Source organism: Zea mays, chromosome 8 (assembly GCF_902167145.1).
Source record: "Zea mays cultivar B73 chromosome 8, Zm-B73-REFERENCE-NAM-5.0, whole genome shotgun sequence".
NCBI lineage: Eukaryota > Viridiplantae > Streptophyta > Magnoliopsida > Poales > Poaceae > Zea > Zea mays.
This window is the reverse complement of record NC_050103.1, coordinates 123,402,492-123,474,580: the sequence shown is the minus strand read 5'-3', so window position 1 is coordinate 123,474,580 and position 72,089 is coordinate 123,402,492. Positions and strand designations below refer to the sequence as shown.

The window sequence follows — 72,089 nt, the reverse complement described above, 5'->3', positions numbered from 1 at the left end:
AGGTGAATAGGCAGGGTCTCACTATGTAGCCTTTACAAAGATTTCTTGGGGCTAGCCGCCCGTTAGGTTTCCTAAATGCACCGCACTCCTCTCCAAGGGGCGAACCAACCTTGGCAGAGCGAGCCGCATACACCGAGCCCCATTAACGACACGACGGCGAAGCGAACTACACCCTAATTCCTCTAATTACTCAGCTAAGGGCGTCCCACTCCACCCTCATGGTTGCATTGTTTACTCGGACGGTCATCCAACGAACAGGTCCTTACGAAGAGGCACTCGAGAAACAGCTCGAGTCCCCTTAAGGGCCACAAATATATCATCATAATAAAAAGGAAAAACAACGTATCATATATAATCTCATCATGTTCATTGATTAATGTGAAGCGCTAGCATATAGCTAAACCAGAATAACCAAACCAGAATAGGTAAACAAGGACAAGATAGACAAAAGCTAGTCAATCCTTATATATAAAGTGTGTAAATGCGGTGAATGGATTATAAGAATGAGTATGACATAGATGGGTCAAGGGACACTTGCCTTCACCAACCAGCTGCTGCTCAGGGTCTTCACCTGCAACTCCTTCGGACTCCACCAACTGACCGTTATCTATACGAGTTTCAAACATACATTCCACAAATTTAATACAAAGGAATAATACACCAAACAATAGAATGCAATAAATAAACAGACGTTTGACGCAGGGCTCACACCTACGACTAAGTGAGAAAGGGAAAGTAACGGTCGAGGCTACAGTCGACGAGCGATCACATCATACGATTAAAAATTAAAATACTCGTCTAAACAGAATGGTATTGATTTAGCCATCGCGTTTAGCATAGGGTAAAGTCATGTTCCATATTTAATTATTATGAACAGATAAAGGTAAATTAAAAGGATTATCGCGCGGCGAGACGCGCGACACAACACTTAAATTGAATTAAGAAATAAACGACCCGTCGCGCGACGGGGCATGCAACGAGACTCTTGCATTAATTATAAAGAAACGTTAAGCATCGCGTGATGAAACGCACGACGGCAAATGTCATCTGAACTGAATTTAAAACGAAACGTCGCGCGACGAAGCGCGCGACACAGCTCATTAATAAAGATGAATTTTAAAATGAATCGTCGCGCGACGAAGCGCGCGACGCAGCACATCGACTATACTAAAATAAAGAAAAACGGATTGAACTGAAAGTTAAACGCCACGCGACTACAATCGCGTGCGCGAGAACACGCCGTGTGCGTCGGGGGCACGCGAGGCCACGCCGGGGCACGAGGGCGCGGGGCCGCCGGGGACGCCGGGGCGCGGGCGCGAGGCCACGGGGGTGCGGGAGCCGCTGGGGCGCAGGGGACACACAGGGAACGCGTGCAGGGGAGAGGGAAAGGGAGGGGGAGGGGAAGAGAGAGGGAGAGGGAGCTCACCTCGGGGTCCAAATCCGGCGATCACCGTCTCCAAACCCTAGGGCACCACAGGGGGGAGAGAGAGAGGTGGGAGAGAGAGGGAGTTGTGCGCGGGAGAATTGAATGAGGGGAAAGAGATCAGGGGAGGAGGGGGCGCGACATAGGGAGGGGCAGGACGCCAGGGGCGCGCGGGCCAAGGCCGGGCCGAGCTGGGCCAGGCCGGGCCAGGCCGGGCCGGACCGGGTCGGGCTGGGCTGGGCTGGGCTGGGCCGCACCGTGGGTCAAAATCCCGTGGCACGCACAACCACAGATCGGAATCCAATTCGCGAAACAAAATCTGAAACGAGACTAAGCAACACACTCGATTAAACACGACATCAGACAAAGAAATATGATTCGGCATGATGCAACACCCATGACAACTTAGGTTTTGTTTATACGCAATACGGACACCGGTCGCTATACTGCTTTGAAATTGGGAAGAAGGAGCGAAACGGGAAAAGAAAAGAGAGTAACGCCTGAATTTGGTGAGTAAAAAGAAGAAAAATTCTACCCCCAAATTCAGGGCGTTACAAACATATCCCCCTTAAAAAAAATCTCGCCCTCGAGATTCAAGGTTGGCCAGCAAAGAGTTCAGGATACTTGGCCATCAGATCATCTTCACGCTCCCACGTTGCTTCTTCCTCAGAGTGGTGACTCCATGTGACTTTGCACATTCTGATAGTTTTCCTCCGGGTGACCCTGTCTGCAGTCTCAAGAATCTGCGCTGGCTTCTCTATATAGGTCAAGTCCTCCTGGACCTCCAAACCTTCCACTGGCAACTGCTCTTCTGGCACACGCAGACACTTCTTCAACTGAGACACGTGGAAGACATCATGCACTGCGGACAAGCCTTCTGGCAGACTGAGATGATAGGCCACTTCTCCACGCTTTGCGAGAATCTGATACGGACCAACATAGCGGGGTGCTAGCTTGCCTTTGACTCCGAATCTTCTGACTGCTATGATAAGCGATACTTTCAGATAGACAAAATATCTAACTTCGAAACTTAGCTCTCTCCTTGTGTCTGCATAGCTTCGCTGCCTTGATTGTGCTATCTTCAGGTTCTCTCGAACCATCTTGATGTCCTCTTCAGCTTCGAGCAAAATGTCTGGCCCGAACACTTGCTTTTCTCCAAGCTGATCCCATTGCAACGGAGTTCTACAACTCCTTCCATAAAGCGCATAAAATGGTGACATCTTCAAGCTGGCCTGGTAACTGTTATTATAGGAGAACTCTGCATAAGGTAATCTCTTGTCTCACCCGGACTGATCTTGCAATGCACAAGCTCTCAACATATCTTCGAGGATTTGATTAGTTCTTTCAGTCTGGCCGTCTGTCTGCGGATGGTAAGCTGAACTGAAATTCATATGTGTACCCAAAGCTTCATGCAACTGCTGCCAGAAATGAGAGGTGAACTGTGTTCCTCTGTCTGACACTATCTTCTTTGGCACACCGTGAAGACAAACGATCCGGGACATGTACAACTCCGCTGAAAGGGAAATAGGGTCAAACCTTTTCCCAATTGATTTTGGTGGTTGAATTGCCCAACACAAATAATTGGACTAACTAGTTTGCTCTAGATTATAAGTTCTACATGTGCCAAAGGTTCAACACAAACCAATAAAAAGTCCAAGATAGGGTTCAAAAAGAAAGGAACAAAACCAACCGAAGGCTGCCCTGGTCTGGCGCACCGGATTGTCCGGTGCACCACCAGACAGTGTCCGGTGCACCAGGGAGATCAACTCTGAACTGCTTAGCTTCGGGTTTTTGGAGAGCCACTCCGCTACAATTCACCGGACTGTCTGGTGTAGCACCGGACTGTCCGGTGTGCCATGCGGAGCAATGGCTACTGCGCCAACGGTCGTCTGCAAAAGTGAACAGTGAACGTGACATTGCAAGTTTTCAGCCATTGCATTCAATACAAGAGCTCTAGACTTCACTCCAAGACACAAAACAAAAGATCAAATCCTCTCCAAGTCCCAAACTCATTCCAAAGACTTAGTGGCTTGTGAGAGAGAGACATTTGTGTACATTTGAGTTCTTGTCGCTTGGATCGCTTTTCTTCTTCTTCCATTCTTGTTCTCAATCAACTTGTAATCAAGCAAGAGACACCAAGTTGTGGTGGTCCTTGTAAGGGGTCTAAGTGACCCATTGATTAAGGAGAAAAGCTCACTCGGTCTAAGTGACCGTTTGAGAGAGGAAAAGGGTTGAAAGAGACCCGGTCTTTGTGACCACCTCAACGGGGAGTAGGTTTGCAAGAACCGAACCTCGGTAAAATAAATCACCGTGTCATCCGCTTTTATTTGCTTGTGATTTGTTTTCGCCCTATCTAACAGACTCGGTTTTATTCCTAACGCTAACCCAGCTTGTAGATTGTGCTTAAAGTTTATAAATTTCAGATTTGCCTATTCACCCCCCTCTAGACGACTTTCAATTGGTATTAGAGCCCGGTACTTCATTAGAGTCTAACCACTCGAAGTGATGTCGGGAGCATCCGCCAAGAGGGAGATTGGGACCGGCGGCGACAAGTCCGCAAGCTCGGGGAGAACCCACTCAAGGGAGTCCGGCCACAAGCACAAGGAGGAATCCTCTTCCTCCATCAAGACACAACGGAAAGGTGACAAGAAGAAGAAGATGAAGAAAGTGGTCTACTACGAGACCGACCCTTCGTCACCTTCCACCTCCGGCTCCGAATCGGCATCCGCCACTTCTAAGCGCCATGAGCGCAAGAAGTATAGTAAGATGCCCCTCCGCTATCCTCGCATTTCCAAACGCACTCCATTACTTTCCGTCCCATTAGGCAAACCACCGGTTTTTGACGGTGAAGATTATTCTATGTGGAGTGATAAAATGAGGCATCACCTAACCTCACTCCACAAAAGCATATGGGATATTGTTGAGTATGGAGCGCAGGTACCGAAGGAAGGGGACAAGGATTACGATTCGGAGGAAGTCGACCAAATCCGACACTTCAACTCCCAAGCCACTACTATACTCCTCGCCTCTCTAAGTCGAGAGGAGTATAATAAGGTGCAAGGGTTGAAGAGTGCCAAAGAGATTTGGGATGTGCTCAAGATCGTGCACGAAGGAGATGAGGTGACCAAAATCACCAAGCAGGAAACGATCGAGGGGGAGCTCGGTCGATTCATGCTCAACCAAGGGGAGGAGCCATAAGCCATGTACAACCGGCTCCAGACCTTGGTGAATCAAGTGCGCAACCTCGGGAGCACAAAATGGGATGACCATGAAATGGTCCAGGTAATTCTAATATCACTCGTTTTTCTTAATCCTACACAAGTTCAATTAATTCGTGGTGATCCTAGATATAAGTTAATGTCTCCCGAGGAGGTTATAGGAAAGTTTGTGAGCTTTGAATTGATGATCAAAGGCTCCAAACAAATCATCGAGCGAGGCGCCACCTCCACACCTGAGGTGCAACCCGTCGCATTCAAAGCGACGGAGGAGATGAAAGAAGAGTCTACATCAAGTAGGCTCCCCATCGATGCCTCCAAGCTCGACAACGAGGAAATGACGCTCATCATCAAGAGCTTCCGCCAAATCCTCAAGCAAAAGAGGGAGAAAGATTACAAGCCCCGCTCGAAGAAACTTTGCTAAAAATGTGGTAAGCCCGGTCATTTTATTGTTAAATGTCCATTGTCTAGTGATAGTGACAGGGGCGACGACAAGAAGGGAAAGAGGAAGGAAAAGAAGAGATACTACAAGAAGAAGGGCGGCGATGCCCACAGGTGTCGGGAATGGGACTCCGATGAGAGCTCCACCGACTCCTCCTCCGATGAGGACGCCGCCAACATCGCCGTCAACAAGGGCCTCCTCTTCCCCAACGTCGGCCACAAGTGTCTCATTGCAAAGGACGGCAAAAAGAAGAAGGTAAAATCTAGAGCTTCCACTAAATATGCAACATCTAGTGATGAGGCTAGCTCTAGTGATGATGAGGATGACTTGCTCACTCTTTTTGCCAACCTAAACATGCAACAAAAGGAAAAATTGAATGAATTAATTAGTGCTATTCATGAGAAGGATGAACTCTTGGATAGCTAAGAGGACTTCCTTATTAAGGAAAACAAGAAGCATGTTAAGGTTAAAAATGCTTATGCTCAGGAAATAGAAAAATGTGAAAAATTAACTAGTGAGCTTAGCATTTGCCATTACACTATCTCCAACCTTAGAAATGAGAATGCTAAATTAATTGCTAAGGTTGAGAAATTAAATGTTTGTGATGATTCTCTTGTCAAACTTAAAAATGATAATGCTAGTTTGATTGCTAAGATTGACAAGTTGAATGAATCTCTCTCTAGCCTTAAGATTGAGAATGATAAATTAATTTCTAAGGCTAAAGATTTAAATGTTTGCAATGTTTCCATTTCCAATCTTAAGAATGAGAATGCTATTTTACATACTAAGATTGATAAATTAAATGCATGCAAACCCTCTACATCTAGTGTTGATCATGTTACTATTTGTACTAGATGTAGAGACATTAATGTTGATGCTATTCATGATCACCTAGCTTTAATTAAACAACAAAATGATCACATAGCACAACTAACTAGCAAAATTAATGAGCATGAGATAGAAAATGAGAAATTTAAATTTGCTAGAAGCATGCTCTATAGTGGGAGACGCCCTGACATTAAGGATGGCATTGGCTTCCAACAGGGAGATAATGTCAAGCTTAATGCCCCCAAGAAATTATCTAACTTTGTTAAGGGTTAGGCTCCCATGGCTCAGGATAACGAGGGCTATATTTTATATCCTGCTGGTTATCCCGAGCACAAAATTAGGAGAATTCATGTTAGGAAACCTCATAATGTTTCACATCATGCTTTTATGTATAAAAATGAGGCTTCTAGCTCTAGGCAATCAACCCATGTTAAATTGCCTAAAAGGAAATTTCCTATTGCATCAAATGAACCCAATGTTTCATTTAAAACTTTTGATGCTTCTTATGTGCTCACTAACAAATCAGGCAAAGTAGTTGTCAAATATGTTGGGGGCAAACACAAGGGGTCAAAGACTTGTGTTTGGGTACCCAAGGTGCTTGTTTCTAATGTCAAAGGACCCAAGACCGTTTGGGTACCTAAGAACAAGGACTAAACTTGTTTTGTAGGTTTATGCATCCGGGGGCTCAAGTTGGATCATTGATAGCGGGTGCACAAACCACATGACAAGGGAGAAAAGGATGTTCTCCTCCTACGAGAAAAATGAAGATCCCCAAAGAGCTGTCACATTCGGGGATGGAAATCAAGGTTTGGTCAAAGGACTTGGTAAAATTGCTATATCACCTGACCATTCTATTTCCAATGTTTTTCTTGTCGATTCTTTAGATTACAATTTGTTTTCTGTTTCTCAATTATGCAAAATAGGTTACAACTGTCTTTTTACGGATATAGGTGTTACTGTCTTTAGAAGAAGTGATGATTCAGTAGAATTTAAGGGAGTATTAGAGGGTCAGCTATACATAGTTGATTTTAATAGAGCTAAACTCGATACTTGCTTAATTGCTAAGACTAATATGGGTTGGCTCTGGCATCGCCGACTAGCCCATGTTGGGATGAAGAATCTTCACAAGCTTCTAAAGGGAGAACACATTTTGGGACTAACCAATGTTCATTTTGAGAAAGACAGGGTTTGTAGCGCATGTCAAGTAGGGAAGCAAGTTGGTGTTCACCATCCACACAAGAACATCATGACGACCGACATGCCGCTTGAGCTACTCCACATGGATCTATTCGTCCCGATCACTTACATAAGCATCGACGGGAGTAAGTATTGTCTTGTAATTGTGGATGATTATTCTCGCTTCACTTGGGTGTTCTTTTTGCAGGATAAATCTCAAACCCAAGAGACCTTAAAGGGATTCTTGAGATGGGCTCAAAATGAGTTCGACTTAAGGATCACAAAGATTAGAAGCGACAATGGGATGGAGTTCAAGAACTCTCAAATTGAAGGCTTTCTTGAGGACGAGGGCGTCAAGCATGAGTTCTCTTCTCCCTACACACCACAACAAAATGGTGTAGTGGAGAGGAAGAATAGAACTCTACTTGACATGGCGAGGACCATGCTTGATGAGTACAAGACTTCGGATTAATTTTGGGTGGAAGCAATCAACACCACTTGCTACGCCATCAACCGCCTCTACCTTCACCAAATCCTCAAGAAGACATCCTATGAACTCCTCACCAGTAAAAAGCCAATGTTTCATATTTTAGAGTCTTTGGTAGCAAATGCTTTATTCTTGTTAAAAGAGGTAAAAAATCTAAATTTGCTTCTAAGGCTGTAGAAGGCTTTTTTACTTGGCTATGACTCAAACACAAGGGCATATAGAGTCTTTAACAAGTCCACTGGACTAGTTGAAGTTTCTTGTGACATTGTGTTTGATGAGACTAATGGCTCTCAAGTAGAGTAAGTTGATCTTGATGAGCTAGATGATGAAGAGGCTCCGTGCGTCGCGCTAAGGAACATGTCCATTGGGGATGTGTGTCCTAAGGAATCCGAAGAGCCTCCACAAGCACAAGATCAACCATCATCTTCCATGTAAGCATCTCCACCAACTCAAGATGAGGATCAAGCTCAAGATGATGAAAATGAAGATCAAGAAGAGCCACCTCAATAGGAGGACAATGATCAAGGGGGAGATGCCAATGATCAAGTCAAGGAAGATGATCAGGGACCAAGACCACCACACCCAAGAGTCCACCAAGCGATACAACGAGATCACCCCGTGAACTCCATCCTCGGCGATATTCATAAGGGGGTAACCACTCGATCTCGTGTCGCTCATTTTTGTGAACATTACTCTTTTGTGTCTTCTGTTGAGCCATACAGGGTGGAAGATGCATTAAGAGATTCGGATTGGGTGATGGCAATGCAAGAGGAACTCAACAACTTCATGAGGAATGAAGTATGGCATCTTGTTCCACATCCTAATCAAAATGTTGTAGGAACCAAGTGGGTCTTCCACAGCAAGCAAGATGAGCATGGTGTGGTGTCAAGGAACAAAGCCCAACTTGTGGCCAAGGGATATTCACAAGTCGAAGGTTTGGATTTCAGTGAAACCTATGCACCCGTAGCTAGGCTTGAGTCAATTCGCATATTACTTGCCTATGCTACTTACCATGGCTTTAAGCTCTATCAAATGGACGTGAAAAGTGCCTTCCTCAATGGACCAATCAAGGAGGAGGTCTATGTTGAGCAACCTCCCGACTTTGAAGATAGTGAGTACCCTAACCATGTGTATAAACTCTCTAAGGCGCTTTATGGGCTCAAGCAAGCCCTAAGAGCATGGTATGAATGCCTAAGAGATTTCCTTATCACTAATGGCTTCAAAGTCGGCAAAGTCGATCCTACTCTCTTTACCAAAACTATTGCAAATGATTTGTTTGTATGCCAAATTTATGTTGATGATATTATATTTGGGTCTACTAACAAATCTACTTGTGAAGAGTTTAGTAGGATAATGGTACAAAAATTCGAGATGTCAATGATGGGGGAGTTGAAGTATTTCTTAGGATTTCAAGTGAGGCAACTCCAAGAGGGCACCTTCATTAGCCAAACCAAGTATACTCAAGACATACTCACCAAGTTTGGAATGAAGGATGCCAAGCCCATCAAGACACCCATGGGAACTAATGTGCATCTCAACCTCGACACGGGAGGTAAATCTGTAGATCAAAAGGTATATCGGTCGATGATAGGATCTTTACTCTATTTATGTGCATCTCGACCGGATATTATGCTTTCCGTATGCATGTGTGCAAGATTCCAAGCTGATCCTAAGGAAGTTCACCTTAGGGCCGTGAAGAGAATCTTGAGATATTTAGTTCATACACCTAAGTTTGGTCTTTGGTACCCCAAGGGATCCACTTTTGATTTAATAGGTTATTCAGATGCTGATTGGGCAGGGTGTAAAATTGATAGAAAGAGCACATCAGGGACTTGTCAGTTCTTGGGAAGATCCCTGGTGTCTTGGTCTTCAAAGAAACAAAATTCAGTAGCTCTTTCTACCGCCGAAGCCGAGTACATTGCCGCAGGCCATTGTTGCGCACAATTGCTTTGGATGAGGCAAACCTTAGGGACTATGGTTACAAATTAACCAAAGTCCCTCTCCTATGTGATAATGAGAGTGCAATCCGCATGGTGGATAATCCCGTTGAGCACAGCCGCACTAAGCACATAGCCATTCGGTATCACTTTTTGAGGGATCACCAACAAAGGGGGGATATCGAGATTGCTTATGTTAGCAGCAAAGAACAATTAGTCGATATCTTTACCAAACCACTAGATGAGAAAACCTTTACCAAACTTAGGAATGAGCTAAACATTCTTGATTCTCGGAACTTTAATTGATACTTTGCACACATAGCTCATTTACATACCTTTGATCATATCTCTTTCATTTGCTATGACTAATGTGTTTTTCAAGTATATTTCATGCTAAGTCATAGATTGAAAGGGAAATGGAGTCTTCGGTGAAGACAAGGCTTCCACTCCACTCTACCAGGTATTATTTACCCTTCGCCGTCCCTCCGCACCGCTCTCCACTTTTGTATAATATTCACTCGTATTCATTTGTACCATTGGGGAGAAAATAAAAGGGCTCTAAAGACTCCATTTTTGGCGATTAATGCCAAAGGGGGAGAGAGTATTAGCCCAAAGCAAAAGGACCACACCACCACGCCAATTTCAAAAATTTTCGAAACAAAGTTGTTTTCAATTGGTATCTTTGAAATTAGTATTCCTCTAAGAAATGTGAAAGGGAATTAGGCTTACACCTATTTCCTAATTGATTTTGGTGGTTGAATTGCCCAACACAAATAATTGGACTAACTAATTTGCTATAGTCAATAAGTTCTACAGGTGCCAAAGGTTCACAAAAAGCCAATAAAAAGACCAAGAAAAGGGTTCAACAAATAGAGCAAGGGATAACCGAAGTGTGCCCTGGTCTGGCGCACCGGACTGTCCGGTGTGCCACCGGACAGTGTCCGGTGCACAAGGGAACTCAACGCCCAACTCTTCACCTTCGAGAATTTTCAGAGGAGCTCCGCTATAATTCACCGGACTGTCCGGTGCACCACCGGACAGTGTCCAGTGCCCCAAGGGAGAGCAACTCTGAACTCGCCAGCTTCGGAAATCCGCTCCGCTATAATTCACCGGACTGTCCGGTGTGACAGCGGAGCAACAGCTACTTCACGCGCAACGGTCGACTGCAACGCATTAAATGCGCGCCTGCGCGCGCAGAGGAGTAGAGCACGCGCGGGTGGCACACCGGACAGCCTACAGGGCCTGTCCGGTGCACCACCGGACAGCCAGGCGGGCCCACACGTCAGAGCTCCAACGGTCGGAACCCAACGGCCATGTGACGTGGCTGGCGCACCGGACACTGTCCGGTGGCGCACCGGACTGTCCTGTGCGCCATGCGACAACAGCCCTCACCAAACGGCTAGTTTGGTGGTTGGGGCTATAAATACCCCAACCACCCCCACATTCAAGTCATCCAAGTTTTCCACCTTCCAACTACTTACAAGAGCTCTAGCATTCAATTCTAGACACACCAAATAGATCAAATCCTCTCCCAATTCCACACAAGGCTTTAGTGATTAGTGAGAGAGATTTGTTGTGTTCTTTTGAGCTCTTGCGCTTGGATTGCTTCCTTCTTTCATTCTTTCTTGCGAACAACTCAATTGTAACCAAGGCAAGATACACCAATTGTGTGGTGGTCCTTGCGGGGAAGTTTTGTTCCCGTTTGATTGAGAAGAGAAGCTCACTCGGTCCGAGGGACCGTTTGAGAGAGGGAAAGGGTTGAAAGAGACCCGGTCTTTGTGACCACCTCAACGGGGAGTAGGTTTGCAAGAACCGAACCTCGGTAAAACAAATCCGTGTGTCACACTCTTTATTCACTTACGATTTGTTTTGCACCCTCTCTCTCGGACTCGTTTATATTTCTAACGCTAACTCGGCTTGTAGTTGTGCTTAAGTTGTTAAATTTCAGATTCGACCTATTCACCCCCCCTCTAGGCGACTTTCAATTGGTATCAGAGCCTGGTGCTTCATTAGAGCCTAACCGCTCGAAGTGATGTCGGGAGATCACACCAAGAAGGAAATGGTGACCGGTGAGAAGCCAGCTACAAGCCACGGGAAAGCTTCAACGGGAGAGTCCCACAACAAGGGGAAGGAAAAGGAATCCCCTTCACACAAGTCGCGTCGGAGCGGTGACAAGAAGAAGAAGATGAGGAAAGTGGTCTACTACGAGACCGACACCTCGTCGCCATCCACCTCCGGCTCCGACACGCCGTCCGTAACTTCTAAGCGCCATGAGCGCAAGAAGTTTAGTAAGATCCCCCTACGCTATCCTCGCATTCCTAAACATACGCCTTTACTTTCCGTCCCATTAGGCAAACCACCAATGTTTGATGGTGAAGATTATGCTAGGTGGAGTGATTTGATGCGATATCACCTAACCTCACTCCACAAAAGTATATGGGATGTTATTGAGTTTGGTGTACAGGTACCATCCGTAAGGGATGAAGATTATGATGAGGACGAAGTGGCCCAAATCCAACACTTCAACTCCCAAGCCACAACTATACTCCTCGCCTCTCTAAGTCGAGAGGAGTATAACAAGGTGCAAGGGTTGAAAAGTGCTAAGGAGATTTGGGACACGCTAAAGACCGCGCACGAAGGAGACGAGGTGACCAAGATCACCAAGCGGGAGACGATCGAGGGGGAGCTCGGTCGCTTCCGACTTCGCCAAGGGGAGGAGCCACAAGACATGTATAACCGGCTCAAAACCTTGGTGAACCAAGTGCGCAACCTCGGGAGCAAAAAATGGGATGACCACGAAATGGTTAAGGTTATTCTAAGATCAGTTGTTTTCCTTAACCCTACTCAAGTTCAATTAATTCGTGGCAATCCTAGATATACACTAATGACTCACGAGGAAGTAATCGGGAATTTTGTGAGCTTTGAATTAATGATCAAAGGCTCAAAGAAGATCAACGAGCTTGATGGCCCCTCCACGTCCGAAGCACAACCGGTCGCATTCAAAGCGACGGAGGAAAAGAAGGAGGAGTCTACTTCAAGTACAACACCCATCGACGCCTCCAAGCTCGACAACGAGGAAATGGAGCTCATCATCAAGAGCTTCCGCCAAATCCTCAAACAAAGGAGGGGGAAAGATTACAAGCCCCGCTCCAAGAAAGTGTGCTACAAATGTGGTAAGCCCGGTCATTTTATTGCAAAATGTCCATTATCTAGTGATAGTGATAGGGGCGACGACAAGAAGGGGATAAGAAAGGAGAAGAAGAGGTACTACAAGAAGAAGGGCGGCGATGCCCATGTTTGCCGGGAGTGGGACTTCGACGAGAGCTCCACCGACTCCTCCTCCGACGAGGACGCCGCAAACATCGCCATCATCAAGGGTCTTCTCTTCCCCAACGTCGGCCACAAGTGCCTCATGGCAAAGGACGGCAAAAGGAAGAAGGTAAAATCAAGATCCTCCACTAAATATGAAACCTCTAGTGATGAGGATAATGCTAGTAATGAGGAGGATAACTTGCGCATTCTCTTTGCCAACCTAAACATGCAACAAAAAGAAAAATTAAATGAATTGATTAGTGCTATTCATGAGAAGGATGATCTCTTGGACACCCAAGAGGACTTCCTTATTAAAGAAAATAAGAAGCATGTTAAGGTTAAAAATGCTTACGCTCTAGAAGTAGAAAAATATGAAAAACTATCTAGTGAGCTGAGCACTTGCCATGAGACTATTGACAACCTTAGAAATGAGAATGCTAGTTTAATTGCTAAGGTTGATTCAAATGCTTGTGATGTTTCAATACCCAATCTTAGAAATGATAATGTTGATTTGCTTGCTAAGATTGAAGAATTGAACATTTCTCTTACTAGCCTTAGGATTGAAAATGAAAAATTGCTTGCTAAGGCTAAAGAATTAGATGTTTGCAATGCTTCCATTTCCGACCTTAGAAGTAAAAATGATATATTGCATGCTAAGGTTGTAGAATTGAAATCTTGCAAACCCTCTACATCTACCATTGAACATACTTCCATTTGTACTAGATGTAGAGACATTAATGTTGATGCTATTCATGATCACATGGCTTTAATTAAACAACAAAATGATCACATAGCTCAACTTAATGCTAAGATTAATGAGCATGACTTAGAAAATGAAAAATTTAAATTTGCTAGAAGCATGCTCTATAGTGGGAGACGCCCTGACATCAAGGATGGCATTGGCTTTCAAAAGGGGGACAATGTCAAACTTAATGCTCCTCCTAAAAGATTATCTAATTTTGTTAAGGGCAAAGCTCCCATGCCTCAGGATAACGAGGGTTACATTTTATACCCTGACGGTTACCCCGAGAGCAAGATTAGGAGAATTCACTCTAGGAAGTCTCACTCTGGCCCTAATCATGCTTTTATGTATAAGGGTGAGACATCTAGTTCTAGGCAATCAACCCATGCAAAATTGCCTAAGAAGAAAACTCCTAAGGCATCAAATGATTCTAACATTTCATTTAAGACCTTTGATGCCTCTTATGTTTTAACTAACAAATCTGGCAAGGTAGTTGCCAAATATGTTGGGGCAAGCACAAGGGTCAAAGCCTTGTGTTTGGGTACCCAAAGTTCTTGTGTCTAATGTCAAAGGACCCAAAACCATTTGGGTACCTAAAATCAAGAACTAAACTTGTTTTGTAGGTTTATGCATCCGGGGGCTCAAGCTGGATCATCGACAGCGGGTGCACAAACCATATGACAGGGGAGAAGAAGATGTTCTCCTCCTATGAGAAAAACCAAGATTCCCAACGAGCTATCACATTCGGGGATGGAAATCAAGGTTTGGTCAAAGGTTTAGGTAAAATTGCTATATCACCTGACCATTCCATTTCCAATGTTTTTCTTGTAGATTCTTTAGATTACAATTTGCTTTCCGTATCTCAATTATGCAAAATGGGCTACAACTGTCTTTTCACAGATGTAGGTGTTACTGTCTTTAGAAGAAGTGATGATTCAATAGCATTTAAGGGAGTGTTAGAGGGTCAGCTATACTTAGTAGATTTTGATAGAGCTGAACTCAACACTTGCTTAATTGCTAAGACTAACATGGGCTGGCTCTGGCATCGCCGACTAGCACATGTTGGGATGAAGAATCTTCATAAGCTTCTAAAGGGAGAGCACATTTTAGGACTAACGAATGTTCATTTTGAGAAAGACAGGATTTGTAGCGCATGTCAGGCAGGGAAGCAAGTTGGTGTTCATCATCCACACAAGAACATCATGACGACTGACAGGCCACTGGAGCTCCTACACATGGACCTATTCGGCCCGATAGCTTACATAAGCATCGGCGGGAGTAAGTACTGTCTAGTTATTGTGGATGATTATTCTCGCTTCACTTGGGTGTTCTTTTTGCAGAAAAAATCTCATACCCAAGAGACCTTAAAGGGATTCTTGAGACGGGCTCAAAATGAGTTTGGCTTAAGGATCAAGAAAATTAGAAGCGACAACGGGACGGAGTTCAAGAACTCTCAAATTGAAGGCTTCCTTGAGGAGGAGGGCATCAAGCATGAGTTCTCTTCTCCCTACACGCCACAACAAAATGGTGTAGTGGAGAGGAAGCATCGAACTCTATTGGACATGGCAAGAACCATGCATGATGAGTACAAGACTTCGGATCGGTTTTGGGCCGAGGCGGTCAACACCGCCTGCTACGCCATCAACCGGTTGTATTTACACCGAATCCTCAAGAAGACATCATACGAACTCCTAACCGGTAAAAAGCCCAATATTTCATATTTTAGAGTCTTTGGTAGCAAATGCTTTATTCTTGTTAAAAGAGGTAGAAAATCTAAATTTGCTCCTAAGACTGTAGAAGGCTTTTTACTAGGATATGACTCAAACACAAGGGCATATAGAGTCTTTAACAAGTCCTCAGGACTAGTTGAAGTTTCTTGTGACGTTGTGTTTGATGAGACTAACGGCTCTCAAGTAGAGCAAGTTGATCTTGATGAGATAGGTGATGAAGAGGCTCCGTGCGTCGCGCTAAGAAACATGTCCATTGGGGATGTGTGTCCTAAGGAATCCGAAGAGCCTCCAAATGCACAAGATCAACCATCCTCCTCCTCGCAAGCATCTCCACCAACTCAAAATGAGGATGAGGCTCAAGTTGATGAAGGAGAAGATCAAAGAGATGAGCCACCTCAAGATGACGGCAATGATCAAGGGGGAGATGCAAATGATCAAGACAAGGAGGATGAAGAACCAAGACCGCCACACCAAAGAGTCCACCAAGCAATCCAACGAGATCACCCCGTCGACACCATCCTCGGCGACATTCATAAGGGGGTAACCACTAGATCTCGTGTTGCACATTTTTGTGAGCATTACTCTTTTGTTTCCTCTATCGAGCCACACAGGGTAGAGGAGGCACTTCAAGATTCGGATTGGGTGGTGGCGATGCAAGAGGAGCTCAACAACTTTACTAGGAATGAGGTATGGCATTTAGTTCCACGTCCTAATCAAAATGTTGTAGGAACCAAGTGGGTTTTCCGCAATAAGCAAGACGAGCATGGTGTGGTGACAAGGAACAAAGCCCGACTTGTGGCCAAGGGATATTCACAAGTCGAAGGTTTGGATTTCGGTGAAACCTATGCACCCGTAGCTAGGCTTGAGACAATTCGTATATTACTTGCCTATGCTACTTACCATGGCTTTAAGCTCTACCAAATGGACGTGAAAAGTGCCTTCCTCAATGGACCAATCAAGGAAGAGGTCTATGTTGAGCAACCTCCCGGCTTTGAAGACAGTGAGTATCCTAACCATGTGTATAAACTCTCTAAGGCGCTTTATGGGCTCAAGCAAGCCCCAAGAGCATGGTATGAATGCCTAAGAGATTTTCTTATCACTAATGGCTTCAAAGTCGGAAAGGCCGATCCTACTCTATTCACTAAAACTCTTAACAATGATTTGTTTGTATGCCAAATTTATGTTGATGATATTATATTTGGGTCTACTAACGAATCTACATGTGTGGAATTTAGTAGGATCATGACACAAAAATTCGACATGTCAATGATGGGGGAGTTGAAGTACTTCTTGTGATTTAAAGTGAAGCAACTCCAAGAGGGCACCTTCATTAGCCAAACGAAGTATATTCAAGACATTCTAAACAAGTTTGGGATGAAGGATGCCAAGCCCATCAAGACACCCATGGGAACCAATGGGCATCTCGACCTCGACACGGAAGGTAAATCCGTAGATCAAAAGGTATACCGGTCGATGATAGGCTCTTTACTCTATTTATGTGCATCTCGACCGGATATTATGCTTTCTGTATGCATGTGTGCAAGATTCCAAGCCGACCCTAAGGAAGCTCACCTTACGTCCGTAAAACGAATCTTGAGATATTTAGTTTATACTCCTAAGTTTGGGCTTTGGTACCCTCGGGGATCCACATTTGATTTAATTGGTTATTCGGATGCCGATTGGGCAGGGTGTAAAATTAATAGAAAGAGCACATCAGGGACTTGCCAGTTCTTGGGAAGATCTCTGGTGTCTTGGGCTTCAAAGAAGCAAAATTCTGTCGCTCTTTCTACCGCCGAAGCCGAGTACATTGCCACAGGTCATTGTTGCGCGCAATTGCTTTGGATGAGGCAAACCCTTAGGGACTATGGTTACAAATTAACCAAAGTTCCTCTTCTATGTGATAATGAGAGTGCAATCCGCATGGCGGATAATCCCGTTGAGCATAGCCGCACTAAACACATAGCCATTCGGTATCATTTTCTAAGGGATCACCAACAAAAGGGAGATATCGAGATTGCATATATTAACACTAAAGATTAATTAGCCGATATCTTTACCAAGCCACTAGATGAACAAACTTTTAACAAACTTAGGCATGAGCTAAATATTCTCGATTCTAGGAATTTCTTTTGATATCTCGCATACATAGCACATTAATATACCTTTGATCATGTCTCTTTTATATGCTATGACTAATGTGTTTTCAAGTGAATTTCAAACCAAGTCGTAGGTGTATTGAAAGGGAATTGGAGTCTTCGGCGAAGACAAAGGCTTCCACTCCACTCCATAACTCATCCTTCGCCGTCGCTCCGAGCAACTCTTCGTCTTTGGTATAATCTTCACTCACATATTATTTACCAAAGGGGGAGAAAGTAGTTTACAAGGGCTCTAATGATTTCATTTTTGGTGATTTATGCCAAAGGGGGAGAAAGCATGAGCCCAAAGCAAAAGAACCACACCTCCATCAATTTCAAAAATTTTAGTCTTTCAATTTGGTTTTAAAGAAGTACTTTCAAATTGGTATCTTATTTGTGATATAATCTCAAATTGGTATACCCTCTTCAAAATTAACATCAAAACCCTCTTGAACACTAAGAGGAGGATTTCATTAAGGGGGAGTTTTGTTTAGTCAAAGGAAAAGCATTTGAAACAAGGGGAGAAAATTTCAAATCTAGTAAATGCTTCTCAAATCTCTTATTCATTTACCTTTTGACTATTTGCAAAAGAACTTTGAAAAGGATTTACAAAAAGAATTTGCAAAGACAAAACATGTGGTGCAAGCGTGGTCCAAAATGTTAAAAAGAAAGAAAAACAATCCATGCATATCTTATGAATTTCTATTGGCTCAATTCTAAGTAACCTTTGCACTTACAATTATGCAAACTAGTTCAATTATGCGCTTCTACATTTGCTTTGGTTTGTGTTGGCATCAATCACCAAAAAGGGGGAGATTGAAAGGGAATTAGGCTTACACCTATTTCCTAATTGATTTTGGTGGTTGAATTGCCCAACACAAATAATTGGACTAACTAGTTTGCTCTAGTATATAAGTTCTACAGGTGCCAAAGGTTCACAAAAAGCCAATAAAAAGACCAAGAAAATGGTTCAACAAAGAGAGCAAGGGATAACCGAAGTGTGCCCTGGTCTGGCGCACCGGACTGTCCGGTGTGCCACCGAACAGTGTCCGGTGCACCAGGGAACTCAACGCCCAACTCTTCACCTTCGGGAATTTTCAGAGGAGCTCCGCTATAATTCACCGGACTGTCCGTGCACCACCGGACAGTGTCCGGTGCCCCAAGGGAGAGCAACTCTGAACTCGCCAGCTTCGGAAATCCGCTCCGCTATAATTCACCGGACTGTCTGGTGAGTCACCGGACAGTGTCCTGTGCACACCGGACTGTCCGGTGTGACAGCGGAGCAACGGCTACTTCACGCGCAACGGTCGACTGCAACACATTAAATGCGCGCCTGCGCGCGCAGAGGAGCAGAGCACGCGCGGGTGGCACACCGGACAGCCTACAGGGCCTGTCCGGTGCACCATCGGACAGCCAGGCGGGCCCACACGTCAGAGCTCCAACGGTCGGAACCCAACGGCCAGGTGACGTGGCTGTCGCACCGGACACTGTCCGGTGGCACACCGGACTGTCCGGTGCGCCATGCGACAGCAGCCTTCACCAAACGGCTAGTTTGGTGGTTGGGGCTATAAATACCCCAACCACCCCCACATTCAAGTCATCCAAGTTTTCCACCTTCCAACTACTTACAAGAGCTCTAGCATTCAATTCTAGACACACCAAATAGATCAAATCCTCTTCCAATTCCACACAAGGCTTTAGTGATTAGTGAGAGAGATTTGTTGTGTTCTTTTGAGCTCTTGCGCTTGGATTGCTTCCTTCTTTCATTCTTTCTTGCGAACAACTCAATTGTAACCAAGGCAAGAGACACCAATTGTGTGGTGGTCCTTGCGGGGAAGTTTTGTTCCCGTTTGATTGAGAAGAGAAGCTCACTCGGTCCGAGGGACCGTTTGAGAGAGGGAAAGGGTTGAAAGAGACCCGGTCTTTGTGACCACCTCAACGGGGAGTAGGTTTGCAAGAACAGAACCTCGGTAAAACAAATCCGTGTGTCACACTCTTTATTTGCTTACGATTTGTTTTGCACCCTCTCTCTCGGACTCGTTTATATTTCTAACGCTAACTCGGCTTGTAGTTGTGCTTAAGTTGTTAAATTTCAGATTCGACCTATTCACCCCCCCTCTAGGCGACTTTCAAAATGCTATCTCAATTGGTATCTATATTTTAAGGAGGAGTTTTTCAAAATTAGTATCTAAAATATTTGATCCTCTTTCAAATGGTAAAAACCCTCTTGAACACTAAGAGGAGAATTTCATTAAGGGAGAGTTTTGTTTAGTCAAAGGAAAAGCATTTGAAACAGGGGGAGAAAATTTCAAATCTTGAAAATGCTTCTCGAAATCTTATTCATATACCTTTGACTATTTGCAAAAAGACTTTGAAAAGGATTTCCAAAAACATTTGCAAAAACAAAACAAGTGGTGCAAGCGTGGTCCAAAATGTTAAAAGGAAGAAAGCAATCCATGCATATCTTATAGAAGTTTAAATTGGTTTAATTCCAAGCAACCTTTGCACTTACCTTATGCAAACTAGTTCAATTCTACACTTGTATATTTGCTTTGGGTTGTGTTGGCATCAATCACCAAAAAGGGGGAGATTGAAAGGGAAATAGGGTCAAACCTTTTCCTAATTGATTTTAGTGGTTGAATTGCCCAACACAAATAATTGGACTAACTAGTTTGCTCTAGATTATAAGTTCTACAGGTGCCAAAGGTTTAACACAAACCAATAAAAAGTCCAATATAGGGTTCAAAAAGAAGGGAGCAAAACCAACCGAAGGTTGCCCTGGTCTGGCACACCGGACTGTCCGGTGTGCCACCGGACAGTGTCCAGTGCACCAGGGAGATCAACTTTGAACTGCTCAGCTTCGGGATTTTTGAGAGCCACTCCGCTATAATTCACCGGACTGTCCGGTGTAGCACCGGACTGTCCGGTGTGCCATGTGGAGCAACGGCTACTGCGCCAATGGTCGTCTGCAAAAGTGAACAGTGAACAGTGCGCGGACAGCGCGCACAGAGTTAGAGCAGCGCCAGAAGGCGCACCGGACAGTGAACAGTGCCTGTCTGGTGCACCACCGAACTGTCCGGTGGTCCCACCTGTCAGAGCTCCAACGATCGAACCCTAATGGTTGGGTGACGTGGCTAGCGCACCGGACAGTGTCCGGTGGCGCACAGGACTGTCTGGTGCGCCCATCGACAGACAACCTCCCCAACGACCATTTTGGTGGTTGGGGCTATAAATACCCCCAAACCACCACACTTCAAGGCATCCAAGTTTTCAGCCATTGCATTCAATACAAGAGACCCGGTCTTTTGAGTTCATTTGAGACATTTGTGTTCATTTGAGTTCTTGTCGCTTGGATCGCTTTTCTTCTTCTTCTTTCATTCTTGTTCTCAATCAACTTGTAATCAAGCAAGAGACATCAAGTTGTGGTGGTCCTTGTAAGGGGTCTAAGTGACCCGTTGATTAAGGAGAAAAGCTCACTCGGTCTAAGTGACCGTTTGAGAGAGGGAAAGGGTTGAAAGAGACCCGGTCTTTGTGACCACCTCAACGGGGAGTAGGTTTGCAAGAACCGAACCTCGGTAAACAAATCACCATGTCATCCGCTTTTATTTGCTTGTGATTTGTTTTCGCCCTCTCTAACGGACTCAGTTTTATTCCTAACGCTAACCCGACTTGTAGATTGTGCTTAAAGTTTATAAATTTCAGATTTGCCTATTCACCCCCCTCTAGGCGGCTTTCATCTGCCAACACTGCACTATTGTAGTTGGTCTTGACGGGTATGAAGTGGGCTGACTTGGTTAAGCGGTCCACCACTACCCAAATGGAATCGTAGCCGGCACGAGTGCGAGGCAATCCGACTATGAAGTCCATTCCGATTTCATCCCATTTCCACTGAGGAATTCGCAACGGTTGCAACAATCCAACTGGTCTCTGATGCTCTGCCTTGATCCTTTGACAACTGTCACATATAGCCACATGCTCTGCGATCTCCCTTTTCATTCCGTACCACCAGAATTTCTTCTTCAGATCCTGATACATCTTCTCACTTCCAGGGTGTATAGAATAAGCTGACTCATGAGCTTCCTTGAGGATCAACTCCCGAATGGACTGGATATTGGGAACACACAAGCGTTCCTTGAACCATATCCCACCTTCTGCATCTTCTCGAAAATCTTTGCCTCTGTCCTCTAGAATCAGCTGCCGGATTTCACTGATCTTCTCACCATTCTTCTGTGCTTCTTTGATTTCCCGCTCTAGGGTAGGCTCTAACTCAACTGTCACTCCTCGCATATTGTTCAGAAATTCGAGGCTCAACCTGTCGAACTCTTTGGCCAGCTCATAAGGCATCTGATAAGCGACCATCAGGTTGACTTGACTTTTCCTGCTCAAAGCATTTGCCACTATGTTCACTTTGCCTGGATGGTAATGAATCTCCAATTCATAGTCTTTGATCAACTCTAACCATTTTCGTTGCCTCATATTCAGCTCCGACTGAGTGAATATGTACTTCAGACTCTTGTGATCTGTGTAGACATCACATTTCTGTCCATACAGATAGTGTCTCCATGTCTTCAGTGCATGAACCACTGCTGCCAACTCTAGCTCATGGATTGGATAATTCTTCTCATGAACCTTCAGCTGTTGTGACTAGTAAGCCACAACTCTTCCCTCTTGCATCAACACACACCCCAAACCAATGTAACAAGCATCGCAATACAATGAGAAGGGCTTGTGCACATCAGGTAAGACTAAGACAGGCGCTGTAGTCAACTTCTCTTTCAGTGCTTCGAAGGCTTCTTGGCATTTCTGGGTCCACTTGAACTCAATCTTGTTGCCTAGCAAAGCTATCATCGGTTTCGCAATCTTCGAAAACCCTTCAATGAATCGCCGATAATATTCGGCCATTCCAATAAAGCTCTTGATTCCTCGAGCATCTGTTGGCGCTTTCCAATTCAGAATGTCTGCCACTTTCTTCGGATCCACAGCTAATCTGTCTTTGTTAATTATGTGACCCAAGAACAAGACTTCATCAATCCAGAACTCGCACTTGCTCAACTTTGCATACAGCTGGTGCTCTCGCAATCTCTGCAATACCATCCTCAAATGATCCACATGCTCTTCTTTGCTTTGAGAGTATATAAGAATATCATCAATAAATACCATCACAAACTTGTCGAGATAATCCATGAATACACTGTTCATCAGATTCATAAAGAAGGCTGGTGCATTTGTTAGGCCAAAATACATAACAATGAACTCATACAACCCATACTTGGTAATGAATGTCGTCTTCGGAATGTCTGAAGGTCGAATCCTGAGCTGATGATAACCTGATCTCAGATCTATCTTTGAGAACACGCTGGCTCCTCTCAACTGGTTGAACAGATATTCTATTCTAGGCAAGGGGTACTTGTTCTTGATTGTGACCTTATTCAGAGCTTGATAATCGATGCACATCCTTCTGGTGCCATCCTTCTTGTCCACGAATAGGACAGGGGCGGCCCAAGGCGAGGTGCTTGGCCTTATATAACCTTTCTCTGACAGCTCATCGATCTGCTTTTTAAGCTCAACCAACTCTGGTCCAGACACTCTGTAGGCTCTTTAACAAATGGGGGCGGTGCCAGGAATAAGCTCTATAGCAAACTCAACTTTCCGCTCAGGTGGCATACCTGGTAAGTCTTCCGGAAACACATCTAGGAATTCTGACACAACCTTGATAATCTTGAGTGAATCTGGCTCCTTGGTATCGATAGTCATCTGATGACAACTTTCCTTCCTTGGTTCAGGTGAGATTAACTCGGCTACCACTTCTTCTCCTAGTGGGGACACCAACTTAATTGTCCTTTTGTCACAACTGATAATTGCTTGGTACTTATCTAGCCAATTCATCCCTAGGATGACATCTATTCCCTGAGTACCCATTACTATGAGATTGGCGGGAAACGCGATCCCCCTTATTTCCACACTTACATTCAAGCAAATGCTATCGGCTCGAATTCTACCACCGACTGAGTCAATTTGGATGGGGGTTGACATGGTAGTTATTGGAAGATTATGTGCTTCTACCCAAGATGCATTTATAAAAGAATGTGTTGCTCCAGTATCAAATAACACTTCTGCAATATATGAGTCGACTGGAAACATACCTACTGTCATGTCGGGGGTTTCCTGAACTGCTTCAGCCTCCAAGTGATTCAGTCTCCCATGGTTGTAGCGTGGCTGAGAGCGGTTGCCTGCTCCAGGCTGAGACACATTCTGCTTTGCTGGGGCATCGGGGCCTGACTGCAGCTGGGCTGCCTTCTTCGGACATTGCATAACCCAATGGCCTTGCTCTCCACAGTGGAAACATGCTCTGCTTCCACCTTGAATTGGGGCTGTTTCACTGCTCTGGTTGGTTGCTGGGGCGGGAAGACGAGGTGCCTGCTGATTCTGCCTCTGAAACTGACCTTCTCCTGACTGTTGTTCTGACGATTCTGCTGCTAGTGCTGAGGGTACTGCCTTTGAAACTGTTGCTGTTGAGGTGGGCGCTGGTTCTATCTGAACTGCTGAGGTGGGTTGCCTAAGAAACGTGGGCGATTGCTGCTTCCAGGCTGAGGTCCACCAATCTTGCGCTTGCGATCCTCCATCTCTTTGCGCTTCTTCTCTGTCATTATTGCTCTATCAATCAGGTGCTGAAATGTGGGGAAGGTATGATTCATCAGTTGATACTACAGAGGATCAACTAAGCCTCTCAAGAAGCGATACTGCCTCTTGGCATCTGTGTTGACATCCTCAGGAGCATAGCGGGACAGCTGCAGAAACTAGTCTCGGTACTCACTGACAGACATAGGCCCTTTCTTGAGCGCCAGGAACTCCTCCTTCTTCACTATCATTAGACCTGCTGGGACATGCTACTGACGGAAGCTATCTCTGAATTCTTCCCAGGTGATGGCGTTGGGGTTGGCATGGGTGGCGAGATAAGACTCCCACCAAGACTGGGCTGCTCCTCTCAACTGACGGGGACCATACAGAACCTTCTCCCTGTCGTCGCACTGAGCGGTGTGCAACTCTCGCTCTATAGTGTGCAGCCAATCTTCAGCATCCATGGGATTAGAAGAGTGAGCAAACACCGGGGGATGACCTCTCATGAATTCAGCACGCTTGTCTCTGGGCATCTAAGGCATCTGAGGCTGAGGTGGTGGCTGCTGGTGCTGGTGCTGCTGAATGGCGGCCAGAGTCTAACCGATGGCTTGAACTGCCTGAGTCTGCATTAGGAACATCTGCTCGATGGTCATCGGGGGTGGGGGTGGCAGCTGCTGATGGGGTGCCTCTTCCTGCGGGGCTGCCTGCTCCTGCTGAGCACGCCTTCCTCCTCTGCGCCTGTTGTCTGACATCTGTAGAATGCAATCACACATCAGAACTGAGCTTGCAAACCTTGCAGTATAAGAAAAGAGTATAGAATTCTTCCACAATACTGAACGAATGAACGTCTTCACTGACTTCCAACATAGGCAAACACAGCTTCTCAGATAAAGAGGAAAGTAGAACAAAAGGGCTTCCCAACTAGGTAACTAATTTTATTAACATTTCATAGGTAAACCAAAGTGCAGGGGATACCCACACCCTGGCGACAGTCATTACAAAGATCCAAATCCAACATAGTTCATCATGACAAACATAAAGGCACAGGATAAGCAAACTACCATGTCTAACTAAGACTAACTAAGAGTAAGACTAATGCTAAGACTATAGCTTCCATATATATATATGCATTAATTACAAGATCTGACGCTGATGATCTATGGTTCTAAATTTATCTTGGTCCTGCAGTCAGGGTTACCATAAGCATGGTGTCCACACCGAGGTGAGCGGTACGGGTGCTGAGTCCCGACGGGAGCGGGGGAGCCATCCTCCAGGTGACGATGCTCCACGCGCTCAGCCCGCTGCTGAGCGATCTCAGCACGAGCCCTACTCAGCTCATCTAATGCATGGTCCAGCTCCGTGTTTAGCACAGCAGCTAGGTTGACTGTGCTGCTCAACCTAGGATTGTCCTCACCGACAGGTGAGACAACCATGCCTCCTGTGCTGCCAGATGGATGGCGGGGGTAATACTTGAGAGCACCTAGAGGGGGTGAATAGGTGATCCTATAAAACTTAAACTTAAACCACAAAAACTTGGTTAAGTGTTAACACAATAATCGCCAAGTGGCTAGAGAGGAGTCTCAGCAAAGACACAATAACCACAAAGATATCAATCACAGAGATGGCACAGAGGTTATCCCGTGGTTCGGCCAAGACCAACGCTTGCCTACTCCACGTTGTGGCGTCTCAATGGACGAGGGTTGCAACCAACCCCTCTCAAGCGGTCCAAAGACCCACTTGAATACCACGGTGTTTTGCTTGCTTTACTTTATCCCGTTTGCGAGGAATCTCCACACTTTGGAGCCTCTCGCCCTTACACTTGAAGTTCACAAAGAAGCACGGAGTAAGGAAGGGATGAGCAACACACTCAAGACACAAAGATCACAGCAACACCACGCACACAAGTCGCAACAAGAGCTCACAACACAACTCAATGAGTTCACAACTCAACTAGAGCTCTAATTGCTATCGCAAAGAATCAAAGGCGCGGAATCGATGTCTTAGTGCTTAGGAATGCTTAGAGGATGCTTGGTGTTCTCCTCCATGCGCCTAGGGGTCCCTTTTATAGCCCCAAGGCAGCTAGGAGCCGTTGAGAGCATTCCTGGAAGGCAAATCTTGCCTTCTGTCGCCTGGCGCACCGGACACTGTTCGGTGCCCGATTTCCTTCCAAAAGTGGCGTAGTCGACCGTTGGCAGCCTGAGAGCCGTTGGCGCACCGGACATGTCTGGTGCACACCAGACAGTCCGGTGCCCCCTTCTAGCCGTTGGCTCGGCCACATGTCCCGCGCAGATCGCGCAGCCGACCGTTGGCCTGGCCGACCGTTGGCTCGCCGGACAGTCCGGTGCACACCGGACAGTCCGGTGAATTATAGACGTACGTCGTCGATGAATTCCCGAGAGCGGCCAGTTCGCTCGAGCCAGCCTGGCGCACCGGACACTGTTCGGTGCATCACCGGACAGTCCGGTGCTCCCAGACTGAGCAGAGTCTTGGCTGCTCGAGCCAAGACATTTCCAATTGGATTTTTCCTGTTTCCATCACTTAGACACAATACATTAGTCCATAAAACAATGTACTAAGTCTGAGAAACATACCTTTATCCTTGATTTGTACTTTGTCCACCATTTTACACTTAGGCACTTGTGTTGGACACTAAATCACCAAAATACTTAGAAATGGCCCAAGGGCACATTTCCCTTTCAATCTCCCCCTTTTTGGTGATTTATGCCAACACAACATAAAGCAAGTAGAACAAGTACAAAATTAATTCAAATAAGAACTCAAAATTGTTTTGATTCAATTTTGACATATATGGATCATCCTTTGCCACCACTTGGTTTGTTTTTGCAAATCAAACACAAATTTCTATCTCTAAGTCCAACATACTTGTTAAAACATAAAGAGAGTCATTATAAGAGAAATTGATTCAAGATTTCAAAAACTCCCCCTTTTTCCCATAATCAATATTTCTCCCCACAAGAAGCCAACTTTTGACAAGAGAGACAATAAAAGAGTTTTGACAAAACCAAAGCTCTATTCTACTATTTTCAAAATCTCTCAAGTAGTAGCTGATCCATTTATCGCTTTGGCCTTTATTTTCTCCCCCTTTGGCATCAAGCACCAAAACAGGATCAATCTTGGCCCGTTAACCCCATTGCCTCACCAAAATCTTCAACTAAGAGCAAATAGGCAATAAGAGTATAAAGATGAACTTGGAAAAGTTACTCTTTTCATCGGAGTGCAGTGGAAGTCTTGCATGGTCCAAGTCCACCTTTTCCCTTTCAATCCTCCTTTGAGACTAAAACAAACTCAAGCACATGGTTAGTTTCAAAGGGTCAAGTTGTAACACACCTCCCCCTAAATATGTGCATCACTTGCACAAGGACTTGTGAGATCTGGGGAGTGCTTGTACAACTTGAGCACCACAATAAGCAACAAAATGCAGAATGAACATAATCAAAGGCATAAACACATGTATGCTACAATTCAATCCAAGTTCCGTGAATCTAAGACATTTAGCTCACTACGCAGCATGCAAAAAGTCTTCTCATCTAGAGGCTTGGTAAAGATATCGGCTAGCTGGTTCTCGGTGCTAACATGAAACACTTCGATATCTCCCTTTTGCTGGTGGTCTCTCAAAAAGTGATGCCGGATGTCTATGTGCTTTGTGCGGCTGTGCTCAACAGGATTTTCCGCCATGCGGATAGCACTCTCATTATCACATAGGAGTGGGACTTTGCTCAAATTGTAGCCAAAGTCCCTGAGGGTTTGCCTCATCCAAAGTAGTTGCGCGCAACACTGTCCTGCGGCAACATACTCGGCCTCAGCGGTGGATAGGGCAACGGAAGTTTGTTTCTTAGAATTCCATGACACCAGGGACCTTCCTAAGAATTGGCACGTCCCCGATGTACTCTTCCTATCGACCTTACATCCAGCATAGTCGGAATCTGAATATTCAATCAAGTCAAAGGTAGACCCCTTTGGATACCAGATCCCGAAGCAAGGCGTAGCCACTAAATATCTAAGAATTCGCTTCACCGCCACTAAGTGACACTCCTTAGGGTCGGATTGAAATCTAGCACACATGCATACGCTAAGCATAATATCCGGTCTACTAGCACATAAATAAAGTAAAGACCCTATCATGGACCGGTATGCCTTTTGATCAACGGACTTACCTCCTTTGTTGAGGTCGGTGTGTCCGTCGGTCCCCATTGGAGTCTTTGCGGGCTTGGCGTCCTTCATCCCAAACCGCTTTAGCAAGTCTTGCGTGTACTTCGTTTGGGAGATGAAGATGCCGTCCTTGAGTTGCTTCACTTGGAACCCAAGGAAGTAGTTCAACTCGCCCATCATCGACATCTCGAATTTCTGCGTCATCACCCTGCTAAACTCTTCACAAGACTTTTGGTTAGTAGAACCAAATATTATGTCATCGACATAAATTTGGCACACAAACAAATCACCATCGCAAGTCTTAGTGAAAAGAGTTGGATCGGATTTCCCAACCTTGAAAGCATTAGCAATTAAAAAATCTCTAAGGCATTCATACCATGCTCTTGGGGCTTGCTTAAGTCCATAGAGCGCCTTAGAGAGCTTAGACACGTGGTCGGGGTACCGTTCATCCTCGAAGCCAGGGGGTTGCTCCACATACACCTCCTCCTTGATTGGCCCGTTGAGGAAAGCGCTCTTCACATCCATTTGGAATAACCTGAAGGAATGGTGAGCGGCATATGCTAGCAAGATACGAATAGACTCTAGCCTAGCCACAGGAGCAAAAGTCTCCTCAAAGTCCAAACCTGTGACTTGGGCATAACCTTTTGCCACAAGTCGAGCCTTGTTTCTTGTCACCACCCCGTGCTCGTCTTATTTGTTGCGGAACACCCACTTGGTTCCAACAACATTTTGCTTAGGACGAGGCACCAGCGTCCAAACTTCATTCCTCTTGAAGTTGTTGAGCTCCTCTTGCATGGCCAACACCCAGTCCGGATCTAGCAAGGCCTCCTCTACCCTGAAAGGCTCAATAGAAGAGACAAAGGAGTAATGCTCACAAAAATTAACTAATCGAGATCGAGTAGTTACTCCCTTGCTAATATCACCAAGAATTTGGTCGACGGGATGATCCCTTTGAATCATCGCTCGAACTTGGGTTGGAGGTGCCGGTTGCGCTTCTTCCTCCATCACATGATCATCTTGTGCTCCCCCTTGATCACACGCCTCCTTTTGATGAACCTGTTCATCATCTTGAGTTGGGGGATGCACCATCGTTGAGGAAGACGGCTGATCTTGCTCCTTTTGTTCCAGTGGCCTCACATCTCCAATCGCCATGGTGCGCATTGCGGCCGTTGGAACGTCTTCTTCATCTATATCATCAAGATCAACAACTTGCTCTCTTGGAGAGCCATTAGTCTCATCAAATACAACGTCGCTAGAGACTTCAACCAAACCCGATGATTTGTTGAAGACTCTATACGCCTTTGTATTTGAGTCATAACCTAACAAAAAACCTTCTACAACTTTGGGAGCAAATTTGGAATTCCTACCCTTCTTCACTATAATGTAGCATTTACTCCCAAATACGCGAAAGTACGATACATTGGGTTTGTTACCAGTTAGTAGCTCATATGACGTCTTCTTGAGGAGACGATGAAGGTAGACCCTGTTGATGGCGTGGCAAGCCGTGTTCACGGCTTCCGACCAAAAGCACTCGGGGATCTTGAACTCTCCAAGCATCGTCCTCGCCATATCGATGAGCGTCCTGTTCTTCCTCTCTACCAAACCATTTTGCTGTGGTGTGTAGGGAGCGGAGAACTCGTGCTTGATCCCTTCCTCCTCAAGGAACTCCTCCACTTGAAGGTTCTTGAACTCGGACCCATTGTCGCTTCTTATCTTCTTCACCTTGAGCTCAAACTCATTTTGAGCTCTCCTTAGGAAGCGCTTGAGGGTTCCTTGGGTTTCAGACTTATCCTGCAAAAAGAACACCCAAGTGAAGTGGGAAAAGTCATCAACAATAACTAGACCATACTTACTTCCTCCTATGCTTAGATAGGCGACGGGTCCGAAGAGGTCCATATGTAGCAGCTCCAGGGGTCTTGATGTGGTCATCACATTCTTGCTGTGATATGCTCCTCCCACTTGTTTACCTGCTTGACAAGCTGCACAAGGTCTATCTTTTTCGAATTGCACGTTAGTCAAACCTATCACGTGTTCTCCCTTTAGAAGCTTGTGAAGGTTCTTCATCCCTACACTAGGTGAGTGCCCGTGCGTTGCAACGGAACCATATAATAACACGATAACCAAAGAATGAGATAGAGATTTGCCTGTTTCCATTATACGAGTGTACTGAATATACATGTAAATGAAACAATTCCTGAACTAATGGACCAACACAAATGAAGAAGAAAAGCAGAGCCCACGTATGCGGCGTAGAGCTCGATCTTGTTCTCGTTCATGACGTCACAGAGGAGCTTCTCGCTGCTGGTCGCCTCCGCCCGATCTACCGGGAAGGAGCCGTCGGCACCGGGCTTCAGCTACCGAGCATCACAGAGTGCAGACCAAACAAATAAGGACTCCAGCGACCATGCATACTCCCGCTTCGGCGTTGGTGGAAGGGCAAGAGAGAGAGAGACAGGCTTACCCCGATGAAGCTGATGCTGATGATGAATCATTCTCGCCAATGTAGAGGTCGTACGCCTTCCAGGTGTGGTCCAGTGCGCAAGGCTTGCCGGCGTCGAGACGGTCCCATGGCTTGCCCTTCCCAGACCAGTGCATGAGGCTGACGAGCCCGTTATGGAGAGGACGGCAGCTACCGAACACGTTGTCGCCGCCCAGGCCGTGCTGGTTCCACCATAAACAGAAGTACAAGAATGACCTATTTGTGTTTCACAGGGTTAGTTGCATTAATCATCATCGTATTCTAAATCTCTAAACCTTGAGAAATAACTAAAAAAATGAGATACGACTAATGCACAGGCGGTCAAACTTACTGTCTGAGTCGCAAGTATAGTCTTGCAAGCTGGAAGCTGTTGTTGAGTAAATGGATGATCTTCAAAAACATCAGAATAGAGTCATATACATAACAAGACCTCCTACTTGTTTCAAATTTAAACCGCAAAGATAACATCATCAAATAAATTACTCTATGCTACTTCTCCCTTATGAATCACTTCATTAAAAAAACTTTATGAATTCACGATCGCCTAATTTTTGAAAGAGATTTTTTTGTTTTGGTTCAAAGCACATCAAATTCTGCATATGGTGCAAAAAATCTAGTCCTCAAAATCACTACAAATCAGGTTTGAGAGAAAAGAAAGGTGCAGGATCAGGGGAACTTGGGCATGAAGAATTAGCGGCCTCCATCAAGCAGCAGAGCGCAGAAGCCCAGTAGCAGCAGATGTGTTGCAATCTACATGAAAGTCTTGGCTATTACTTAAGAATGACATCTATACTTTCTATCCAAGTTTGACAAGGTACAAATAAAAGAATGATAAAAAATTAAAATTATAATTGTACAGAGGTGCAATATGTTAGTAAATGAGCACTTGGGCAGCAAGAATTTGTAATCTGCATTACCTGTCAAAACAACAAATCAATGGTCATCCTCATTAGGGTTGGGGCATTCCTTTGCCAGCACTTTTGGTGATTCATACTGAAAAGGGAGGAAATGCATCCAGTTTAAAAGGTATAGAAGATGCTGCATAAAAATGAGTTTCTAGAACAAAGCTCGCGACGTGCGTCCGGTTGTGCAGCATGTACACGTTGAGTGGTTAAGTATGATGGAATCATCTCAACCCTATTGTGGTCAGTTTGCCTCATATTTTCAGAATTACTAATGTATTGTACATTAATAAAGCATAGTAAGCGATGGTTGGTCATGGTTATTACCTGATCTGTGACACTCCAGGACAGCAGGTATATTTTTCAGATGCTTCCTTAGAATAGCTCACCATTCTTGATCAATTGCAAAGGATAGTAGACATCTAAATCTTGCAATAGAGAAGCGTTCAAAACAAAATTATCGCTGCTCAGATGTCGATTTCATGCAAAAAATATGTAATGCTCGACTGCCATAAGTCAACAGATCATCTATTTCTTTGGAGGTACCGCCCACTTCATAAAGATAATCACAAGAAAACTAAAATTATCTGCCACCAAAAGAAGACCTTTGTTAGTTTTTAAGTCCATCTCGTATATGTATATCATGTGTCAAGAACTTGGACCCTGTTGTGAGCAACGAAGGACCAGGGTTCATTAAAAATAAGTTCATTATGGATAAAAATTAATTCAGATCAATGATATCTAATGAACTCATAATTACATAACAAGATGGGGAGAGGGATGTAGAGATAGACTGAAAAATAACATCGTTATAAATTCTTTTGAACAATGTGATCTATAGAAAATGACCTAAGTAAACTTACATTCCAACAATTTTGAACAAAGAGATAGTATTACAAAAAAAATACAAATTTCCTTTATTCTCTATCATCATGTAGTTATTTATGAAGAATCCATGGAAAGTTTTAGACTAAAGAACACAATAACTTCAAGGGCAAGTACGATCTGAAAATGAAAGTTTTGGCTAATCGCTAATTGCAGTTGAAGTAACGTTGTATTGGATCTTACTTTTGAAATCTATCCCTATAGGACTTCATCGAGTGTGACTGCAAGCTAGCGCTATCTTAACTCCAATATAATAGACTACACCTGCGCATACCTTGTATTTCAATTATTTCCATTTCAACTGCAATACGTATAGATACTGTCATGTGGGGGAAAATATGCCTTCCCAAATGCAGTCGATTTTCCTGCATAATTCTTTCGAAAGCACAAAGAACCCCTCTATATAAGCATCAATTTCATCAGACATGACTTAAATCACCACCACGAACTACATTTGCTACTTCATCAATTAGTACAAAATCTAGGAGCATGACATTCGTGCACCAAACTCGATCAATTCACTGAGCAAAATATTATATAATGAAGCTAAATCCATAACGAAAAGAAATTTAATTTGATGCGAGCAAAGCTTTGATGGAGAGTGAAGGAAGATAGGGAGCTACCTTGAAGGTGGGCGCAGAGGATAGAGTGGAGGCCGAGGTCGTGGAAAGAACATGAAGGAGGTGCGTACCTAGAGCCAGGGGGCAACTCAAGCTGTAGAGCGTGCGCTTCTTCTGCACCTCCGAGAGCTCACGTCATAGAAGGGCGAGCCAAGGGACACGCCATGGAAGGGCCCGACTGCACGGCACCAGCGGCTGACGGCACCTACGGGAACATGGCAGCGTCACGAGCGGGCGGCGGCGGCGGAATCCATAGAAACCTTGTTCAGCACAGGACCCTGTCGAGCGCGAGGCCGATGTTGACGCAAACAGCGAGCGCGACCCACCACGTGACCACCCCGTCAGCCCCGTGGTCCGATTCTGGATCCGCATCTGCATCGGCATCTCGTCATCGTCCTTGGAGCAGGGAATTATCGGCCTCCAACATCACGACCCAGCGATTTGGCCGAAAATATTGTGGTGAAGGATGGCATGGGCGGTCTCGTGCCCAGATCGACGAAGAACCAGACGGATCCTCTCGGGCGCCGATGGAAGGGATGGCAGGGAGCACGGCGAGGATGGCGGGGCATGAACATGGCGCAAGGGGCGCGGATTTGGGGACTGCCTACACTGAGCAATGGGGAGAGGAGGAGGAGGAGTTGTAGCCCTGGCGAACGCGCGTACCTTCCATCCGCGAGGACCTTCCAGCGGACCTGCTAACCTTCCATCGGCGAGCACCTTCCAGCGGCGGATTGCGGGAGCGGATGGAAAGGATTGCGGGCGCGGATGACCTTCCATCGGTGAGGACGGGGATTGCGGGGCGGCTGCTTGCCGGCGGGGATTGCGGGGCGGCTGCCTGCGGGGCGGGGCGCGATGGCAGAACGCCAGCGGCAGAACGCTCGGTGTGCACGCCTACACTCCACACATATAGAGTAGTAGAGATGTGCTAAGCGGCGATGCCACAGCCAGCCCATGCTAGTCTTAGCTATTAAGCATGCATCTAGTCCGGCCTCCTCTTTTGCAAAATCAACTAAATAAAGTTTGTCGTCTAATACACCCTTAAAAGCTAGTGAACCATCACTTCTTCTAAAGACAGACACATCTACATTTGTGAAAAGGCAATTATATCCCATATTGCATAATTGACTAACAGATAGCAAATTATATCCAAGAGACTCAACTAAAAACACATTAGATATAGAGTGCTCATTTGATATTGCAATCTTGCCTAAGCCTTTCACCTTGCCTTGGTTCCCATCACCGAATATGATTGAATCTTGGGAATCCTTATTCTTGACGTAGGAGGTGAACATCTTCTTCTCCCCCGTCATATGGTTTCTGCATCCGCTGTCGATAATCCAGCTTGAACCCCCGGATGCATAAACCTGCAAGGCAAATTTAGGCTTGGGTCTTAGGTACCCAACTCTTGTTGGGTCCTACAAGGTTAGTCACAATTGTCTTAGGGACCCAAATGCAAGTTTTATCACCCTTGCATTTTGCCCCTAATTTCCTAGCAACTATCTTCCTATCCTTTCTACAAATAGCAAATGAAGCATTAAAGCATGATAAATTGTAGAGGGTCCATTCATAACTTTCCTAGGAACATGAACAATATTCTTTCTAGGCACATGATGAATATTTTTCCTAGGCATATCTCTACCATGTATATAGGAAGAACTAGAAGCAAACATAGCATAAGAATCATAGGCATGTGAATCAAAAGCATTATAACTCCTATGAGACTGTCTTCTATCATTGTACATAAAAGCATGGTTCTTTTTAGTACTACTTGCCATAGGGGCCTTCCCTTTCTCTTTGGCGGAGATGGGAGCCTTACGGCTTGTCAAGTTCTTGGCTTCCCTCTTGAAACCAAGCCCATCCTTAATTGAGGGGTGTCTACCAACCGTGTAGGCATCCCTAGCAACTTTTAATTTGTCAAATTCGCTTTTGCTAGTCTTAAGTTGGGCATTAAGACTAGCCATTTCATCATTTAATTTTGCAATAGAAGCTATGTGTTCACGACAAGCATCAATATCAAAATCTTTACACCTATTGCAAACAACATTTTCTACACACGATGTTGATTTACTAGCTATTTCTAACTTAGCATTCAAATCATCATTAATGCTCCTTAAGCTAGAAATTGTCTCATGGCAAGAAGATAATTCACAAGAAAGCATTTCATTTCTTTTAACTTCTAAAGCATGAGATTTTTGTGCTTCTACAAATTTGTCATGTTCTTCATACAACAAATCCTCTTGTTTTTCTAAAAGCCTATTCTTATCATTCAAGGCATCAATCAATTCATTAATTTTATCTACCTTGGTTCTATCTAGGCCCTTAAATAAACATGAATAATCTATTTCATCCTCATCACTAGATTCGTCCTCACTTGAAGAAGCATAAGTAGAGTTTCGAGTACAGACCTTCTTTTCCCTTGCCATAAGGCATGTGTGACGCTCGTTGGGGAAGAGGGATGACTTGTTGAAGGCGGTGGCGGCGAGTCCTTCATTATCGGAGTCGGACGAGGAGCAATCCGAATCCCACTCCTTTCCAAGATGTGCCTCGCCCTTCGCCTTCTTGTAGTTTTTCTTCTTTTCCCACTTTCCATTCTTCTTTTCCTGGTCACTATCATTGTCGGGACAATTAGCTATAAAATGACCAATCTTACCACATTTGAAGCAGGAGCGCTTCCCCTTCATCTTGTTCTTGTTGGGGTGCTCCTTGCGACCTTTTAGCGCCGTCTTGAATCTCTTGATGATGAGGGCCATCTCTTCATCATTAAGTCCGGCTGCCTCAATTTGTGCCACCTTGCTAGGTAGCGTCTCCTTGCTTCTTGTTGCCTTGAGAGCAAGAGGTTGAGGCTCATTGATTGGACCATTCAATGCGTCGTCCACGTATCTTGCTTTCTTGATCATCATTCGCCCGCTCACGAACTTTCCAAGTATCTCCTCGGGCGTCATCTTGGTGTACCTAGGATTCTCACGAATATTGTTCACAAGATGACGATCAAGGACAGTAAAAGACCTTAGCATTAGGCAGACGACGTCGTGGTCCGTCCATCACGTGCTTCCATAGCTTCTTATCTTGTTGACAAGGGTCTTGAGCCGGTTGTACGTTTGGGTTGGCTCTTCTCCCCTTATCATTGCGAATCTCCCGAGTTCGCCCTCCACCAACTCCATCTTGGTGAGCATTGTGACGTCGTTCCCCTCATGAGAGATCTTGAGGGTGTCTCAAATTTGCTTGGCGTTATCCAAGCCACTCACTTTGTGGTATTCATCCCTGCACAATGAAGCTAGAAGAACAGTAGTAGCTTGTGCATTTTTATGAATTTGTTCATTAATGAACATGGGACTATCTGTACTATCAAAGTGCATTCCACTCTCTACAATCTCCCATATACTAGGATGGAGAGAGAACAAGTGACTACGCATTTTGTGACTCCAAAATCCGTAGTCCTCTCCATCAAAATGAGGAGGTTTACCAAGTGGAATAGATAATAAATGAGCATTTGTACTTTGAGGAATACAAGAGTAATCAAAAGAAAAGTTCGAATTGACCGTTTTCTTTTTCTCGTAGTCATCGTCGTCCTTTTGGGAAGAAAAGGACTCATCGCTGTCGTCGTAGTAGACGATCTCCTTGATGCGTCTTGTCTTCTTCTTCTTCCCATCTTTGCGCTTGTGGCCCAAGCCCGAGTCGGTAGGCTTGTCATCCTTCGGCTCGTTGAAGATAGACTCCTTCTCGTTGTTGTTGACCACCATCCCCTTTCCCTTAGGATCCATCTCTTCGTGCGATTAGTCCCTTCTTGAAGAGAACGGCTCTGATACCAATTGAGAGCACCTAGAGGGGGTGAATAGGTGATCCTGTAAAACTTAAACTTAAACCACAAAAACTTGGTTAAGTGTTAACACAATAATCGCCAGGTGGCTAGAGAGGAGTCTCAGCAAAGACACAATAACCACAAAGATATCAATCACAGAGATGGCACGGAGGTTATCCCGTGGTTCGGCCAAGACCAACGCTTGCCTACTCCACGTTGTGGCGTCCCAATGGACGAGGGTTGCAACCAACCCCTCTCAAGCGGTCCAAAGACCCACTTGAATACCACGGTGTTTTGCTTGCTTTACTTTATCCCGTTTGCGAGGAATCTCCACACTTTGGAGCCTCTCGCCCTTACACTTGAAGTTCACAAAGAAGCACGGAGTAAGGAAGGGATGAGCAACACACTCAAGACACAAAGATCACAGCAACACCACGCACACAAGTCGCAACAAGAGCTCACAACACAACTCAATGAGTTCACAACTCAACTAGAGCTCTAATTGCTATCGCAAAGAATCAAAGGCGCGGAATCGATGTCTTAGTGCTTAGGAATGCTTAGAGGATGCTTGGTGTTCTCCTCCATGCGCCTAGGGGTCCCTTTTATAGCCCCAAGGCAGCTAGGAGCCGTTGAGAGCATTCCTGGAAGGCAAATCTTGCCTTCTGTCGCCTGGCGCACTGGACAGTCCGGTGCACACTGGACACTGTCCGGTGCCCGATTTCCTTTCAAAAGTGACGCAGTCGACCGTTGGCAGCCTGAGAGCCGTTGGCGCACCGGACATGTCCGGTGCACACCGGACAGTTCGGTGCCCCCTTCTAGCCGTTGGCTCGGCCACGTGTCCCGCGCAGATCGCGCGGCCGACCGTTGGCCCGGCCGACCGTTGGCTCGCCGGACAGTCCGGTGCACACCGGACAGTCCGGTGAATTATAGCCGTACGTCGCCGATGAATTCCCGAGAGCAGCCAGTTTGCTCGAGCCAGCCTGGCGCACCGGACACTGTCCGGTGCATCACCGGACAGTCCGGTGCTCCTAGACTGAGCAGAGTCTTGGCTGCTCGAGCCAAGACATTTCCAATTGGATTTTTTCCTGTTTCCAGCACTTAGACACAATACATTAGTCCATAAAACAATGTACTAACTCTGAGAAACATACCTTTATCCTTGATTTGTACTTTGTCCACCATTTTACACTTAGGCACTTGTGTTGGACACTAAATCACCAAAATACTTAGAAATGGCCCAAGGGCACATTTCCCTTTCAATACTTCAGGTTAATACCATCAACTACCCCACCGAGCATTAAGCAGTAGTGCGAAAGCGCACGCCATGCGGCATCTTGCATGGCCGCCTCAGCTGAGTCCCGCTCAGAGATAGAATAGTGCTCTGAGCAGACCTCCGCACCCCGGAGACTGTTCTCCGGGCGGCGCACCAAGCAGGTCACCTCCCAACGGTCCGGGTAAACCCCGCGACTGTGCTGGAAGACAACACAACGATACTCGATAGACCAAGTGCGTCGGTCAAGTGTCTAGCGTAGCAAGGTGTCGAGCGCATCGTGAAAGTGACACCCGCGAGCGGCGTCACGGGTGATGGGTCGGGCAACCCATCCTTCCAGCTCCTGCTCCTCTGAAAGGTCGATGGTGCAGCCTCTCCAAGTGGCTAGACTAACCAGCCACCGGACGCCGAAGCGAACGCTCCGCGAGACGAGAAGGCAGGAAAGGAATGACTGACTTCCGTGCAGTGTGTCTAAGACGAGCCATCTACAAAAGACACCGTAAGCATAAGAGTGAGAACAGAACTAATATGACCAGCAAGTAGACCATAAATAAATGAGGAATTAGAATAAAAACAAAATTTTCAGCAAGGTATAATAATATATAGTAGAATATAGGTTTGGTCGATATGACCAACTTTTGAAGGGATACCAAAGTCAAGGTGATAATAGGGGTCTATAATCCTAAGAATGACCATTCTATTCTAGGTTAGCGGTCCTACAGTCAGCATGGGCTTTGATACCACCTATGTCACACTCGGTTTTAGAAGGCAAACCGAATGCGAACCATGTACGTGTCAGGATCAGCAATTCACGTACACAATAGTTACATAACTGGACATCATCACACAGTGCTCAAATAATGACATAAAAGAGGGTATAATAGTCGATTACATCATGATGTCCGAGACATCCACATAGTCTTTAACAATTATCAAAGTGCGGAAAAGAAACGTAGATACACACGGCCTACACAGGCAGCCGACTGGGGGTTTGCCGCTAACCCACGCCTAGAACTCATCATAATCTTGGAACTCCTGGAAGTCCTCCTCCACGGCTTCATCTTCACCTGAGCAGTGGTTGCAACGCGGACAACCTGGGGGGGTTTGGTGTGTAAAGCAAGGGTGAGTACACATCAACATACTCAGCAATATATCCCGTTTGGCTGTAGTGGACTAGCTTTATGTGGAGTTAAGTCAAGCAGTTGCTTTTAGTTGGTCAGGTTATTATTACTAGTAGAAAGCCAGGTTTTAGCATTAACCCAAGTTATTAACCCAAATGTACCCTGTTGGGACCATGCTTCGTCGCCGAAGGTCCTGTAGAAAGAGATAGCTTCGGCTGAAGCTACTCATACGTAACGCCGAAGGCACAATTCATGAAGCTTCGGTATTGCAACATGTCCGAAGATGAAGGGTCGAACCGACTTAAAGATAGAATGACTTTTTAGCCCATAAAGGTCTGAGTCAGTGTTGTAAACTTTTATGAGGGGCATGATTGTAATTCCTCACAGGCTGTGTCCTATGCCTATAAATAGTGAACAGTACTCCTTTACTGTTCACGCATTCCTGTAATTGCAATCGCATCACTCGGAAATTATTCTTTGTCAAGGCAGAGGTATAAATGTATTTAATATTTGAATGCATCAAGTTTATATAATATAAAAATGATGTTGTTTACTTTTAATTTACTTGTCTTTAATGCTTCATATTTTGCATTGTTTTATATAATCTCTGAAAGTTCAATTACGAAGATTCGACCTTCGTAATTGCACCGTTTTTAACCTTCGTCCGAAGTTCATTAAATCCTTGAGGAAATAATGCTTCGGCGGGCGAAGGGCATTAACATTTAACATTTTATGTTGCCTTGTTCTTAATTCATAGCATTTGAGAACAAGTCCCCAACATTGGCGCCCTCCTCCGGTGAACTCACTTCCACTTTTATGAGCTGATGGCTTCGTTCGACATTCAAGCTGGAGCTGCTTCGGCTTCGAAGCTGGTACTCCCGATAACAGGCGGTTCATGTTCAGAGCCAGCCAACAAGAAGCAGAAGAAGGAGGCACAGAGAAGGGTACAACATGTCGGGGTGCAAGGACCCTTCATCAAGTCAAAATGGTCTCACATTCCTATTACCTTCTCCCAAGAGGACCTTCAACTCAAGGATTACCCACACAATGATGCTATGGTTATCTCTTGTGTTATCAAAGGATTTTTGGTCCACAATGTTTTGGTTGATACAGGCAGTGCAACTGATATCATATTTGCTAAGGCCTTCAGACAGATGCAAGAACCCGAAGATAAAATTCTTGATGCTACACATCCCCTTTGCGGCTTCGGAGGGAGGCAGATTGTAGCACTCGGCAAAATCTCAATGTCAGTGGCTTTCGGATTTATCAACAACACAAGGACTGAACAAATTGTGTTTGATATTGTTGACATGGAATACCCTTACAATGCAATCATTGGTCGTGGTACTCTTAATGCCTTCGAAGCAATTCTGCATCCAGCTTATCTTTGCATGAAGATACCTTCGGACCAAGGGCCCATTGCTATTCATGGAAGTCAAGAAGCTGCCAGAAGGGCTGAAGGAAATTGGACAGACTCAAAAGCAATCCATAATATAGATGGAACTGAAGCTTTTGAGCAATACAAGTTCAGAAGGGAAAAAGCTGTTTCGGCTGACCAGCCGAAACCCATTCTCTTATGTGAGGATATAGCAGAGCAGAAGGTGCTATTGGGATCTCAATTGTCCGAAGAGCAGGAGAAAACCTTGATAAGGTTTTTGTTCAACAATAAAGATGTTTTTGCTTGGTCAGCTAATGATCTTTGTGGAGTTAACAGGGATGTTATTGAGCATTCGCTCAATGTTGATCCATCCTTCAGACCCAGAAAGCAGAGGCTTCGGAAAATGTCTGGTGACAAGGCCGAAGGTGCTCGGAATGAAGTGAAAAGACTCCTCAGTGCTGGAGTTATTAGAGAAGTAAAATACCCAGAATGGTTGGCTAACACTGTTATGGTGAAGAAGGCCAATGGTAAATGGAGAATGTGTATCAATTTTACTGACCTCAATAAAGCCTGTCGGAAGGACGAACTTCCATTGCCAAGGATAGATTCCTTGGTTGATGCAGCAGCTTCATCAGAGCTTATGAGTTTGCTGGATTGCTATTCAGGCTATCATCAAATATGGATGAAGAAGGAGGATGAACCGAAAACCAGCTTCATAACCCCTAGTGGGACATATTGTTACCTTCGAATGCCTGAGGGGCTTAAGAATGCCGGAGGAAGTTTCAGCAGAATGACAACGAAGGTCCTTCATTCTCAGATAGGCAGGAATGTGCTAACCTATGTTGATGATATCATTGTAAAAAGCACGAAGCAAGATAACCACATTGCTGATTTGCAGGAGACCTTCGCTAATTTTAGACAGGCTGGTCTAAAATTGAATCTAGAAAAATGTGTCTTCGGAGTAAAGAAGGGGAAATTTCTCGGTTGGCTAGTCTCAACAAAGGGAATCGAGGCTAATCCAAGCAAAATCGAAGCTATACTTCGAATGGAACCACCAAGTACAAAAAAGGGGGCTCAAAGATTGACAGGAAGGCTGGCGTCTCTCAACAGATTCATATCTAGATCAGCAGAGAGAAACTTACCATTCTTCGAAGTGCTGAAGTCAGCCGAAGTCTTTCAATGGGGACCAATCTAGCAGAAGGCCTTCGAAGAGCTGAAGCAGTATTTGATAGATTTAACAACATTAACTCCACCTACGCCAGGGGCTCCTTTGTTATTATATGTGGCAGCTTCGCACTCAGCGGTAAGTGCAGCACTTGTTCAGGAGAAGCTTGAAGGCCAAGTTAAGAGGCAGGCCCCAATATATTTTGTATCCGAGGTCCTTAGTTTATCAAAGAAAAACTATACAGAATTGGAGAAGGTACTGTATGCTGTCTTGATGGCCTCCAGGAAGCTTCGGCACTATTTTCAAGCTTACAACATAATTGTTCCTTCTTCACAACCTCTGAAGGATATTATGAGAAACCGAGAAGCTACTGGAAGGATTGGAAAATGGGCTGCAGAGCTCAATGAATTTTGTATCGATTATGTTCATAGATCTTCGATTCAGTCCCAGGCGTTAGCAGACTTCATTGCTGACTGGACGCCAGGGGCTCAGGAGGAAGAAACAAATAAAGATGCCGAAGCATGGACAGTGTTTTGCGATGGGTCTTGGGGAACCTTCGGAGCAGGAGCGGCTGCTGTGTTGGTTTCACCTTCCAAAGTTAAAACTTGTTATGCGGCAAGACTTGATTTTAGTTGCACAAATAACATCGCTGAGTATGAAGCTCTGCTTTTGGGTCTTCGGAAATTAAAGGCAATGGGAATCAGAAGGGCCATTCTTAAAACTGATTCTCAAGTTATCTCTGGTCATATTGACAAGAGCTACAAAGCAAGAGACCCGAAGCTTGAAAAGTATCTAGATACAGTCCGAAGGATTGAGTCTTCCTTGAAGGTTTCTCTGTCAAAAATATTCCTCGTGGAGAAAATGAATACGCTGATCTATTGGCTAAGTCAGCAGCTCAGGGGCTGCTTATACCTTCGGAAGTATTTTTTTGAAACAATAAAAGCACCTTCGGTCGAGCTTCTTGAAAGAGCAATCCTTAATATATCCCCTGTTTATAGTGAAGATTGGAGAACTGAGATCATTTCTTTTTTTCAGGGTAATTTTCTTACAGACGACGAAGCTTATAACAGGAGAATAGAAGCAAGAGCTCGACCATATGTCATAATAGAAGGGGAGTTATACAAGTGTGGGGTCTGTTCCCCATTGCTCAAGTGTTTATCCAGATCCGAAGATATAGAATTAATGAAGGACATACATGCAGGTCTGTGTGGATCTCACATTGGATCTAGGCCCTTGCTTGGGAAAGTTTTTCGCCAAGGATTTTATTGGCCAAAGGCATCTTCGGATGCAGCGGATTTAGTACAAAAGTGCGAAGGTTGTCAGAAATGTGCAAGAGATAAAAAACAACCTTCGTCTTTAACTCAATTAATACAACCCACTTGGCCGTTGCAAAGGTGGGGTCTTGATTTGCTAGGTCCATTACCACCAGCATAGGGGAACTTAAGATATGTGGTGGTGGCAGTGGAGTATTTTTCCAAATGGATTGAGGCAAAGCCCTTAGCCACAATAACTTCATTTACTATTCAAAAGTTTTTCTGGCAAAACATTGTTTGTCGCTTCGGAGTGCCGAAGGCTATTACTGTGGATAATGGGACACAGTTTGATTCTGAAGCCTTCAGAGAATTTTGTGATCAAATCGGCACGAAGATCCATTTTGCATCAGTCCGACACCTAGAGTCAAATGGACTTGTCGAAAGAGCCAATGGGATCATAATGACAAGAAAAATGAAGTCAATCTTCAATCAGCCCAGGGGAAAGTGGCCAGACGAGTTAATCAAAGTGGTGTGGAGCCATAACACAACCATGTCAAGATCAACAAGCTTTACACCCTTTAAACTATTGTTCGGTGACGAAGCAATAACCCCAGAAGAGGCCAAAACAGGATCAATAAGGATAGTAGCTTCGGCAGAAAGCGAAAACGAAGCTGATTGCTCTGTAGAAAAGGATGCTATTGAAGGGATCAGACTTCAAGTTGTGGAAAACATCAATAAATATCAAGCTGAAACAATAAAATGGCGTGACAGAAAGGTTAAGCTGAAGAACATTGAACCAGGACACTTGGTACTTCGAAGAGTAGCCAATCCTGAGACAGTAGGCAAGCTACAGCTGAAGTGGGAAGGCCCCTTTTTAGTAGTATCTTCGTCAAGACCCGGTTCCTACAGATTGAAGGATATGGACGGCAACGACATTCCTAGATCGTGGAATGCGGATGAGCTTCGGCGATATTATGTTTAGTTTGATGTAATTTTTTTATATTCCTTTTTGTGGCACCCTTTTCCTTTCCAAAGGGGGAGAAAGGTTTTTAATGGGGCCACAACATGTAATTTTCCTTATTTCAATTCTATGAGAATGACATCCCCCAAAAATGTAAATGTAAACGCAAAGGGAAAAAGAAAAGGAAACAGGGAGAAGCTCAAAAGTCGTTCCTAAGGGAATGCAGAGCCTACAGCGAAAAATAAATGTTGATTCCGCTGAAAGTAAAAGGCGAAGAAGCTCCTAAGGGAGGCTTACAGCGAAAAATAAACGCTGATTCCGCTGAAAGTAAAAGGCGAAGAAGCTCCCAAGGGAGGCTTACAGCGAAAAGTCAACGCTGATACACCGAAAAGTAAACGGTGAAGCCGAAAAGTAAACGGCAAAAAGATTTGTATCATTCTTGAGGGGATGAAGGGCTGCGCTTATGGTTTTTGAACATGTGTCCCAATATTCATTTGCACAGTACATGTCATCATGTCATTTGCATTCATAAACATTCATTTAGACATATATAGAATCATCATCATGCTACACAAAGAAGACAAGTGCTTCAGAAATGAGGAAAAACTTCGAAGGAAAAAAATTTATATGCTTCGTTGTGTACGAAAAGAAGGGAAGGTGTTTTTCGCCTTCGGCTCAAAAGAGAAGTTTCGTCCACAGCAAAGCAGACTGTATGCGGATAAGGGAGACAGAATATATTACAAGGTATGTACAAATTTACATGACTTGTTCCATAGCTATATTACAAGAGTTTCTCCAGAATTTTTGCAGGAAAGCATATTCTAAGCCACTTTAAGCTTCAGCCTAGGTTTCATCCTCGGCTTCGTCAAACTTCAGCTTCGTCATTCTTCAGCTTCGGCATCCTGTGTATACCAAACAACAGAATAAGAAAGGTGCAAATTTCAAAGGAGAAGGTAAAAGTAACAAACATAAGTTTCTTACCGGCTTAAGATGGCTTCGAGCTTCGTCACCTGCCATTTTTCGCCCGCCACTTACCCAGATCTGGGTCATGAATCTGTTTCCAATGCTTCGGGCTAGGCTTGGGATATCTATTAGATCTGATGCTGACAGGCTGAAGTTTGGTCTGTTCACAATGTTTCCATGCGTGCAGCCAGCTTTCAAAAAAGCAGTAGCTGTGCCCCGAGAAGCTACCAGGGCGCAGAAGTCAGCGTGCCCACCAATAACTTCGTCAAGGGCATCAACTTCGCCTTCAATATATTCTAATGTTCTGCGCAGATTTTCAGCTGAAGGTGTAAATTTCGCAGAGCTAGCTCCAACAGAGTGAAACACGTCCTTCAGCCGCTGCACGCATCGGCTGCCGAAGCTTAAGCATTTCTCCTGAAGTTCTTTAAAAGATTTTTGCAAATTTGAATTTTTATCCACTTCAGTTTTGAGGCTTGCTTCAAGATATTTCTTTTCTTGCTCGAATTTTTCTGACTGTCGCAGCAATTCACTCTTTAAATTGTTATTCTCAGTTTGGACTTCAGCCAAAGAACCCTCTATGGTCTGAATAACAAAATCTTTCTTTTCTAATGCACCTTCGTGCTCTTTGACCATGATTTCAAGGTCCTGGATTGTGAAGTCTTTCTTTTTCAGATTAGCTTCGTAACTTTCAACTTTTTCAGCCAAATCTTGAATGACGGCCTTGTTTTTCTCTTCTTCCAGATCTTGTTGCATTTTTAGAACCTTGCTTAATAATATGCTCTGTCGAAACGATCTTCGTTAAAACATGACCTAAAAGATAATAATAATAGTAATAAAATAACAAAAATATTTGTTACCTTGAAGTTAGCATAAAGCAAGCTTCCGGCGACATGGTGTCGTTGATAACGGCACAGGTCTGCTTCTAGCTTCGGCAAACCAATGTTTTTGCAGAGAGTTCTAACAATTTTAGCTTCGCTGCGGTTTCGAAGGCGCCTCAGTTTTCCTTCGTTAACACCGCCGAACAGTGTAGCCCCTGGCTTATATCCGCAGGCTATATCACATTTTTAAGTTCTGCTTTTTCAGCGTCTGTCAGCCCTTGCCCAAGTAAATCTTGAAATTCAAAATCTTCTTCCTCCAAAATGTCCTCAGCTTGTTTTTCCCCTTTTCAGTAGCTGACTTGCCACAGCCACAACAGATTCCTCCTCAGTCATTTTTAGGAGTATGTTATCAATAACTTCAAGTGTCTCTTCTAGGTTTGGATCTTCTGTGGCCCCGATTTCAGCCTCGGCAGCTTCGGCTGCGCCAGTATCGGCTTCGAAAATTTCCATTCTGGTGGCTTCGGCTGCGGCGCCTTTAGCTTCGGCAGTTTGATCAATGGCAATTTTTGACGCCAGTGTTGGAGACTGTGTCCCATGAATTACGTCTGCTATTTGAATAATCCTTCGTTTTTTCGGCAGTGCAGGACCTTCGTCTGCCGAAGCTGCCTTGTCCTTCTGAAAAAACTTTGTCAGTTCCAGCACCAGCGGACTTAGCCTGATAGGCAAGGGTTCAGTCATTACCTTCATAATCTCTTCTACTTCAACAGCAGAAGGAGTAGCAGGAGTATCTTCTTCTCGAACCAGCGTTTCCGGCTCGGGAGATGCACTTTTTCTCTTTCTTGCAGTGGCCACCTTCGACTCAGGGTTTAACTCTTCAGGGCTAAGTTTTTCAGAATCTTTCTTTTTCTTTTTGGCCACCTTGGCGACTTCTTCGTCAGTAGCGCTGGCAATTCTTTTTCGCTTCGGGCCTCCGGCATCTCCGCCCAGTCGTCCATAATCAGCATATTCAAATCCTATAGCATCAAGCACCCTGTTCAGCCTTCGTTTCGGCCGAGTGCCGAAGGCTGCTGTCATCAGTTGGTCCTCTTTTTTGGAGTAATTTTCAAGAATTTCATTACTCATTATTTCAATTGTATCGAGTCATTCTTGGCAGGGTGCTTTAAAATATTTCTTAAACTTATAATAATAGGGCAGTCGAACGAGTTCCCCCTCTTTCTTTTCCCCTTTAAGCTTCGGCATAGTCCACTCTTTCATAGTTGGAAATACCCTGAAGGCCAGAAATTCTTGCACTAAATCTCTAGTGCCAATATGTTCTGCAATAATTTTGAACTCACCCAGTGCAGCCCAAGTTGGACCTTCTACTGCCATTTTGCATCGGGGTCTTGTTTCTCCGAAGATCAGTTCAAGAGGGCTCTGAACCAACTTCTCTTTGTCTTCGTCAACTTTGACATAAAACCATTCTGACTTCCAGCCTGCCGGCCATTTGCTTCGGTAGCTGACCACAGGAAACTTTGTGGTTTTCCGGTAGGCAAAATTATAGCAACCAAAATTTTCATGCAATCCATCTTTTCTGGCCTTAGTCTGGTAATGTAGCTCATGAACTCGACAGAAGCTGTCGGCAAACGGCTCCACCGCTTGGCTTCGGAGAGCCCAGATATAAACGCTAAGCCTGACAATGGCGTTAGGAGTCAGCTCATGAAAATAGATCCCAAATCTTTGCAGCACATCAGAAATCATTCTATTCAAAGGAAATCTCAACCCAGCTTTCAGAAAACTCTTGAAAATAACTATTTCATCCTTTTCTGGCTTCGGGGTAGTTTCCTCCCCCCCGAAGCGAAGCAGCTTCTTCTCATTTTCACTAAAATAGCCCGACTTCACCATTTTGGAGAAATCAGCCTTGGAGACAGTCGACTTTCCGAAGTCTAAATGGTTGGGCTTGCTCGGTACGGCGATATGGTAATCATCATCGGAATCACCTTCCTCAATATCTCCTTCCTCCGCTTCGGAAGCAACTTGTTCTGTATCGGCAACAGTCTGTTCTGTCTCAGCAGTGGAGATTCCTTCCGAGGTCACCAGTCCGGATCGTCGCATTGCTTCGGAGATAGGAACAGTCTCCGCTCCTTCGACTTCGCCTCCCTCACGCTCAACTCTAGCGGTAGAGCGCACTCTGGCCATTTAATTCTGAATTTCTTGAAAGATTTCTTGGGAACTAAATAACTTCTTCTCCCGAAGCTTTTCTTCTGACGAAGTAGGCTCTAAACTGGAGCTTCGTCTGATTGCGAGAGTCAAGCTTCGGCTATGGTTAAAAATTTTGGCAGCAAAACAGTGCAATAGCAATGAATGCTGTGGTAACTTCACACCTACTTGTCTGTTTATATAGTACTACAGGTAAGAAGGTGAATCGTCAGGATTTTTACACCAGGCAAACAGCTGCTCACACCCGCTGCGCGGTGGGCCGCAGACACCAAATAGTAAATTTGCAGGGTGGGACCGCTACGCGCTTGGAAACTGTATCGTTTCTCGACAACGAGCTCAGGGAAGGTGTTTTTCGGACCTTCGGCTTCTTGAAGCCTAAGAGACTTTTTTCACGGATCAAGCTCGTTACGAAAAACGATCTAGCACCGCGAAGGGGCTACTGTTGGGACCATGCTTCGTCGCCGAAGGTCCTGTAGAAAGAGACAGCCTCGGCTGAAGCTGCTCATACGTAACGCCGAAGGCACCATTCATGAAGCTTCGGTATTGCAACATGTCCGAAGATGAAGGGTCGAACCGACTTAAAGATAGAATGACTTTTTAGCCCATAAAGGTCTGAGTCAGTGTTGTAAACTTTTATGAGGGGCATGATTGTAATTCCTCACAGGCTGTGTCCTGTGCCTATAAATAGTGAACAATACTCCTTTACTGTTCACGCATTCCTGTAATTGCAATCGCATCACTCGGAAATTATTCTTTGTCAAGGCAGTGGTATAAATGTATTTAATATTTGAATGCATCAAGTTTATATAATATAAAAATGATGTCGTTTACTTTTAATTTACTTGTCTTTAATGCTTCATATTTTGCATTGTTTTATATAATCTATGAAAGTTCAATTACGAAGATTCGACCTTCGTAATTGCACCGTTTTTAACCTTCGTCCGAAGTTCATTAAATCCTTGAGGAAATAATGCTTCGGCGGGTGAAGGGCATTAACATTTAACATTTTATGTTGCCTTGTTCTTAATTCATAGCATTTGAGAACAAGTCCCCAACATACCCTTTCCAAACGGAAAGAATACCACTTACCATTACCATAGTCATGAACATAACCATCCTCCTCATCACCACCTGTAAACCATGCATACCTGATCAAGTATCTCTAATCAATGGAGCTCCCTTAACCGCTCATAACCGCGAGCACGGCTGATATATCAGTTTCATAACACTCTGCAGAGGTTGCACACTTTACCCACAAGCCGTGATTCCCTCTTGCCTCGGGCCAATCAAACCCTTAAACACTACCAAGGTGAATAGGCAGGGTCTCACTATGTAGCCTTTACAAAGATTTCCTAGGGCTGTAGCTGCTCGTTAGGTTTCCTAAATGCACCACACTCCTCCCCAAGGGGCAAACCAACCTTGGCAGAGCAAGCCGCATACACCGAGCCCCATTAACGACACGACGGCGAAGCGAACTACACCTCAGTTCCTCTAATTACTCAGCTAAGGACGTCCCACTCCACCCTCATGGTTGCACTGTTTTCTCGGGCGGTCATCCAACGAACAGGTCCTTATGGAGAGGCACTCGAGAAACAGCTCGAGTCCCCTTAAGGACCACAAGTATATCATCATAATAAAAAGGGAAAACAGTGTATCATAGATAATCTCATCATATTCATTGATTAATATGAAGCACTAGCATATAGCTAAACCAACATAGGTAAACAAGGACAAGATAGACAAAAGCTAGTCAATCCTTAGGTATAAACTGTGTAAATGCGGGGAATGAATTATAAGAATAACTAGGACATAGATGGGTCAAGGGACACTAGCCTTCACCAACCAGCTGCTGCTCAGGGTCTTCACCTGCAACTCCTTCGGACTCCGCCAACTGACCGTTATCTATACGAGTTTCAAACATACATTCCACAAATTTAATACAAAGGAATAGTACACCAAACAATAAAATGCAATAAATAAACAGACGTTCAACGCAGGGCTCACACCTACGACTATGTGAGAAAGGGAAAGTAACGGTCGAGGTTACGGTCGATGAGCGATCACATCACATGATTAAAAATTAAAATACTCGTCTAAACAGAATGGTATTGATTTAGCCATCGTGTTTAGCATAGGGTAAAGTCATGTTACATATTTAATTATTATGAACAGATAAAGGTAAATTAAAAGGATTGTCGCGCGGCGAGACACGCGACACAGCACTTAAATTGAATTAAGAAATAAACGACCCGTCGCGCGATGGGGCGTGCAGCGAGACTCTTGCATTAATTATAAAGAAACGTTAAGCGTCGCGCGACGAAACGCACGACGACATACGTCATCTGAACTGAATTTAAAACGAAACGTTGTGCGACGAAGCGCACGACACAGCTCATTAATAAAGATGAATTTTAAAATGAATCGTCGCACGACGAAGCACGCGACGCAGTACATCGACTAAACTAAAATAAAGAAATGGATTAAACTGAAAGTTGAACGTCGCACAACTACAGTCGTGCGCGCCGGGGCATGTGAGTCGCGTCGGGGCACGCGAGGCCATGCCGGGGCACGAGGGCGCGGGGCGCGCAGGGCGTGGGGCTGCCGGGGCGCGAGACCGCCAGGGCGCGAGGGCCGCCGGGGCGCGGGGGCACGGGACCGAGCCGCCGCCGGGACAGGGAGGGGCACGGGGCGCGCAGGGTCGCCGGGGCAGGGGTGCGGGCGCGGGAGCCGCCGGGGCGCAGGGGACGCGCAGGGAACGCGCGTAGGGGAGAGGGAAGGGGAGGGGGAGGGGAAGAGAGAGAGAGGGAGAGGGAGATCACCTCGGGGTCCAAATCCGACGATCACTGTCTCCAAACCCTAGGGCACCATGGGGGAGAGAGAGAGGTGGGAGAGAGAGGGAGTTGTGCGTGGGAGAATTGAATGAGGGGAAAGAGATCAGAGGAGGGGCGGCATAGGGAGGGGCAGGGCGCCAGGGGCGCGCAGGCCAAGGCCGAGCCGAGCTGGGCCAGGCCGGACCGTGGGTCAAAATCCCGTGGCACGCACAACCACAGATTGAAATCCAATTCGCGAAAAAAATCCGAAACGAGACTAAGCAACACACGCGATTAAACACGACATCAGACAAAGAAATATGATTCGGCACGATGCAACACCCATGACAACTTAGGTTTTGTTTATACGCAATACGGACACCGATCGCTATACTGCTTTGAAATTGGGAAGAAGGAGTAAAACGGGAAAAGAAAAGAGAGTAACGCCTGAATTTGGTGAGTAAAAAGAAGAAAAAATTCTACCCCCAAATTCAGGGCGTTACAATATGTGAGGTTGGTATGATTTCAAATTAGTTAACACAACCTCATGAGCCATTTCTAACATGATATGTGAATCCATCAATTTTTTATGAGAGCACACAAGCATATCATGTTTTCCTTGCAAAGCTAGATTTTCAATATTTAGCCTTTCTATCGTGTTCTTGAACATAGCATTTTTATTTTCTAATTGAGCAATATATGACGAATGATTAACATCTTTAATTTTCTCAATTGAAATATCTTCATACCTTTGGACCAAATCATCATGAGAGCACTTTAGCTTCTCATGCTCTTTGGTCAACTTCTCTAAGTCTTCGATTTTTCTGATGAGGAAGTCTTCTTGCTTATGAAGCATTTCTTTTTGTTCTTCTGCTCTTTTCATGAGTTTGAGCAAGCTCATTCGATGTTTCTTACTTAGCTGAGCGAAGAATTGTTGAAGATCATCCTCATCTTCACCATCACTTTCTTGTCCTCCTCATCCTCACTTTCTCTTTCACTGTCACTCCCATTAGCAATAAATCACATATGAGAAGTGGATTTGAAAGACAAACCTTGTGAAGAGGTGGATTCGTCGTTTGGTCTCCATCGATCATTTTCTTCTTCAATTTTGTTATTTGCCTCATCTTCCTTCATTTTGAGGAACATCCTTTCGACGATTCTCATGGCAAGATCTATTGCCCTAGGATCAACATCTGCACCAAAAGATAAAGTCGAGGCAACCTCAACTTTTTCAAGCTTAGAAGCACTTTCGTTTCTTAGTCCCCCCGACATGATCTTTTCCTCACGTGGTTAAGCGTTAGAACAAGGATTAGGCTCTGATACCAATTGAAAGTTGCCTAGAGGGGGTGAATAGGCAAGCGAAAAAAATTTCAACAAAAACTAGAAATGAACTGGGTAAAACCGGTTCAATCGGTGTCAAAACCGGTTCAACCGGTTTGCACGAGCTCAACTAAAGAATGAGATATAAAACTGAATTGATCTTGAAATCCACCCAGTTAACTTTGGAAATGAGATGTTCTAGTTGATCCATAGGGTTCAAAGTAGTAGATCTGAGAAGGGCACTTCTCAAAATCCACACACCAAAAAGATATAAACAAATCTTCCACGGAATGGTGATAGAACGGATAACACAAACAAATGCAATGAGCAAGAACACAAGAGACACAAGTTTTATCCCGAGGTTCGGTCACACCACCAAGGTGCCCTACTTCCTCGTTGAGGCGCCCACAAAGAGTCGGGTCTCTTTCAAACCTAATCCTCCCTTTGCCGACCACAAAGGTCAAGCCCACACACTAATCTTTGCTCAAACGAGCGGGTAATACAAACTTTCTTATGGTCTTCCACAAGATTTGGAGACTCACAAGAGACACCTAGTCATCTAGGAGCTAGAAGCTCCAAGAGTAATGAATCCACAAAGAACTCGATGTAGTACCAAAGCTCGAACCAAGAAGAACAAGAAGGATTTGCAGATGAAGCACAAAAATCACAGCTCTTCAATCGCACTCAAAGATTTCTCTCCAAAGATTTGAAATGGGAGAGGCAAGAGGCGTGTGAGAGGGAGTGTGAAGCGCCCAGATCCTCTGGGACTCAAATGTGATACAATTACTAGTCCCAGGAGGCTAGTAAACCATTTATACATCAGATGATTCTAGATCTGCTTAAACGAGACAAACCTATAAAGGTGGCGAACAACTTTAAGAGTTGGTCCACAACTCGGGACATATCATCAGAGTGGGGCTGAAGCAGACCGATATACGTAGCGAAGCAAATCAGTGGTCCAACAGCCACAGGCAAGGTTGGGAACAGTCGTAACTCTTACCCGATCTCCTTTTTCTGAAAAACAACAAATAAGCAAGGGTGAGTAAAACGTACTTAGCAGCCCACCTTCACCCGCGGAATGGGGAAATCAGATATAATGCATGGAGTATGTGGAGCTCAGGATATTTAGCAGAAACAACAATATTTTATGCAGGGTTGTTTTGTAAAACATTTTGTATTTTTCAAAGCGCATCCTCTCCCAAAGGAGCGGGAAGTTTTTTTCTGTATATAGAACAAAATCCCCTGGACTAAACCATCCAGGTATCTCAGCAGTTCCCACTGGTTTTCATTTTCAAAAACAGCTACTGGACTTCCCGTCCACCATAGCCCACGGCTCAACCTCCAGACCTTTTAAAAACCACTTTTCTCAAACACACCTTTTTTAAAACAAAACACTAATTGTCATACCACACCAGACTCGTCCATTCCTGTGGACACAGACTATTCAAATAGGTTTGAACTCTGCGCGGAGGGGTACACTTTACCCACTAGTCCGGTTTCTGCGATCTCACCGTCGTGAGATCCGAATGCCGAATCTCTTTCTTTCCTCACATGTCCTTACCTTAACGGTTATACCGGAAGGAGTCAGGCCACTGCCATGTCCAAACCGGACAAAACATTCCCCCTCCTTATCCTCCCGGTGCTCCCCAGCCTTCATAACCCTAGGGTTTGGACCGTACGAGTTCAGATTGAGTGACTGCCCATACACTCTCGAGTGGTTGTACTTGTGACGGAACCTCCCAAGTAATTAGGCCCACCTACAGTTGTCCTTGTCTAACAGACATCAGACACCCTGTAGATGTTCCTAAGTCACTTGACAAGTTCGGTATCTTTCCTTACCTTAACAGGAACGTTTCACCCGTCTTGCAGACATTACAGAACATCGGAGATAAAGAAATGCGGAAGCGATTACATAAATTACATTTATTTTAAAAGCAAGCTTAAGTTATTTTATTATAGGCCAGAACTAAAAAGGCGAGTGCTGAGTAGTAATATTATACAAACCAAGGGAGGCACAAACTCCTCCCGATAAGTTTTAAGCAAAAGATCCTATGTGGAGGACCAAGTCCTCCCGCACTTCAGTCTTGTTTTCTTCATTTGGTACCACCTTGGAGCAAAAGCAACAAAAATTTGTCGCTTCCTCACCTAAAAACAACAAAGGGATAAACCCTGAGTATGGAATTACTCAGCAAGTCTTACCCGACTAAGGAAAAGACTCTCAAGGGTATGCTGGATAAATGGGAGTCAAGGAGAGGCTTTAGCAAAAATCAACTTATACTTTTGCAGAAGTAGCTTACTAAAGTGAGTCCTTACTTTCAATCTTTTAACGCCATATTAAGTATTAATAGACTCTATTTGCATCTAGTCTAATTTCACCATCTCATCAATACAACATCATGTTGATCCATAGTGTTCACATCCTGACTTAGGTTGTAGAAAAGTGACCAAGTCTTCATAACCGCGAAGGTACAGCGATCCGAATCGATTATACTCAACTGAGGATTTCCAATCACACGACATATGTAGCACTTAACCCTTGCATATGTCAACCCGCCACCGGGGTTCTTAAGACCAGATCAGGTTCACGCAAACCGAGAGCACAGCTACACCACCGTCCAGCCTCTTGCCATGGAGGGTACACGCTACTCTCGCCATCGCTCCACGCCCATTTCGTGTTATCTTATTCTGGCCTTAGTCTGCCCGAGGCAAGGCTTACCCATGACGAGGCATGTGACCAGTTAAAGGGTCCTCGGTCAGCACGCCTACATACGCATTAATCCTTAATCAACCTGGGTAGAACATCACCTGTTCCTAACCCAAGTCTCAATTTAAGTATTTCCATCCTCAGAATTGTGTCTGTTCCTTAGGATGAAAGAGCATCACAGGGAACTTTGCAGTAAGATCCCACTATTGCTCCAAATGAAAATATTCTTGCAGGTAGAAGCCATCCTCTCCCGGGTTAGACTGAGGACAACCTCTATCCACAAGATCTAAGCAAGGCTAAGCATTTTTGTAAATCATAATTTTGATACTTCACAGAAGTATCTATAAAGGTATGGATATCAAGGAAAGCAATGCATCAAAGGGTTTCAAGCAATTCCTATGAACTTAATGCACATTTCACTAGACTTAAAGTGTGCGAAAAGTATTTAAAAACACAAGGAAAGGGGTTGCATGCACCGGGGCTTGCCTTCGTTTGTAGGTGAGTCAGGCTCGGACTCGCAGATGTCGAAGTAGAGCCAAGTCTCTGCCTGAGAGTCCAAAGGTGGTGGTGTCTTCTCTTCAGTCACTTCACTCTCTTCCTCGCTTTCTAAATATAACCATATAGGTATATATATAAGAATGAATGCCATGTAATACTTATGAGAGTGCGAAGATAATAAAGATTTATTAACTAAGTCTTGAATACAACTTTCCTTCACGGAACTCCGAGAACTTAGGATTTCCGGAGTCGGTAAAGGAGTTCATAGGGCAGGGGGGTGGTTTTGGGTTCTAGTTATCAAACAAGGTCCAAATCAAACCCAACTCTACCCAAGGCTTCTAAATAATGTATAGAGCTTATACAAAAAGTTTGGGTAATTTTGGGATTACCATTTATTTTCTAAAAATCCAGAACTATTGCTTTAAGCTATTTTAAATGCCTTAAAATTCCTTATTTCCTCTAAAAATCATAAAATTATTTTTATTAAATTCTAGGGAAAATAATAAGTCTAGGAAAATTAGTTTCACAATTTTAGGATTTTTCTACGATTTTCTAGAATTCCCTGAACTCTGATAGAAAAAGAAAAAGAAAAGCGATGCACAGTCCTGGGCTGATTCTGGCCCGAACCGGCCCAACAACAGCAGAATTGTGCGTGCGCCCGCGCCCGCGGTGGAGACTTTGCGCAGAGATCCTCGAGGTTTTTACTAATCGCAAACAGGTTCTCTCACTGTTTAACAGAGTCACTGACCGTTACAAAAATACCCCTGCACTCCTACCTATTCTCGGTTGGAAGTCCACGACGGCGCTCGCGCACAGCCGAGCTCCGGCGAGCACTAGTACCGGCCGATTAGGGCAACGGCAAGGTTCTCCGAGCGGCGGACACTAAATCAGTACTACCCCGAGCATTCCCCCCAAATCAATTGCAAGGATGGCTACCCAAATGCTCCTGACCACGGTGACAGCAGAGACTTCGAATAGAATCGCGTGTTCCCAGTCACCAATGGCGGTTTAGCTCGATCTAAAGGGTCGAGGAGTTTGAGAAGAGCTTAGGGATGCTAGAACAAGCAACAGAGAAACATGAACTGACCTAAATTGGGCTGGCCGCGGTGAGCTCGATCATGCGGTGTTTCGGAACAGAGTTGGGGAAAACTTGAAATTGGAGCTCACGGTTGCAGGACTGGGGGTGATACTGGACGATGGGGTACGTGATGAGGTTGCAGAGCTAACGGTGGGCTCAATTTATAGATTCCAGAGGCGGTGGCGCTTGAATTGATGATGGCGCGGTGGCGGACGGAGAGGGGAGATGAGCTCAGTGCGGGGGAAAAGTGGCTTTCACCGTGGCAGTGGCTCCGGTGATCGCGGACATGCACTCGGTGAGTCACCGCGGTGAAGTCCAGCACTGAGGCACGTGGCGGGTAATGGCGGCAGCTCGACGGCGGTGAGACTTATCTGGTCGACCGACGGCCGGGGGGGGGGGGGGGTATGGCAAGCTTAGCCGCAATCCGAGCGCAAGTGGATCGGACGCCGAGATTCTTACTGAGTTGTGCTTATCCGATGGCCATGGCGAGAAATCGATCAACGGCGACGGGCTACCGGCGACGAGCAGGGGGTTAAGTCAGGATTTTCTTCAGTTCAGAATCTACTGTACCATGGGGAAGTTCAGTTAGTGCACCTGACAGCCATAGTTTAGGCTCGATTTTCTCACAAATTTTCATGGCAACATAACCAATCATCTGCAGCAAAGTTGTAGAGCTACAATCCATCTATAACTTTGCTACAATGTGCTCCCACAAAAAGTCACTAGATCTTGCTTAATATCAAGCCCTAAGTTCATGTCATCCCACTGTTAATCTGAATTTCAGATTTCAAGTAGTCTGACAGTCCAACTTCAGGCTCAATTATCTCCAGTTTTTCCTTAACAACAATGCTCACACCTTTAAGCAAAATTGTTCTCCTATGATTAGGCTATAATTTTGATGTGGTGACCTAATATGAATTCTCACTATTTTGAAAGCTACACAGCTCTAAAGTTGGGCCTATAACACTGAATTTCAGACTTAGTATAGAACTCAAATGAGGTCCATTTTGCATTTAAGTCCAAAACTTAGGGTTTGGCTTTCAAGTCCACATATTTGTGAACCAAATGACTTAAAATACTTATTTGACTTGGTTTTTGCACCTTAGTCCAAAAGTGGATTAATTTTGCACATAGGTCCCTAGGGTTTGGTTTTAGGGTTTTCCAGGGTTCCAATTAGGATTTCTGGTATCCCAGGGGTATAAAGGTGATTCAAGTTTATTCTTGGGGTCATTTTATGACTTTTCCCCTAAAGCTTTTAGGTTTTCTCAATTTGGGGTTAGGTCTTACCCCTTTAATCCCTATTTAGGGTTAAGTTCCCTATCCAGGGTCCTATTTGCAAAACACTAAAACAATACAACTTGTTTGAAATTTTTGCCTAATGCATTCTAGGTGTGTCAAACATATGCAATACCAATGCTTATGATGCCATGCTCAAGTTTTAGTTACAGTAACACCAGGGGTGTTACATCCTTCCCCCCATAAAAGAATCTCGTCTCGAGATTAAAAGTCCTAGGGTAAGTAATGGAAAAGGAAACGCGGAATACTTTTATTTCCTTATTTCTGGTACAAGGCAGGAGTGGCTTGGAAATTTACTCCTTTATTACAGTAGCTACACATGCTTTACAAATTACAAGAGGCTAAAAAGTCTGGGAAATTCTTATCCAAAAAGTCTTGAGTTTCCCATGTAGCCTTATCTTCGGAATGCTGGTTCCACTGTATCTTGTAGAACTTGAGAGTTTTTCTTCGGGTAACCCTGTCCTTTTGATCCAAGACTCGAATTGGATGTTCGGAATATGTCAAGTCTGGTTCAAGGACAACATCTGTCACTTCAACGGTTCGATCGGGAACCCGAAGACACTTCTTCAATTGGGACATGTGGAACACATTATGCACAGCAGACAATGTTTCGGGAAGCTGCAGTCGATACGCCACTGGCCCATATCTTTCTAGAATAAGAAAAGGACCAATACATCGTGGTGCAAGCTTTCCTTTAATCCCGAAACGCGATACGCCCTTCATTGGTGAAACCTTTAAGTAGACATAGTCTCCCTCAAGGAATATAAGGGCATTCGCCGTTTGTCTGCATAACTCTTTTGACGAGCTTGAGCTTTCTTCAAATTATAAATAATTTTCTGAACCTTTTCTTCGACCTCTTTCACCATATCAGGCCTAAAGAAGTACCTTTCTCTAGGTTCAGACCAATTTAGCGGAGTTCGACACCGTCGTCCAAATAGCGCTTCGAAGGGTGCCATCTTGATACTTTCTTGATAGCTATTATTATATGAAAACTCCGCTAAGGGCAAACATTCATCCCATTTCTGTGAGAAGTCCAGAACACATGCCCGCAGCATATCTTCAAGTATCTGATTTACTCTCTCAGTCTGTCCACTGGTTTGAGGATGATAGGCCGAACTGTGGAGCAGTTTAGTACCCAGGGATTTATGAAGTTCTTCCCAGAATTTGGATACGAATTGAGGTCCATGATCCGACACTATAATCTTTGGGACACCATGCAGACTAAGAATGTGAGCAATTTTCGTAAGCCGATCAACAATAACCCAGATAGAGTCATACCCTTTTGTAGTCCTGGGTAATCCCACAATGAAGTCCATACAATATCTTCCCATTTCCATACTGGGATAGGTAAAGATTGTAATGGACCAGCAGTCTTCATGTATATGGCCTTGACACGTTTACAAGTGTCACATCTAGCCACATAGTGTGCAATTTCAATTTGCATCTTTGCCCATCAGAAGAACACATAAGGTTCCATGTGTGCAACTTGCTTCTTCTGATGACACTGTACTATCTGAGTCTGTTGAGTGGCAATTGTGCAACTTTACCCAAATAGAATCAGATGCACCATCTTGGGTAAATCACACAAGAAGAGGTTTACCCACAAGTGGTTACAGTAAGTTCATAGCACACGAGACGGGTGTGATTGTCGAATAACATCACGGTCCACTCGTGTTAGCCAAGGAATCCAAATTCACAAAAGGTGAGATAGATTCAAGAAAAATCACCAGCGGAGGGATCTATAGATGTGGACTTTGCAACTAGTCCATTTTATCCAGCACTAGTCATGGATTGGCATAATCATACGTGCAGGAAAAACACGCATGAGGCAGTCGAGGCACGACTAGAATGATATTTAGGTGGTTACTGGTCGACTTAATTTGATTTTGGTGAGTACTTTCTTTATGGTGGGTTGAACCAAAGTGAGTTTAGACAACTCGATAAAACGATCTCTAATCTCAGCCTTCGTTCCTTATGCAGTTACCAACTTGTTGAACTACTTTTGACATTAAGCAAATCCTCTCAGTACCATTGGTAAGCCAAGGGTTGAGAGTTCACATTTGCTAACAAGAAATCCTACACTTGGTTAAAAATCTATTTGGTCATGTTGTTCATCCATTTTTCTCACGCGAGATGAATTATCCACTTGTTTAGGGAATACCTGAATTAAATAAGAGAGTGAATGAACAAACTCCTGCATTTCAGCAGCAGGGAAAACAGATCTCTATTTTGGGAGCTAATCAGTTGTTATCCAACACTAAAAAGCTCCAAGGCTTCACCTTTACACAAAAGATGCAAAGGGAACCGATGTGAGTAGTCACTACCAAGAGCAAAAGAAATAAGACCATACATGTAAGTGGTATATCCTTTTGGTCCGGCAAAGATGATAGATGTGGCTTGATAACTTGACAAACAACATAGAAATTGTTTCAAGGAAGGAGTCCATGGAAGGTCACACATTAATGTAGTTCCATAATGGATCATGACCAGAGACCTCGATACCAACATGCGCCAAGCAGCAGAATCCTGTGTGTACATTCACAGGAGGCTCTCAGTTTCGCCGCGGTACCATAAGTCCTTAACCATGACACCATTACAAAACTGGCACCAATAATGGATCTCACGTGGTCAGAGCAATTTGCGTAGAGATAACATATTGATATAATCTCATAATGGATTATGACTACTAACTGTGATACAAGCGTGCATCGAGTAGCACAACCTTGTGTGTATACCCACAAGAGGCCCTCGGTTTTGGCGCGGCATCATCAATTTTAGTCATAACGCCAATACCAGACATAACCAATAAGGAATCTCACACAACACAAATAGACTGGTCAAGGATGACAAGATACAAAAGAGACTCCACCTGTAAAAATAGTTACAAGTAGAGATCCAAATAGATCATGGCCCAAGGAAGTGAACAAGGCATGGCCATAACCTAAACTTGATGAAAGAAGTATGATGGGAGACTGTTAATTCAGCCCAAGCATATTTCTATGCCCATCACAGAGATCACAAGGTCAAGGCTTAAGTTGGTATGCCTTCGATAGATATGAAGGAACCAAAGGCATCAAATTCAAGGAAATGGTCGGACATGTCTTTTCTAGGTTGGGTTAATAAAGCAACAAGGCAATCCGCAAGGAGAGGCCAAATACAATGGAGACCTCAACCTGCATCAACTGAACAACAGAATGGCTCTAGGAGGAGGCATGACTTGAGATCTAGGTACACTTTAGGTTCGACAAGGAAATATCTAGGCATTTATTTGTACGGGTGTGGTCATGGTTCACTAAATACGACTATAGCCTAATCTTGGTTTAGGCAATCAAGTCACCAACTCTTTATTGGCCATAACTCAACCTGATGGTTCTTAGATCAGGGTTGAGAACTACTTTACGCTGGGCTAACCAGTTCATGCCCAAGATGACATCTATGTATTGGCCTTTTGGAACAATCATATTTGTAGGAAAGTCCCGTCCGGCCAATGTTACGGGCACCTGATAAGCCACTTCTTTTTACTTTTGTTAGCTTTACTGTCGGGCGTAGAAGACCATTCGTCAACCAACTTCATAGAGGGAGGGGGCCTGAAAAGGTCCAGTGCACCATCAAGTGCTTCTCCCGCTACACGAGAAGGTCCGGCTTCCATCCCAACAGGATCTGTAGGGACGTTCGGGTGCAGTTGTGAATACAACCCATGAACTTCTTCATGTAGTGTATTATAACAGACCTGCAAGTTATCCATGGCTAAGCTAAGCTCCTCCGTGCGGGCTCGAGCTTTGGCTTCCTTAGCCCAGGCGAGTGGACGAGAGTTAACCGTCCAATCGAGCGCTAGATCTCGTTTCGCGAATTGGTCTTGCAAGTAGCGGATGGCTGCATCCGCGACCCATAGATCATTCTTATGACGGAGTTCTGATTGAAGCAGTTCGACTTGTGCTTCCAGATCCCGATAGGATCGTTGCTACCACTGTTACTTTCTTCATGTCTTGGGGCAAGTTAATGGCGGGATATGCCAATAGGTCTAGTAAATTTGCGCGCGGTCTTTCTGGTGCGCGACAACATTTTTCTAAGTGGGAAATTTTATTAATATAGTGCTTAGCATGATGCATGTGTAAGTACAGAATCAACCTTAGTTTATACATTGCACTCTTCCTATCTGGTCTTTAAGATAAACTCTTTAGAATACTTAGGTAAGAAGAGAAAAGAGTTTTTAGGTAAGACTTTTGAAAATCCTTTTGAAGATGCCTCATAATATCTGCAAAGAAGGGCTACGCTCCGATACCAGCTGTGACGGAACCTCCCAAGTAATTAGGCCCACCTACAGTTGTCCTTGTCTAACAGACATCAGACACCCTGTAGATGTTCCTAAGTCACTTGACAAGTTCAGTATCTTTCCTTACCTTACCAGGAACGTTTCACCCGTCTTGCAGACATTACAGAACATCAGAGATAAAGAAATGCGGAAGCGATTACATAAATTACATTTATTTTAAAAGCAAGCTTAAGTTATTTTATTATAGGCCAGAACTAAAAAGGCGAGTGTTGAGTAGTAATATTATACAAACCAAGGGAGGCACAAACTCCTCCCGATAAGTTTTAAGCAAAAGATCCTATGTGGAGGACCAAGTCCTCCCGCACTTCAGTCTTGTTTTCTTCATTTGGTACCACCTTGGAGCAAAAGCAACAAAAATTTGTCGCTTCCTCACCTAAAAACAACAAAGGGATAAACCCGGAGTATGGAATTACTCAGCACGTCTTACCCGACTAAGGAAAAGACTCTCAAGGGTATGCTGGATAAATGGGAGTCAAGGAGAGGCTTTAGCAAAAATCAACTTATACTTTTGCAGAAGTAGCTTACTAAAGTGAGTCCTTACTTTCAATCTTTTAACGCCATATTAAGTATTAATAGACTCTATTTGCATCTAGTCTAATTTCACCATCTCATCAATACAACATCATGTTGATCCATAGTGTTCACATCCTGACTTAGGTTGTAGAAAAGTGACCAAGTCTTCATAACCGCGAAGGTACGGCGATCCGAATCGATTATACTCAGCTGAGGATTTCCAATCACACGACATATGTAGCACTTAACCCTTGCATATGTCAACCCGCCATCGGGGTTCTTAAGACCAGATCAGGTTCACGCAAACCGAGAGCACAGCTACACCACCGTCCAGCCTCTTGCCACGGAGGGTACACGCTACTCTCGCCACCGCTCCACGCCCATTTCGTGTTATCTTATTCTGGCCTTAGTCTGCCCGAGGCAAGGCTTACCCATGACGAGGCATGTGACCAGTTAAAGGGTCCTCGGTCAGCACGCCTACATACGCATTAATCCTTAATCAACCTGGGTAGAACATCACCTGTTCCTAAACCAAGTCTCAATTTAAGTATTTCCATCCTCAGGATTGTGTCTGTTCCTTAGGATGAAAGAGCATCACAGGGAACTTTGCAGTAAGATCCCACTATTGCTCCAAATGAAAATATTCTTGCAGGTAGAAGCCATCCTCTCCCGGGTTAGACTGAGGACAACCTCTATCCACAAGATCTAAGCAAGGCTAAGCATTTTTGTAAATCATAATTTTGATACTTCACAGAAGTATCTATAAAGGTATGGATATCAAGGAAAGCAATGCATCAAAGGGTTTCAAGCAATTCCTATGAACTTAATGCACATTTCACTAGACTTAAAGTGTGCGAAAAGTATTTAAAAACACAAGGAAAGGGGTTGCATGCACCGGGGCTTGCCTTCGTTTGTAGGTGAGTCAAGCTCGGACTCGCAGATGTCGAAGTAGAGCCAAGTCTCTGCCTGAGAGTCCAAAGGTGGTGGTGTCTTCTCTTCAGTCACTTCACTCTCTTCCTCGCTTTCTAAATATAACCATATAGGTATATATATAAGAATGAATGCCATGTAATGCTTATGAGAGTGCGAAGATAATAAAGATTTATTAACTAAGTCTTGAATACAACTTTCCTTCACGGAACTCCGAGAACTTAGGATTTCCGGAGTCGGTAAAGGAGTTCATAGGGCAGGGGGGGTGGTTTTGGGTTCTAGTTATCAAACAAGGTCCAAATCAAACCCAACTCTACCCAAGGCTTCTAAATAATGTATAGAGCTTATACAAAAAGTTTGGGTAATTTTGGGATTACCATTTATTTTCTAAAAATCCAGAACTATTGCTTTAAGCTATTTTAAATGCCTTAAAATTCCTTATTTCTTCTAAAAATCATAAAATTATTTTTATTAAATTCTAGGGAAAATAATAAGTCTAGGAAAATTAGTTTCACAATTTTAGGATTTTTCTACGATTTTCTAGAATTCCTTGAACTCTGACAGAAAAAGAAAAAGAAAAGCGATGCACAGTCCTGGGCTGATTCTGGCCCGAACCGGCCCAACAACAGCAGAATTGTGCGTGCGTCCGCGCCCGCGGTGGAGACTTTGCGCAGAGATCCTCGAGGTTTTTACTAATCGCAAACAGGTTCTCTCACTGTTTAACAGAGTCACTGACCGTTACAAAAATACCCCTGCACTCCTACCTATTCTCGGTTGGAAGTCCACGACGGCGCTCGCGCACAGCCGAGCTCCGGCGAGCACTAGTACCGGCCGATTAGGGCAACGGCAAGGTTCTCCGAGCGGTGGACACTAAATAAGTACTACCCCGAGCATTTCCCCCAAATCAATTGCAAGGATGGCTACCCAAATGCTCCTGACCACGGTAACAGCGGAGACTTCGAATAGAATCGCGTGTTCCCAGTCACCAATGGCGGTTTAGCTCGATCTAAAGGGTCGGGGAGTTTGAGAAGAGCTTAGGGATGCTAGAACAAGCAACAGAGAAACATGAACTGACCTAAATTGGGCTGGCCGCGGTGAGCTCGATCATGCGGTGTTTCGGAACAGAGTTGGGGAAAACTTGAAATTGGAGCTCACGGTTGCAGGACTGGGGGTGATACTGGACGATGGGGTACGTGATGAGGTTGCGGAGCTAACGGTGGGCTCAATTTATAGATTCCAGAGGCGGTGGCGCTTGAATTGATGATGGCGCGGTGGCGGCCGGAGAGGGGAGATGAGCTCAGTGCGGGGGAAAAGTGGCTTTCACCGTGGCAGTGGCTCCGGTGATCGCCGGACATGCACTCGGTGAGTCACCGCGGTGAAGTCCAGCACTGAGGCACGTGGCGGGTAATGGCGGCAGCTCGACGGCGGTCTGACTTATCTGGTCGACCGACGGCCGGGGGGGGTATGGCAAGCTTAGCCGCAATCCGAGCGCAAGTGGATCGGACGCCGAGATTCTTACTGAGTTGTGCTTATCCGATGGCCATGGCGAGAAATCGATCAACGGCGACGGGCTACCGGCGACGAGCAGGGGGTTAAGTCAGGATTTTCTTCAGTTCAGAATCTACTGTACCATGGGGAAGTTCAGTTAGTGCACCTGACAGCCATAGTTTAGGCTCGATTTTCTCACAAATTTTCATGGCAACATAACCAATCATCTGCAGCAAAGTTGTAGAGCTACAATCCATCTATAACTTTGCTACAATGTGCTCCCACAAAAAGTCACTAGATCTTGCTTAATATCAAGCCCTAAGTTCATGTCATCCCACTGTTAATCTGAATTTCAGATTACAAGTATTCTGACAGTCCAACTTCAGGCTCAATTATTGAAAGGGAAATGTGTCCTTGGGCCATTTCTAAGTATTTTGGTGATTGAGTGCCAACACAAAGTGCTTAAATGTGAATTTATGCTCATGGATGGACAAAGTGCAAATCAAGAGTAAAGGTATGTTTCTAAGCCTTAGTACATTGGTTTTGTGTACTAATATACTTGTCTAAGTGTTAGAAACAGAAAGAAGAAGAAAAGAAAAGAGGTGAAAATGGCTTGGCTGTGTACAGCCAAGACTCAGCTCAGTCTGGCACACCGGACTGTCCGGTGGTGCACCGGACTGTCCGGTGGTGCACCGGACAGTGTCCGGTGTGCCAGGCTGACTCGGCGTGAAGTGGCCGCTCTCGGGAATTCGCCGATGGCGTACGGCTAAAATTCACCGGACTGTCCGGTGTGCACCGGACTGTCCGGTGAGCCAACGGTCGGCCGCGGAATCTGCGCGCGACACGTGGCCAGGCCAACGGTCGGGAGGGGGGCACCGGACTGTCCGGTGTGCACCGGACATGTCCGGTGCGCCAACGGCTCCCAGACCTGCAACGGTCGGCCGCGCCATTTTAGGAAGGAAATCGGGCACCGGACAGTGTCCGGTGTGCACCAGACTGTCCGGTGCACCCGACGACAGAAGGCAAGATTGGCCTTCCAGATTTGCTCTCAACGGCTCCTAGCTGCCTTGGGGCTATAAAAGGGACCCCTAGGCGCATGGAGGAGGACACCAAGCAACCTTAGAGCATTCTTGATCATCCACACTCAGTCTTTGCGCATTCGTTTGTCATTCTCAGTGATTCGAGCTCCGTTCTAGTGAGAACTTTGAGATAGTCTTTTGAGCTCGATTCTTGGCCGTGTGTGTGCGCATTTTGCTGTGGATTTGTGTGTGTTGCTTCTCTCCCTTACTCTGTGCTTCTTTGTGAACTTCAAGTGTAAGGGCGAGAGACTCCAAGTTGTGGAGATTCCTCACGAACGCGATAAGAAAAGAAAAGCATAACACTGTGGTATTCAAGTTGATCATTGGATCACTTGAGAGGAGTTGAGTGCAACTCTCGTCCGTTGGGACGCCACAACGTGGAGTAGGCAAGTTTTGTACTTGGCCGAACCACGGGATAAACCACTGTGTCTTATCTGTGTTGAACTCCTTGTGGTTATCGTTTTGTGCAAGATCTTCTCTCTAGCCACTTGGCATTAACTGTGCTAACGCTTAATCAAAGTTTTGTGGCTTAAGTTTTTAAGTTCTACAGGATCACCTATTCACCCCCCCCTCTAGGTGCTCTCAATTGGTATCGGAGCCGTTCTCTTCAAGAAAGGGACTAATCACCCGAAGAGATGGATCCTAAGGGCAAGGGGATGGTGATCAACGACAAGGAGAAGGAGACCTTCGTCAACGAGCTCAATGATGACAAGCCCACCGACTCAGGCTCGGGCCACAAAAGAAAAGACGGGAGGAAGAAGAAAACAAGGCGCATCAAGGAAATTGTCTACTACGACAGCGACGAATCTTCCTCCTCCCAAAAGGACGACGACGACCACGATAGACGAAAAACAGTTAACTCAAACTTTTCTTTCGATTATTCGCGCATCCCGCATAGTTCAAATGCTCAATTGCTCCTCATTCCACTTGGCAAGCCCCCTCACTTTGATGGAGAGGACTACGGATTTTGGAGCCACAAAATGCGTACTCACTTGTTTTCTCTCCATCCAAGCATTTGGGAGATTGTGGAAAGTGGAATGAAATTTGATAGCTCGGATAGCCCTGTGTTTATTAATGAACAGATTCATAAAAATGCACAAGCTACTACTGTGTTGCTAGCCTCTTTGTGCAGGGACGAGTATCACAAGGTGAGCGGCTTGGACAATGCCAAGCAGATCTGGGACACCCTCAAGATCTCTCATGAGGGAAACGACGTCACCTTGCTCACCAAGATGGAGTTGGTGGAGGGGGAGCTTGGACGGTTCGCAATGATAAGGGGCGAGGAGCCAACTCAAACATACAACCGGCTCAAGACCCTTATCAACAAAATAAGGAGCTACGGGAGCACGCGATGGACGGACCACGACGTTGTCCGCCTAATGCTAAGGTCATTTACCGTTCTTGATCCTCATTTGGTGAACAATATTCGTGAAAATCCCAGGTACACCAAGATGTCGCCCGAAGAAGTTCTTGGGAAATTTGTTAGCGGGCGAATGATGATCAAGGAGGCGAGGTACGTGGACGACGCATTGAATGGTCCGATCAACGAGCCGCAACCCCTTGCTCTCAAAGCAACACGAAGCAAGGAGGCGCTACCTAGCAAGGTGGCACAGTTTGAGGCGGCCGGACTTAATGATGAAGAGATGGCTCTCATCATCAAAAGATTCAAGACGGTGCTTAAAGGTCGCAAGGGACAGCCAAGCAAGACCAAAGCCAAGGGGAAGCGCTCATGCTTCAAATGCGGTAAGCTTGGTCATTTTATTGCTAACTGTCCCGACAATGACAGTGATCAGGATCAAGGGAACAAGAGGGAGAAAAGGAAGAACTATAAGAAGGCAAAGGGCGAGGCTCATCTTGGCAAGGAGTGGGATTCGGACTGCTCCTCGTCCGACTCCGACAATGAGGGACTCGCCGCCACTGCCTTCAACAAGTCATCTCTCTTCCCCAACGAGCGTCACACTTGCCTCATGGCAAGGGAGAAGAAAGTAAGCACTCCTAATACTAGTACTTATGCTTCTTCAAGTGAGGATGAGTCTAGTGATGATGATGAGATAGATTACTCATGCTTATTCAAGGGATTAGATAGAACTAAGGTAGACAAAATTAATGAATTAATTGATGCCTTGAATGATAGGAATATACTGTTAGAAAAGCAAGAGGATTTGTTGTATGAAGAACATGATAAATTTGTAGAAGCTCAGAAATCTCTTGCTCTAGAAATTAAGAGGAATGAAATGCTCTCTAGTGAATTATCTTCTTGTCATGAAACTATTGCTAAGTTAAAAAGTTTTAATGATGATTTAAATGCTAAACTAGAAGTAGCGAGTAAATCTAATTCTTGTGTAGAAATTGTTGAAACTTGTAATAGATGTAAAGATTTTGACATTGATGCTTGTAGTGATCATTTAGTTTTAATTTCTAAATTAAATGAGGAATTAGCTAGTCTTAATGCCCAACTTAAGACTAGCAAGAATGAATTTGACAAGCTAAAATTTGCAAGGGATGCCTACACGATCGGTAGACACCCCTCAATTAAGGATGGACTTGGCTACAAGAGGGAAGCCAAGAACTTGACAAGCCATAAGGCCCCCATCTCCGCCAAGGAGAAAGGAAAGGCCCCTATGGCTAGTAGTATGCAAAAGAACCATGCTTTTATGTACCATGATAGGAGACAATCTAGAAATGCTTATAGGAGTTGTAATGCATATAATACCTTTGATTCTCATGCCATGTTTGCTTCTAGTTCTTCTTATGAGCATGATAGAAATGTTGGTAGGAGAAATGCTATTCATAATTTGCCTAGGAGAAATGCTGTTAATGTTCCTAGGAAAGTAAATGAACCCTCTACAATATATCATGCTTTAAATACTTCTTTTGCTATTTGTAGAAAGGATAGGAAGATAGTTGCTAGAAAATTAGGGGCAAGATGCAAGGGAGACAAAACTTGCATTTGGGTCCCTAAGGATATATCAAGCCTAAATTTGCCTTGCAGGTTTATGCATCCGGGGGTTCAAGCTGGATTATCGACAGCGGATGCACAAACCATATGACGGGGGAGAAGAAGATGTTCACCTCCTACGTCAAGAATAAGGATTCCCAAGATTCAATTATATTCGGTGATGGGAATCAAGGCAAGGTAAAAGGGTTAGGTAAAATTGCAATTACTAATGAGCACTCTATCTCTAATGTGTTTTTAGTAGAGTCTCTTGGATATAATTTGCTATCTGTTAGTCAACTATGCAATATGGGATATAATTGTCTTTTTACAAATGTAGATGTGTCTGTCTTTAGAAGAAGTGATGGTTCACTAGCCTTTAAGGGTGTATTAGACGGCAAGCTTTACTTAGTTGATTTTGCAAAAGAAGAGGTCGGTCTAGATGCATGCTTAATTGCTAAGACTAGCATGGGCTGGTCGTGGCATCGCCGCTTAGCACATGTGGGGATGAAGAACCTTCACAAGCTTCTAAAGGGAGAACACGTGATAGGTTTGACTAACGTACAATTCGAAAAAGATAGACCTTGTGCAGCTTGTCAGGCAGGTAAACAGGTGGGAGGAGCGCATCACAGCAAGAATGTGATGACCACATCAAGACCTCTCGAGCTGCTACATATGGACCTCTTCGGACCCGTCGCCTATCTAAGCATAGGAGGAAGTAAGTATGGTCTAGTTATTGTTGATGACTTTTCCTGCTTCACTTGGGTGTTCTTTTTGCAGGATAAGTCTGAAACCCAAGGGACCCTCAAGCGCTTTCTCAGGAGAGCTCAAAATGAGTTTGAGCTCAAGGTGAAGAAGATAAGGAGCGACAACGGGTCCGAGTTCAAGAACCTTCAAGTGGAGGAGTTCCTTGAGGAGGAAGGGATCAAGCACGAGTTCTCCGCTCCCTACACACCACAGCAAAATGGTGTGGTAGAGAGGAAGAACAGGACGCTAATCGATATGGCGAGGACGATGCTTGGAGAATTCAAGACCCCCGAGCGTTTTTGGTCGGAAGCCGTGAACACGGCTTGCCACGCCATCAACAGGGTCTACCTTCATCGCCTCCTCAAGAAGACTTCGTATGAGCTACTAACCGGTAACAAACCCAATGTATCTTACTTTCGTGTATTTGGGAGCAGGTGTTACATTCTAGTGAAGAAGGGTAGAAATTCTAAATTTGCTCCCAAAGCTGTAGAAGGGTTTTTGTTAGGTTATGACTCAAATACAAAGGCGTATAGAGTCTTCAACAAATCATCGGGTTTGGTTGAAGTCTCTAGCGACATTGTATTTGATGAGACTAATGGCTCTCCAAGAGAGCAAGTTGTTGATTGTGATGATGTAGATGAAGAAGATGTTCCGGCGGCCGCTATACGAACCATGGCGATTGGAGAAGTGCGGCCACAGGAACAAGATGAACGAGATCAACCTTCTTCCTCAACAACGGTGCTTCCCCCACCTCAAGACGATGAACAGGTTCATCAAAAGGAGGCGTGTGATCAAGGGGGAGCACAGGATGATCACGTGATGGAGGAAGAAGCGCAACCGGCACCTCCAACCCAAGTTCGAGCGGTGATTCAAAGGGATCATCCCGTCGACCAAATTTTGGGTGACATTAGCAAGGGAGTAACTACTCGATCTCAATTAGTTAATTTTTGTGAGCATTACTCCTTTGTCTCTTCTATTGAGCCTTTCAGGGTAGAGGAGGCCTTGCTAGATCCAGACTGGGTGTTGGCCATGCAAGAGGAACTCAACAACTTCAAGCACAATGAAGTTTGGACACTGGTGCCTCGTCCCAAGCAAAATGTTGTGGGAACCAAGTGGGTGTTCCGCAACAAACAGGACGAGCACGGGGTGGTAACGAGGAACAAGGCTCGACTTGTGGCAAAAGGTTATGCCCAAGTCGCAGGTTTGGACTTTGAGGAGACATTTGCTCCTGTGGCTAGGCTAGAATCAATTCGTATCTTGCTAGCATATGCCGCTCACCATTCTTTCAGGTTGTTCCAAATGGATGTGAAGAGCGCTTTCCTCAACGGGCCAATCAAGGAAGAGGTGTACGTAGAGCAACCCCCTGGCTTCGAGGATGAACGGTACCCCGACCACGTGTGTAAGCTCTCTAAGGCGCTCTATGGACTTAAGCAAGCCCCAAGAGCATGGTATGAATGTCTTAGAGACTTTTTAATTGCTAATGCTTTCAAGGTTGGGAAAGCCGGTCCAACTCTTTTTACAAAGACATGTGATGGTGATTTGTTTGTGTGCCAAATTTATGTCGGTGACATAATATTTGGTTCTACTAACCAAACGTCTTGTGAAGAGTTTAGCAGGGTAATGACGCAGAAATTCGAGATGTCGATGATGGGCGAGTTAAACTACTTCCTTGGGTTCCAAGTGAAGCAACTCAAGGATGGCACCTTCATCTCTCAAACGAAGTACACGCAAGACTTGCTAAAGCGGTTTGGGATGAAGGACGCCAAGCCCGCAAAAACTCCGATGGGAACCGACGGATACACCGATCTCAACAAAGGAGGTAAGTCTGTTGATCAAAAAGCATACCGGTCAATGATAGGGTCTTTACTTTATTTATGTGCTAGTAGACCGGATATCATGCTTAGCGTATGCATGTGTGCTAGATTTCAATCCGATCCTAAGGAGTGTCACTTAGTGGCGGTGAAGCGAATTCTTAGATATTTGGTTGCTACGCCTTGCTTCGGGCTCTGGTATCCAAAGGGGTCTACCTTTGACTTGGTTGGATACTCAGACTCCGACTATGCTGGATGTAAGGTCGATAGGAAGAGTACATCGGGGACGTGCCAATTCTTAGGAAGGTCCCTGGTATCATGGAACTCTAAGAAACAAACCTCTGTTGCCCTATCCACCGCTGAGGCCGAGTACGTTGCCGCAGGACAGTGTTGCGCGCAACTGCTTTGGATGAGGCAAACCCTCCGGGACTTTGGCTACAATCTGAGCAAAGTCCCACTCCTATGTGATAATGAGAGTGCTATCCGCATGGCGGAAAATCCTGTTGAGCACAGCCGCACAAA

At 44.8% G+C, this 72,089-nt stretch overlaps 1 protein-coding gene across 1 annotated transcript; it reads right to left on the bottom strand.

Annotated features, from left to right (window-relative positions):
• Positions 1 to 30,672: 30,672 nt before the first annotated feature.
• Positions 30,673 to 31,168, bottom strand: LOC103637239 (uncharacterized). Its single transcript, XM_020543099.1, has 2 exons — positions 31,026 to 31,168; positions 30,673 to 30,910 (listed from the first exon to the last, which is right to left on the bottom strand). The coding sequence occupies exons 1-2, from the start codon at positions 31,163 to 31,165 to the stop codon at positions 30,673 to 30,675; spliced, it is 378 nt and encodes a 125-aa protein (XP_020398688.1). The 5' UTR covers positions 31,166 to 31,168.
• Between the last annotated feature and the right edge of the window lie 40,921 nt (positions 31,169 to 72,089).

Coding starts and splice junctions, on each gene's coding strand:
- LOC103637239 (XM_020543099.1), bottom strand. CDS start 31,165: ATGATGTTATCTTTGCGGTTTAAATTTGAAACAAGTAGGAGGTCTTGT. Junction 30,911..31,025: donor CTATACTTGCGACTCAGACA/GTAAGTTTGACC, acceptor AAACACAAATAG/GTCATTCTTGTACTTCTGTT.